The sequence below is a fragment of the Salvia splendens genome, chromosome 21 (assembly GCF_004379255.2).
Source record: "Salvia splendens isolate huo1 chromosome 21, SspV2, whole genome shotgun sequence".
Classification (NCBI taxonomy): Eukaryota; Viridiplantae; Streptophyta; class Magnoliopsida; order Lamiales; family Lamiaceae; genus Salvia; species Salvia splendens.
In genome coordinates, this window is record NC_056052.1 from 16,058,471 (window position 1) to 16,130,559 (window position 72,089).

Sequence of the window (72,089 nt, forward strand, 5' to 3'; positions counted from 1 at the left end):
GAGTCACACCAGCCAACCAAAGCATCCCCTTCATGGTCTTCTCCTCCCTTGAACAGAATACCAACATCCGATGCTCCTTTCAAGTATCTCATCAACCACTTCAGTGCAGCCCAATGCTCCTTACCATGGTTGGACATATATCTACTTGTTACTGAAATAGCTTGTGCCACATCCGGCCTTGTGCTAATCATAGCATACATGATGCTACCAATGATGCTAGCATAAGGGATCTGTCTCATCTCATCTTCCTCAGCCTTACATTTTGGTTTCTGGTCTGCAGACAATTTATATTGTTGGCTCATAGGAACTGAGACTTCCTTGATGTTACTCATCTGGAACCTCTTGAGTATTCTCTGCACATAATCAGTTTGAGACAACACAATCTCTCTCTTCTTTCTATCTCTGAAAATAGACATACCCAGAATTCGTTTTGCAGAGCCTAAATCCTTCATCTCAAAAGCATTACTGAGATCAGCCTTAACTTTCTGAATTTCTTTCAAACTTGCTCCAGCCAAGAGCATATCATCCACATATAAGAGTAAGTATGCCACAGCAGCTCCACCTACACTCTTAATGTAGACACACTCATCATAGCTTGATTTCAGAAAACCACTCTTAACCATGTGATCATCAAACTTCTTATGCCACTGCCTACTTGCTTGTTTCAGACCATATATGCTCCTTTTCAACAAGCACACCTTTCCCTCATCACCTGGCCTCTCAAAGCCTTTTGGTTGTGCCATATAGATGGTTTCTTTCAAGTCTCCATGCAAGAAGGCTGTCTTGACATCAAGTTGTTCAAGCTCCCAATCTCTTCTTGCAACAATAGCCAACAAGATTCTGATACTAGTGTGTTTCACAACAGGTGAAAACACTTCATCATAGTCAATACCATGTTCTTGTGTGAAACCCCTAGCAACCAACCTTGCTTTAAATCTGACACTTTTACCATCAGCTCCTTCCAGCTTCTGTTTGAAAATCCATTTGCAACTCACTACCCTTCTACCATTGGGCCTTTCCACCAGCACCCAAGTCCCATTTCTAAGCAGTGAATCAATCTCCTCAATCATGGCTTGCATCCATTTTTCTGCATCTTTACTGTCCATAGCCTCTTCATAAGTGCTTGGCTCTGAGAACTCTATTTCCTCAGCTACTAGTAATGCATAAAACAGGAACTCAGCATCAGAGTATCTCTCTGGTGGCTTTCTGATCCTTTTACCTCGGTCTCTAACCAGCTTATAGCTTCCTGGCTCATTTGGTGTTGCTGCCGTCTGAGTTGGTTGTCCAAGATCAGAGGCATCAGGAAACTCAGATTCTCTTTCATCTTCATCCTGCTGCTCCTGTTGAACTCCCCCAATCTCCACCTCAAATCCAGAACTATCTACTGCAGTCTCTGAATTTTTCTTAAAAGGCAGCTCACCTTCCCAGAAAGTTACATCCCTACTTATCACAACTCTTTCATTTCCTGGCTCCACACACCACAACCGATAGCCCTTCACACCCGATTGGTATCCAATCATAACACATTTTAGGGCCCTTGCTTCCAATTTACCTTGCTTCACATGAGCAAAAGCTTTACAACCGAAAGTCCTCAAGCCATCATAGCCACTATGCTTCCCATACCATCTGAAATCTGGTGTGTCCCCTCCAATGCTGGAAGAAGGACATTTATTGATCAGTTTAACAGCTGTGGATGCAGCCTCTGCCCAGAACCGCTTCTTCATCCCAGCAGCCAAGATCATGCATCTAACTCTCTCAAGGATAGTGCGGTTTACCCTCTCGGCCACTCCATTTTGTTGCGGATTTAATGGAACTGTTTTGTGTCTTTTGATGCCTTTTGATTTGCAAAACTCATCAAACTCTTTGGACAGAAACTCCAACCCGTTATCTGTCCTCAAGCATTTCAAACTCAGCCTTTTCTCTGCCTCAACCTCACTGCACCATGTTTTGAAACAGCTGAAAGCCTCTGACTTCTGCTTCAATATGTAAATCCAGACCTTTCTACTGAAATCATCTATGATGCTCATGTAGTATCTGCCACCTCCAATTGAATTCTCCTGTGCAGGCCCCCAAAGATCACTATGGGCATAATCTAGAGGCATTGTTGAAGAATGTGTGCTGTTGGGATATGGCAACTTCTTGGCTTTCCCTAACACACACTCCTCACATTGAGTTGTATCAGTCTGATCTGAGCATTGCAATACACCCTTCTTGACCAGTTCCTTTATACTACCAATTGCTGGGTGCCCCAATCTGGTATGCCACAGACTCAAAGAATCACCAACCACATTGTGTGCATGCCCTGAGTCTCTTCTCTGAACAGCAGCCATCATGTAATATAGACTGCCTTTTCTAGTTGCCTTCAAGATAGATCTTCCTGCCTTACTAACAACCATCTGCCCACCTTCAGAGACAAATCTGCATCCCTTTCTTTCAAGAGAGCCTAAGGATATTAGATTCCTTTTAACATCAGGAATATACCTAACATCACTCAGAGTCACCATACACCCATTCTCCATCTTCAACTTGATGGTACCTATGCCTTTTATCAAGCACACTTGGTTGTTGCCTAGAATGACAGTTCCTGTTGACTCTTTAATGTCTTCGAACCAGTCCAGATTCGGGCTCATGTGGAAGCTACACCCTGAATCCATTATCCAAGATTCCTTTCCCTTTTCCTCCATCACATTCAAAGCAACAGAAACTTCATCCTCTTCGCAATATTCTGCTGTGTTGACAGCTTTTCCTCCCTCAGCCGCTTGCTTTTTCTTCCACACGAAGCAGTCCTTTTTGAGGTGCCCTGGTTTCTTGCACCAGTGGCAGGACCGAGTTTCTCTCCCCTCCGAGCTTGAAGGCTTAAACTCATTATTTTGGTTTTTCTTGAAACTCTTATTCTTGAATTTCTTGACATTGAGACTCTCAGCCTGTGTCTCCAATGCCTTCCCACCTGTCAATCGCAGCATCTCTTTCGCCATCAACGCAGCATGAACCTCGGCATATGTGATTGGCTTATCTCTGCCGTAGATTATTGCATCGCTTAGCTGATCATACGAACTTGGCAACGCATTCAAGACCAGTATAGCCTTGTCTTCATCCGTGATCTTCACATCCACGGACCCAAGATCATCAATGATCTTATTAAAATCTTCCAATTGTTCGACGATCGATTTTTCGGCTACAAAATTGTACGAATACAGTCTCTTCTTCATATAAAGCCTATTGGCCAGGGATTTTGCCAAATAGACCTCATCTAACTTTGCTAGCACCTCAACCGCCGTGGTCGCTTCTTGAACCTCCCTCAGAACTTTATCACTGAGACAAAGAATAACCGCACTGTGAGCTCGCTGTATCATTTCATCGAACTTCGCCTGTGCTTTCTCATCAAGAACTGGCGCATTCTCCTTATCTACCGGAGCCAAAACCGCCGCCAAACCACGATCGATCAGAATCGCTTTCATTTTCATCTTCCACAGACCGTAATCATTCTTGCCTGTGAATTTCTCAGCCTCAAGCCTTGTCGCCATCGAGATCGTTTGAATCGTCCGCAAACCAACCTCCTTTCACCTCTTTCCCACAGACGGCGCCAATTGTTAATCCTCGCTACAGATTGTCGAATGTTGGGAGAGGAAAAAATCAAGACTTGGAAATCGAAAGAGAATTTTATTCACCAGAAACGGAAGATGAAAAATTACTGAATAAAGCAGAATAACAAACTATTAAAAGCTCAAAACTAACTAACGGCTATTTTCCATCTAACGGTCAGGATTAAACACGACTAACTAAGTACATCCAACGGCTGTTGAAACGAGTTGTTATAACAGCCGAACTCTTCTTCATGTTTTGATCGTTCTCTCCAGACCACGAAGCTGCCGAGCTACCGAACTTGGTGCCGAACTACCGAACTCTAACACCGAACTCGATTAAGCTCGTAACACCGAGCTCTGACACCGAACACCATCACCGAGCTCAAAAACCGAAGCTATCACAATCTACCAACAGAAACATATTTCAGCAAAATGGAGGTACTCTTCCCTGTTATACCACATTCATGGCTATACATTAGCAATCCAATCAACGGAAAATCAACCAAGAAGTGAGACATTCACTCATAATCAGTGTTAAACATGATATATCTACATAATGCATGAGAGGGCTGAGCCATCCTCCGAATCTGTCTTCGAGTTCTTGAGGATACTCGAAGTGGAAAAGAGTCACAAAAGGGTGAATACCTGTGTTGGATATTACCAGGAGTTAATCGGGGTAAACAAAGTTTAACACGAAGGGGGCTGAAGCAGTGAACAAAAACACTTAAGCATACCCTTGGTTACGAGCTTATATATAATATTTCCATAGAATTGGACAGCAACTTTGTTAACTGGGCCATCTCTCCCTCCTATGCCAACAATCATAAACATGATAGTTATGAACACAAATGGCAAAGGAAAAAAAGATAAAATTTAAACGCTTAATGACATTGGAAAATACATACTAGGGAGAATTCTACTCCATGAAATCGAAAATCGGTAAGCAGTCAATCCAAGTGAATGCATAATCTCAATATCTTCCTGGGGTTCATTGGTGAAAAACAAAAAAAGCAGAACACAGACCTCATAAGTTTAAATCATTCAAACAATCTTTGTAATTTATTTTGCTTATTTCAAGAAAATGCAAAGGTAGTACCAGGTAACGATGGTAGTGATCATCAGCTATATAAGCATTGCTCCCATCTGCTACGTTACCTGATGATTTCAAGCATATAACAAAGTCTCAGACGCCAGCTATATAAGCATTGCTCCCATCTGCCCCACCTCCAATTTCCTCATATATATAAATTTTACTACTCTTATTTATTAGTAGTATGTAAACCTATTAAATTTTGCCTATGTAAATTTTTGCTTCAAGAAAATCAAGTCAAATTTTGGGAGGATTTTAGTTTGTTTATTACCTTCAATATGAGAAAAAATGTCCCAGTTGCTCAGACTTCTACCATCTTCAAGAACTGTTCCTTCCACCTAAACAACCCCGAAGATAATAATAAAAAAAATTAATCCAGCAGAAAAGACAAATAGGAATGAAACTGAGTAAACAAAGGGTAACACAAACTTGATAAGCAGAAGTAGCAGCCCCAAAGAGAAAATCTGGTGGAAAATCTGATCTTTTGATGATTACACGTTCTTCACTGGATGATTTGAGCAGAGAAACAAGTTGATGATTTAGCGAATTTTTGATGGGAATAAATGCAAGTAATAAATGAAGATCACAACACTGAAAATTACGTGGTTCGATTTACTGAGGTAAATCTACGTCCACGGGAAGAATAGAGGGCAAATTTGTATTGCTTGATCTAGCTTACAGATTACAATACTGATTTGCTATATGAGATTCAGGATCTAGAGAACTTACCCCTGGTCTATCTGATCTAAGTTCTATTTATACATTCGAACTAAGATCGTGGTTTGCAGCCCTGGTAGGGGGGTTGATAACTGCTTAATACCACTAAATAGATCGTGGGTGTAATGGAGGTCGTGGAGATCCTGCATGGGTCCACTATCTCCTTGTTCGGTCGAATACTGAGACCGAACTGCTGAACTTTGCCGATCAGCTTTTGCCGATCTGAGAGTTGAGCTCGATTGGTCGGCTTTTACCGAGCTATAGGCTGTGACCGAACTCTTTGGTTGTGACGAACTGATACTCTTTCTTGGGTTTTGGGCTGATGGGCCGTCACTGCTATTGGGCTCGCAATTATTGTTTAGTTGTTTAGTTCGTATCCCATCACCACCCCCCCCCCGAAAAGCGAAGTGAATCACTTCGGCATTTTGGATAAGTGTAAGGGGGAGGCTGACGTCAGGGGACGTGCTCTGCACGTGTCTGCATTAAATGTGACAGCAAATCCGGCCAGAGAATCCAGAAAAAGTGGGATTTGAAACGGTGCGACGAATTTGAAAACGCCTCTGCGAATCTGATAAATATTCCGAAGTGGCCGTAACCACTCCTGATCCATAACCCCCCTGGACAATGTCTCTCTCTGGCGCTTTTGGGGGTTTCTGAGTCTTCGCCTTCCCCCTTGCCGAGGTCGATCCCGGTTTTTTTGGATCCGAAGACTAACTCGAAGAGGTCTTCTGCCTCTTCGGATTCTTCTCGGCATCAGACGCCGAGCTGGTGGTTTTCTGTTTCTCCGGCTCCTTTGATTCGGAGGATTTGCGACCAAGCTTGCTTAGCATGTTCACTGCCAAAAAGCAAGAAAACAAAGTTAGTTTTCGCCGCTAAAGCAGTAAAGCATAAAAAAGAAATCCTCACCCTCAGTCTCTTCGTCCGAAGACGAGGAGTCGAACACGAAGTCACCCTTGACGAGCTCAGATTCCAAATACTGTTTCCTAATCATGGGAATCTTATTGAGCCCGCCCTCGAGCTCGTCCAACGGTTCTACCCGAGGATGAGGAATTACGGACTTCGGCAAATGTCCGGAGCCGCTGTCCTATTGTAAAAAAAGAAGCGATTTTTCCACATCGGCCATTTGGTTTTACAGAAGGCTCTAAAGGGCTGTAAAGGGATCAAGTAAAACCAGGATCCCTTTCTCTTAAACTGAAAGAAATTAAGGATTGCCCTCAGAGACAGATCCTTTTCTAGTCTACGCAGCTCGGCAGCAAAGGCCGATAAGTGCCTCCAAGAATTTGGAGTCACCTGACCTAAAGGAAGTTGGAAAAAATCAAGAAGCTCTACAAAGGCGGGGGGAAGAGGGAAACGAAGCCCGCATTCTAAGCAGGCTTCGTAAACGGTGGCATAACCCTCCGGCGGCGAGTTAGCCCTATGAGTGTCGTCGGGAATCACCACTAACCCCCCAGGAAGAAAATATTTTCTGTGTAAGGATATCACAGTATCCTTACTCAAAATGCTGTGAAAATATTCTACCGTCTTCTCCCCGGACTTTTTCCGGCCAGAAGATCCCTTACCCCCCCTTCCTACCACTACCTGATTCAGAAACAGTTTCAGAAGAAGAAGACATGATTCTTACTCTTTGATGGTCGAAAGTCTCTGAAGAAATTCTTGAAGAAGCGGAAGAAAATTTTACGAAAAAGAGAGAGAATGCAGAAGAAATAATCGCAAAAGTGTTCCAATGATGAAGAAAGGAAATATTTATCAGATTCGCAGAGGCGTTTTCAAATTCGTCGCACCGTTTCAAATCCCACTTTTTCTGGATTCTCTGGCCGGATTTGCTGTCACATTTAATGCAGACACGTGCAGAGCACGTCCCCTGACGTCAGCCTCCCCCTTACACTTATCCAAAATGCCGAAGTGATTCACTTCGCTTTTCGGGGGGGGGTGGTGATGGGATACGAACTAAACACTAAACAATAATTGCGAGCCCAATAGCAGTGACGGCCCATCAGCCCAAAACCCAAGAAAGAGTATCAGTTCGGCACAACCAAAGAGTTCGGTCACAGCCTATAGCTCGGTAAAAGCCGACCAATCGAGCTCAACTCTCAGATCGGCAAAAGCTGATCGGCAAAGTTCAGCAGTTCGGTCTCAGTATTCGACCGAACAAGGAGATAGTGGACCCATGCAGGATCTCCACGACCTCCATTACACCCACGATCTATTTAGTGGTATTAAGCAGTTATCAACCCCCCTACCAGGGCTGTAAACCACGATCTTAGTTCGGCTCTCAGTCCGTCGTCATTCAGTTCTGTTGAGAAATTAAGGGTTCGGGGGCTGGGTATGCCGATCTCAACCGGAATTACGGCTTCAGTGCCGTACACTAGACTGTACGGAGTTTCACCGTTGGAGGTTTTTGGTGTAGTTCGGTAAGACCATAGGACTTGAGGAAGATTTTCTACCCATTGTCCTTTGGCTTGTTCTAACCGAGTTTTTAATCCTTTCACCAAAGTACGGTTTGTTACTTCCGTTTGTCCGTTTGCTTGTGGGTGAGAGACTGAAGTGAACCGCTGTTGAATATTCAACTCTTGGCACCAATTCTTGAATGTTTTGTCAGTAAACTGAGTCCCATTATCTGAAATGAGGATATGGGGTATGCCAAATCGGCAAACTATGTTCTTCCAGACAAAATCTAATGCCTTTGAGCTTGTTATCGTAGCTAATGGTTCAGCCTCCACCCACTTTGTGAAGTAATCCACGGCAACGATCAAGAATTTCATTTGCCGGGGAGCTTGTGGTAGTGGTCCTACTATGTCTATGCCCCATTGCATAAAAGGCCAAGGGCTTTGCATAGCACATAGATCAGTCTGCGGCGTCCTTGGGATATTTGCATGGATTTGGCATTTCGTACATTTCTTAACTAGCTGTACTGCTTCTTGTACCAAAGTTGGCCAATAATATCCCCATCTCAGAACTTTTTTAGCTAATGCTCTAGCTCCGATGTGGCTACCGCAAGATCCTTCATGAACTTCTCTAAGGATGTAATCCGTCTCTTCTGGTCCTACACATCGCAATAACGGTTGAAGGTAGGACTTTCTATATAGGACTCCTTCATGAAGTTCATACCGACATGCTCGGCATGTGATTTTCCTTGCTTCTCTCTTATCCTCGGGCAGTTGTCCTTGATCTAGATACTTTAATATTGGCGTCATCCAGTTTGGTGAACTGGTTACTGAGTGTACTTCAGCTTCATCAATGCTTCTGTGCGGTAATTCCTCCACCTTTGAGCTCGGATATGAGGCCAACTTACTTAAAGTATCTGCTCGGCTATTTCCCGCTCTGGGAATGCGGATTATCCGAAAATAAGAGAAATTTCGGCTAATACTTTGCGCTTTGTCCAAGTATTTTTTCATCCTTTCACCACGGGCTTCACTTGTACCCAGCATGTGATTCACTATGACTTGTGAATCACAATGAATTTTGAGAGATTTGACAAGTAGACGTTGCGCTAACTGAAGTCCGGCAAGAAGGGCTTCGTATTCGGCTTCGTTATTAGTGGTTGGGAATAAGAACCGAAGTGAATAAGTTACTTCGTGTCCGTCGGGAGCGATAAGTAGAATACCAGCTCCACTTCCTGTCTTATTCGAAGCTCCATCTACGAATCCAATCCAACAGTCCGGCGGCTCTACTTCGGGTTTCTGGGGCTGTGTTAGTTCATCATTGGTAGGATTTTTCTGTTCGGCAATAATAGGGATTGCCTGATCGAACTTTGCCTCTACAAGAAAATCTGCCAAGGCTTGTCCCTTGATGGCTTTCCGAGGTAGATATTCTATTGAATGTTCTCCCAACTCTATGGCCCACTTGGCAATTCTGCCTGATGCTTCTGGCTTAGTCAAAACTTGCCGAAGTGGAAGATCGGTTAAGACGCATACTTTGTGAGCATAGAAATATGGCCGCAGTCTCCTTGCTGCATTTACTAATGCCAGAGCAATTTTTTCCAGAGGTTGATACCTTGTTTCGGGACCTCTTAATGCTCGGCTTGTAAAGTAGATAGGACGCTGTTTTAGGCCTTCTTCTCGTACAAGCACCGCGCTAATGGTTTGATCTGATGCTGCTAAATATAAGAATATCACTTCGGCATCTGTTGGAGCAGAGAGAGTAGGAAGTTCGGTTAAATAACTTTTGAGTTCGTCAAAAGCCTTTTTCTGTTCGGCTCCCCACTCAAACTTTGGTGCCTTCTTCAAAACATTGAAGAACGGCATTTGCTTTTCGGCTGCTTGGGAAAGGAATCTATTCAGTGCGGCTAGACATCCAGTTAGCCTTTGCACATCATGTATGGACTTCGGCATTGCCATGTTCTGAACAACTTGAACCTTTAGGGGATTTGCCTTGAGTCCTTCCTTTGAAACCCAACAACCCAGAAATTTTCCCGAATCTACCAAAAAGGTACATTTTTGGGGATTGAGTTTGAGGTTGGCTTTTTGAGCACGTCGAGAGTGGATTTGAGATTGTTTTCGTACTCCGAAGTGCTTCTGCTTTTAACAACTATGTCGTCAACATATACTTCAACCTCTTTTCCGATCAGGTGCCGAAATAGCTTATCTACCATCCTTTGATATGTGGCTCCGGCATTCTTTAAACCAAATGTCATCTTTTTATAAGCAAAAATACCGAAGTCAGTAATGAAAGCCGTTTTTGAAGCATCATTCTCATCCATTAAAACTTGGTGGTATCCTTTATACAAATCAAGAAAACAGAAAATTTCGAAGCCTATCAGAGCTTCTACTTTTTTATCTATGTTGGGAAGGGGGTAGCAATCTTTAGGACAGTGCTTATTTAGATCCGTAAAATCTATGCACATCCGCCATCCTCCTTCTTTTTTCTTGATCATCACAGGATTGGCCACCCAAGAAGGATATTTTACTTCAAATAATACATCCGCTTTCAGTAATTGGCGGACTTCGTCATGGATGACTTGATTTCTTTCTGCCGCAAAGAGTCTTTGCTTCTGTTTTATAGGCCGGACTGAAGGATCAATATTTAACCGATGTGTAATTACCTCGGGAGACACTCCAGTCATGTCCAACGGAGACCATGCAAAGACATCTTTGTACTCTTTGAGGAGCTGGATGGTCTTTTCCCGGAGTAGAGGTGTTCCCGCGAAACCGATCTTGACCGTTCTGGATGGATCATCTTCGTATAACTGAACTTTCATCGAGTTCGGCTCCGGTGTGACTTCGTTCATTTCGCCTGCCTCTGACTCCGGCTGCTGTGATTGCTATGCTTGATGGTGCCGATCTGATTGTTCGGCACTTTTAAGCGCAATCTGCAAACATTCTTTTGCTCTCTTTTGATCACCTCGGATGACTGCTATCCCTCCTTTAGTGGGGATCTTTATTGTGAGGTGATAAGTAGAGCAAATGGCCCGAACTGTGTTGAGCCAGTCTCTTCCCAGTATAATGTTATACGGGGATCGAGCTTTTACCACAAAAAACTCGATCACCGTACTGGAGCTAGTAGGCGCTCTTCCTACCGTAATCGGAAGGCTGATAATACCTTCAGGGCGGGTGTCCTCCTGGGCGAAACTTTTCAGAGGAATTGGGGCCGGACTGAGCCGAGCTGGATCCACTTCCAGTTTATCAAAACATTCTTTAAAAAGAATGCTAACCGACGCTCCTGTATCCACAAACACTCTGTGGATCAGTTTGTTTGCCACTCCAGCTTGAATGACAATAGCGTCTTGATGAGGAGAAATGGCCGGGACGGGATCTGCATCTGAAAATGTAATTACTTCCTCCTTCTTCAGCCTTTTATGTGTTGGCTCCTCTCGATTGAAGCCTCTGCGCTCTGATTTTAGAGACGATTTAGTCTTCCCGGCTGGGAGAGCGTCAATAGTCTGGATCACTCCATCATATTGCGGCTCGTCATCGTCTTCGGGATCCTGTTGCCTTTTAGGATCCTGAGGAGCGCAGTTCGCACTTCTCTGTTTCTTATTCTTTTTCGGCGGCTTGCTTTGGTATTTTTTTAACGTCCCTGCTTTCACAAGAACATCAATATCTGCTGCCAAATTTCGGCACTCCTCGGTATCGTGACCGTGGTCTTGATGGAAGGAGCAATATTTATCCTGACTTCGGCGCGTGGCCGATTTCGTCATCGGCTTTGGTTTTTCGAACATATCAGAATGCAGTTCGAAAATTTCCGCTCTCGACTTGTTCAATGGTACGAACTGAGCGGGTGGTTTCTCAGGATTGAGACGTGGTCCCAATCTGTCTTGTACCGGTGCCCTTTGAATTCTTTCAAAAGGAGTTCGGCGAGGATGTCCCTGATCGCTATGATCGGGCTTCCTCTTGTCTCCTCTGGAAGAGCTGTCTAAAGACCGTTTTCGACGGTCTGCCTCATCAGCACGAGAAAACTGGTCCGCAATGTCCCACATCTCTTGAGCTGTTTGCGGACTGCATTCAACGAGCTTTCTGTAGAGAGCTCCTGGCAGAATTCCATTTTGGAATGCCGAAATGACAAGTAGATCATTGAGATCATCTACTTGTAGGCATTCCTTGTGGAATCTTGTCATGAAGTCGCTAATCTTTTCATCGCGACCTTGACGTATAGAAAGCAGCTGAGCCGAAGTGATTCGGGTTTCAGCTTTCTGGAAGAACCTCCTATGAAAAGCATCCATTAGATCTCTGTAAGATCTAATGCTGCCTTGAGGGAGGCTATCAAACCACCTTCTTGCGTTCCCGATGAGCAGCTCGGGAAACAGCTTACACATATGAACCTCATTGAGACCTTGGTTCGCCATATTATACTGATAGCGTCCCAGGAAATCATGAGGATCCACTAACCCGTCATAAGTCACTGACGGAGTTCGGTAATTCTGTGGCAACGGAGTTCTGGTGATATCATCCGAAAATGGAGTCTTCAGCGCTCCATACATAGCGAATCCGACATCTCTACGGTATGGTGGAGATGGAGTTCTCCTGTGATTTCGGTAACAAGGAGGAGAAGGAACATATCGGTGGTGAGGATTCTTTCTCCTGGAAGATACGACACTACTGCGGTAGTGACTTTCATGTCTGGAGGGGGAGGGAGAATCCGCCGTTTTCTTCTCCGGCTTCTGGCTCTTTTGCAGGAATGTTAAGAACTCATCCTGCTTCTCAGCCAAGAACAACTTGACAGCCTCATTCAAATCGAGCTGCTGGGGAGGCTCGGTGCGATGACTTTTTGAGTAGTTTGTTCTTTCACCGTGAGAACTGGAGGCAGATTTCTCCCAAGGCTGTTTTCCAGACCTACGGGCTGGACTAGCTTCCTCACGTTCATCACGGACGGAAATATGGGTATTATGTGATCTGGTACGCATTTTTTGGTGGAAGAGGATCAAAAACTTGCTTTTATCACAGTTTTGGTTTTCTGTTTTCCCACAGACGGCGCCAGTGATGATTTAGCGAATTTTTGAAGGGAATAAATGCAAGTAATAAATGAAGATCACAACACTGAAAATTACGTGGTTCGATTTACTGAGGTAAATCTACGTCCACGGGAAGAATAGAGGGCAAATTTGTATTGCTTGATCTAGCTTACAGATTACAATACTGATTTGCTATATGAGATTCAGGATCTAGAGAACTTACCCCTGGTCTATCTGATCTAAGTTCTATTTATACATTCGAACTAAGATCGTGGTTTGCAGCCCTGGTAGGGGGGTTGATAACTGCTTAATACCACTAAATAGATCGTGGGTGTAATGGAGGTCGTGGAGATCCTGCATGGGTCCACTATCTCCTTGTTCGGTCGAATACTGAGACCGAACTGCTGAACTTTGCCGATCAGCTTTTGCCGATCTGAGAGTTGAGCTCGATTGGTCGGCTTTTACCGAGCTATAGGCTGTGACCGAACTCTTTGGTTGTGACGAACTGATACTCTTTCTTGGGTTTTGGGCTGATGGGCCGTCACTGCTATTGGGCTCGCAATTATTGTTTAGTTGTTTAGTTCGTATCCCATCACCACCCCCCCCCGAAAAGCGAAGTGAATCACTTCGGCATTTTGGATAAGTGTAAGGGGGAGGCTGACGTCAGGGGACGTGCTCTGCACGTGTCTGCATTAAATGTGACAGCAAATCCGGCCAGAGAATCCAGAAAAAGTGGGATTTGAAACGGTGCGACGAATTTGAAAACGCCTCTGCGAATCTGATAAATATTCCGAAGTGGCCGTAACCACTCCTGATCCATAACCCCCCTGGACAATGTCTCTCTCTGGCGCTTTTGGGGGTTTCTGAGTCTTCGCCTTCCCCCTTGCCGAGGTCGATCCCGGTTTTTTTGGATCCGAAGACTAACTCGAAGAGGTCTTCTGCCTCTTCGGATTCTTCTCGGCATCAGACGCCGAGCTGGTGGTTTAGTTGTTTAGTTGTTTAGTTCGTATCCCATCACAAGTAAAATCAAGAAATTTGAGACTATAATGCAAGAGAGTCTCATGTTTTTTAGCTAATGTTTACCACCATGAGCAGAAGCAAAAAGGTGCAAGCTCCTTTACTTTATTGAGCTGCAATAAATTAAAAATGATGAAATGTATGCTTTATTGGGCGTCAACTACTCTGAATTCTTATTACTCCCTCCGACCAAGATCATTCGGGCACGTATTTTAAAAAATATAATAAAATGTGAGTTGAAAAAATTAATGGAACGTGGATTCTATTTTTATAGTATATTTGTTTTATAATAAAATGAGAGTAAGAATCAGTTAGTGGAATATGAAACGAAATGAACAGAAATGAAAAAAATGAGACAAATTCAAGGACAGAGGGAGTAGTTAGCAGAGATAATTAATGTTCTTTCACTGGGACTTTTTGTCGAACAAGAACAGGGCAACTTCAAAAAATTTCTAACTAAAAAGAGCGTTGTGGACTCAATAAGACAACTGAATTCATTATAAAAAATGGCGTGTTTGGTCAGAAACACCGCGGTCGGATAAAATGTCACCGTTTCCGGCGCAGCACCTTTGTTTCCCAATGATCAGACTCGCCGTTGCTAGTGTAAACCGAGTCCAATTAGCCCAGAATTTTATAACTTACTAGCCACGATCACATTAGTGGCATAGCTAGATTAAGTCTGATTTACAAAATTAAATCATACCCATCAAAATGCTTTTTTCATTTTCGCTAGTCCCATAAAAAAAATGAGCATTTCTATTTTGAAAAGTTGTCCCCAACTCATAAATTAAGCTGCAATAAATGATGAAATGTATGATGCAATAAATGTATAAATTAAGTCTGATTTACTTTATTTAGCCACAATAAATTAAAAATGATGAAATGTATGCTTTATTGGGCGTCAACCACTCTGAATTCTTATTACTCCCTCCGACCAAGATCATTCGGGCACATATTTTAAAAATTATAATAAAATGTGAGTTGAAAAAGTTAGTGGAAAGTGAATTCTATTTTTATAGTATATTAGTTTTATAATAAAATGAGAGTAGGAATGAGTTAGTGGAATATAAAACGAAATGGACAAAAATGAAAAAAAAATGAGACAAATTCAGGGACAGAGGGAGTAGTTAGCAGAGATAATTAATGTTCTTTCACTGGGACTTTTTGTCGAACAAGAACAGGGCAACTTCAAAAAATTTCTAACTAAAAAGAGCGTTGTGGACTCAATAAGACAACTGAATTCATTATAAAAAATGGCGTGTTTGGTCAGAAACGCCGCGGTCGGATAAAACGTCACCGTTTCCGGCGCAGCACCTTTGTTTCCCAATGATCAGACTCGCCGTTGCTAGTGTAAACCGAGTCCAATTAGCCCAGAGTTTTATAACTTACAAGCCACGATCACATTAGTGGCATAGCTAGATTAAGTCTGATTTACAAAATTAAATCATACCCATCAAAATGCTTTTTCCATTTTCGCTAGTCCCATAAAAAAATGAGCATTTCTATTTTGAAAAGTTGTCCCCAACTCATAACGCGGTGTAACATCTCAACTTTTTCTACCTTTTTATTTGCTCTTGAAAAGACATCGTTTGTACTCCATCTATATAACAGTTGCTTTTTTGTACGAGATTTGTGATTTTATGTAGTATTGTTTTGTGAGTTAATGAAGAAAGAGTAAATTAAGAGAAAAAAAAGTAGAGAGAGTATTATTTTCGGTTTTAGAACGTTTCATTTTTAATAGAACAAACTAAAAAAGAAAAAGTATTATTTGTAAGGCCATCCACAATAGGAATAGCCCAGCCATAGCCTAGCCACAAACTCCTTCTGCCACATCATTAGCACTAAAAATCCTCTTGCCACATCATCAAAACAAGCAAATAGCTCAGCCATAGCTCAACCACATTATCAGCACTAATAACAATTATATAAAAATGAAATAATTAACAATCACACAATATACGGAATTTAATTTACGAGATATATACGGGAAACATTAATAATACTATTAAAATTTTAAAAAGTACAATAATTTAAAAAAAGTACAATAATTAAAAAAAAGTACAATAATTCACTCATTGTCTCCGTCGTCGTCTCCTCCGTCGCTGTCGCCACCATCGCCGCCGCCTCCGTCGCCACCGCCTCTACTCCCGCCGGTCTCCCTCCGTGCCAGCTCCAACTCGTCCTGCATGCTCATGAGCAATGTTTGAAGCAAACTCTTCTCCACAGGGTCCACCGCCGCTCGCCATTCGGCCATTGTCTTGACCATCTAAGCGCGCGTTTGTTGACGCGCGAAGAATTTGAGATCCGTTGTGGATTGGCCAATGGGGGATGTCGACTGGACCTCCTGGGAACCCCCGGCGACCCCCCTCGCCTCCCGTTGAGCCTGCTTGTGCCCAACCGGGCGAGTTCGGCGAGCGAACGAACGAGGGGTCGGGACCTCCTGGGGCCGTCTCGGGGAGGTTGTGGGAACCACCGCTGCTGCCGCTGTAATCACCTGTATAGTTTAGTCGTTGCTTCTTCGGCCTGCCAGCGTCGACACCTACTCGGAACTTCTCGGAGTCGTTCAGCACAAGATAGCAGTTCCAGTAGGTGAACTCCTTATACAAACCGGGCTGGGGGAAGGCTTTCTCCGCTATCCTCCTGCAGTCTTCCTCCGTTTGGCCACTGCTCTGCATGCGGAGGGCGTTGGCGTACAAACTCGAAAATCGGGAGACCGCAGCCCTAATTCGGTCTCACCCCTTCCAGCAATCCTCCCCGTTGCGTGGCCTCCCCTCTGGGCAAAATGTCTGGTAGGCTGCTGCTATCTTGTCCCACAAGTTGACGATCCTCTGGTTGTTCGAAGCGAGAGGATCATCGCAAACACTGACCCACGCCTTGCACAGCGCGACGTTCTCAGCGTCCGTCCACCTCCTCCGGACCTGGCTATCCTCACCCGGCTGCGACGACTCGCCCTTCTTCTTCCCCTTGCCCTTCTTCTTTGGGGTGCCCCGCACTGCTCCCCCCGCGAGAACGGGAGTTTTCAGAACACCGAGCATATCAAACCCCAACTTCTCCAAGGAGAAAGTCTCAAATTGCGTGAACCGCGTCTCCGTTGGGGTCGAAGTGTGCGAAGAAACAGTTGAAAAATCAAAACTGGGGCGATAGACGTTTTCATCCCCCGGCGTCCCCTGCGTCCCCGGTACCCCCCTATCGGGGGTTGCACCGCCGGTACCCACCATGTCGTCCCGTGCGTCGGGGGCTGCATCGTCGTCCCCCCCAGGCATCATCTGCATCCCGGGTGCTCACCCCGGCATCATATATACATCGGGTTGCATCCCCGGTACCCCCTGCCACGCCGGCATACTCCCCCCAGTTGCCATCCCGGGTATCATCCCCTGCCAAGGGTACATGTTGTAGTACCCTGGCATCGGACCCCATCCACCTCCCACGGGTACCGGGGGAGTTCGAGACCCGGTCGGCACTGGAGTACCTTCGTTGGTGTTCTCCATTTCTCGGTGTTGATCTTGTACATAAATTAAGATAGAGAGAGTACTCGTTAAAACAAGTGGTGCGAATGAAAATGACGTGCAAACCGCGTATATATAGCGCCACGAAATCGCCGAGCGCTAGGCGGTTTTTAATTCCGAAAATGGCTGGGCGGTTGCAATGGACCGCCTAGCGCCGGCGCTCGGCTAGGCGGTGCGCTAAGAGCCATTGCGGATGGCCTAAAAGGATAGAGGGAGTTCCAATATACTCAGTTTGAGCCAAAACCGCCAATATCAAGTTCATCGCTCGCAATCCGACAACCTGCTCCGGCGAATGCAACAGCAGCAGCGCACCGTTGAGACCCCGAGTGCGAGGAGCAATGTCTAAATTTTTTAAGAGAGAAAAGGAGAGAGAGGGTGGTGGCCTCCAGTTCCTCGATTGGGGAATGATGCAAAGCGAGGAGAGATCGGTGCGACGGGAGGTAGCGGCAGAACGGGATCCACTCCGAGCTGAACTAATGTGGAGCTGCGACGGAGGAAGGGCGAATCTGCGGGCAGCGACGGCGACTTAGAGCGGACAGCAGCAACAGCGACCGGTGGAGGTTGCAGACAGAGGCAGCGGCGAGTAGAAGATAGATGGAGCAGGGATGTGTAATTCAGAAATCTTTTTTGAAAGAGAGTCCGATTTGGAGAAGAATGAAAGGGGTTTATGAATTTGGGATTTTTCCTGATTTTGATTCGAGAGAGATGAGAGACGGAGGTAGCGAGGAGATAGGGAGAGAAGGGAATTTGCTGCTCAAAATTTTGGGAAAGAGGCGTGGCTGTCTTATTCGTTGGACTAATTAATTAATTCAAGTGTTTCAAATGGATTGAGCTGCCATTTTTTATTATTTGAGTTGTTGGGCCGGATGTTATTAGTTTGTTTTGGGCCGAAAATGATAGGAAGTTCGGGACCTCGGTGGATAATTGAAAGAGGGGAAGCATGGAGTTATGGAAGGATTTTTTCTCCGCGGATAAAATTGAAGTCGAAATAGGGAATTCAAATTCAGAAAAATTAAACGGAACGAGGTAGACTTTCTATCCTACATTATTGTGTAAACTTACTTTTAAATTTACATAATATTTTTCAAGTATGAGTTATGTGTTTAAATTCCAAATATGTTGTGTCATGCTGTATTTTGTTATTGAGGATGTGCCTATCTGATCGCCTAGTGGGGAGTGAGTCCCTACCAGATGTAATGAGTTTAATCGAATTCGGGTTTGTCTAGTGAGTGAGTCCCTATTCAAGCTAGTGTACACAGAGGGGATCGTGCGCTCTCTTTCGAGTTGGCCGGTCCGGTGATCGAGAATGTGGCCACATTCTTGTTTCACATATAAGGTTCAGATATGGTACAAGGAGAGAGAAAAATGGGCTGCGCGGCCATACTTTTAAACGTGAAAATGTTTTGGTGACTTGGTCTTTTATAAGAGTTCACTTTTAAATGCTGACACAATATTTTATGAAAATTATCTTGGCATGTGTTCATTGGGTACACTAAGTACTCAGCCCGCATATGTTTTAAAAATGTGTAGGTTGAGTTGTGATGAGTGCGGTGGGTGTTGAGCAACGTCGTTGAAGAAATTTCATATTTAGATGTGTAGAATGTGTCACGTCTTCACACGTGGCATATTCCTTTTCTCGAATGCTTCCGCTGAGTAGTTGTCTTTCTTTTGAGTTCTTGTATTGTTGAGATGATATTCTTTTGAGTTGTTGATTGTTGAGATGCTCTGATTTTATTCGAGCTATTCCCATTTATTCCGATCTATAGTCGAGTAGTGTTGTTTTTCCCCCTTTCTTCCCCGCTTCTTTAATCCTCCCCTAGTCGCGATCAACCGTGTTTTCTATGCTTAGAAAATGTTGTCGTGACAACTAGGACCCACCATTAAATAATAATAATAATAATAATAATAATAATAATAATAATAATAATAATAATAATAATAATAATAATAATAATAATAATAATAATAATAATAATAATAATAATAATAATAATAATGATGATGATGTGGGTACCACTATCTAACTAAGAGTCTAGTTATTATATATTATTCCCTCCGTTCCACAATAAGAGTAACATTTTGTCATTTCGGTATATCTCCACAATTAGAGTCACATTCCGCTTTTACCATAAATGGTAAGTAGGTCACACATTCCACTAACTCATTTCGCATAATATAAATAGTGGACTTTATATTCCACTAACTTTGTCAATCCACTATTCTTTACATTTTCTAAAATTCGTGCCATACAAAATGTGACTCCTATTGTGGGACAGGGGAAGTATAAAATATTGAAAACATTTTGTTTATTACTTGAAATTTTTTTACTATTTAAAATAAAGATTATTATATTATATATATACAATAGAGAATTTATTGCTACTGCAATGATGGTAGAGCGAACTGCTAAATCTGGACAACATAATTCCATTGAAGTAGAGAAAGAAGTCGTTAGTCCAGATCAGTATGGTCGTGTAGTTGGCTATGGATGATACATGGAACCTGCAAATGTTGAGCAGCTTGTGCAGGCTCGTCTGGGTGAAAGGGGAAAAAATGGAGTTACATTTTCAAAATAAATTCAAGCGAAATGTCAAATTCATATGCAAGCAATTCGACTTAATTATCAACTCAAATGTCTGCCATACAAGGCCAAGTGAATAACATAATTTCAATATTAGCGGGCTTTGGTGTAAGAACAAGCTCGGGGGGGTTATGAAAGTTCAACTTATTTCTTACTATTTCTTATGGTACAAGGCATACTTATATGTTGATGAAATATATTTATGAATATTTGTTCTTTTTGAACAGGGGCATTAGTAAAGAAGAAGAAATCAACGACCTTTAAGGGAGAAGTAAAACATGTTTGTGCATAGGTAAACTTCGTCAATTAGCCTTTTATGGTTGTTTAGATAATTATCTTTGTCAATTCCCACAAATATGAAGTCATTATATATTGCTATTGAATTGCATTTGAGATACCAACAATTGTCTTCTACTTGTCTATGTTTGGATTACAAATATATATATAATGGACAATATCTTTGGTTGTATAATTGGAGACACTTTTAAGTACATTTTGGGACACATTTTAAATGTGTCTTAGTCTTGGTGTTAGGATGGATGTGAAAACTCAGACACAGTTATGAATTGCGCTGGAAAATATGTTGGAGACAATTTTAAAACTTTACCAAATTAATTCACCGACGTTTGCTATGTAACACCCCTTATCCGATTAATTCAATAATCGATTAAGTGAGGTCACATTTTGGTACAAATCTTAAATTAACAGAAAATCTCTTTTTATAAATAGATACCTTATTTCCCTTTACTTGGCAAATGAGAAAACTGCTATATAACATTTGAAAATAGACCATAAAACCTATTGCCAAAAGCATATATAAATCTATACAATCTAGATAACAAGGTAAAAAAATGATCAAACTACATTACACTACAGGCCACATCTAACATATCCAATAGAATTTTATTCCTAACACAAAAAGGCTGGCTAGTGACCTGACATGAGCAGTTGTACAACAAAAGAGCAAAAGGGCTAGTATGACCTTATAATCTGCAGGATGGAAAAGAAAGGAGTGAGCTTCAACAAGACCAGTAATGTGCACAACATTAGAGTTTAATTTTCGAAGTAAACATTATACAACCAATATGTTTACAAAATTATTAACCATAAATTTTTCCCTCCAGAACAAACATCCTTACCTCCCTATACATATACTTACTTTCAAAAAAATACACAACAATACATCTGGCCTTTATATCATCATCTCTTGATTTTTATGGGACTTACTGAAGTCAAAATCATATATCACTTCATTAAAATATCCAGAGATATATAGTTATAGTATACATGTCATTACTCACATAGTTGTAACACACATATACTTACCCGATCTATACATATTTATTCTTTACCAACACCAGCAACCATTTAAGTTCCACATCCATATAGTCGCCATTGATCTCAATTAATTTACCACATAATCTGTAATCACATATCCATTCATAAAATATACATTCATTTAAATATAAAATAAAAATAAGCCAGCTGATAGATAACCACACCAATATTTAATTAAACCCAAAGAAATACATTACAATCTTATTCAAATATCAACACATACACATACCACTAATATTTTACGAACAAATATATCCCCTTAAGTGCTTAGTGACATAATAGGGTACGCGGACCAAATCAGAAACATAATCAGATTCAGATGCGGATTTTGTCATCATGAGGACTCCGCACAAACCACCCATTTAGGGTGCAGAAGATAATGCAGCGCTGCTGTCAGTTATTCAGATTTGATTTCAGGCAATCAGATATAGATATCAGACATATCAGATTTGATTTCAGACGATTCTTGCTTCGGTCATCCAGAAGACGAGTGATCACAGATAATGCAGCGCTGCTGTCCTTTGGCATGCCAATTGTACCCACAGAAACACACTCAAGCACAGGGCGTAAACACAATCAAGTATATTTTATTTTACTTCCGACAATTTCCAACATAACACATCAATACAAACAGATCACACCTCTTTACAGATGGATCAGTAATCATCCCAATCAAACATCATCACACATAATCATATTTGGATACATCTCATCAACAACTTCTTGTCACACCATATCATATCGAATACACAGATTGGATTCCAACTCTTCCAATACTATCACATATCCAAAATTCACATATTTCAAGTCATAAGCAACATATACATATCACATTTCATATCGGCGATTAATACACAATATTTTATGTGCAATCACGTAAACTTAATTTAGGAATTAAGACCTAATGAAAGAGTATACTACCTCAAAATGCTCAACACCTTTGGCACATAAATCACTTTATCCATGCTCCTTGTCCTTGTTATGTCCTGTTACCTTTCAATATATATAACCTTCACATAGAAAGTATCAAATTCATATTGTCATACAATAAACCTATTTATACACTTAATCCATGCTATTAGTGTCTATCTAATAAACATTATTTTCTAACTTAATTTCATAATTATTGTCCATTATTTATGCATACATCCTACAGACATTAGGTTAGTCAACACTACTATTTCTCCATCCAGAGTTCACATTAACAAACACATCTTCATACACTTGTTCAAAAGTGATAAGGTTAAAACATAAGCATTTCAACTATTGTCATGTCCCAAGATTTCTACAGAAAATGTACTGATTTTGAAAATCCAATCCAGACAACCACAAAGTCAAAATTCAACATAACTAGATGAAAATATAAGCCATAACTAAAACCATTATTAATTCATTTAAACTTGGTTGAAGCTGAATTTTGGTCACATGACAGAAGACATATAAAAGTATGTTCAGTTAAAATTTGGTAAGAAAATGAGATCGTTTACTTGGTTAACTGAAGTCGAATGTACTATGCCAGAACAAGTCACAAAAGCTGTATCCTCTGTTTCTTTCACCACAACATAATTCTACTTGTTTATTTCAAAATTCATACTATCTAAGATAATCCAACTATATAATCATCCCAATAATTTCATTAAAATTCCATGTTCAGCTCATTATAATTACTTCTCAAATAAGCAAATCTAACTTATTGTGAACATCTGTAATCAAAGTATGTAAAAATCATCGGTTTAGATTTAACTATAGGCTGTCCCAAAAACATCCTTTACCTAAAACACATTTTTCTCACAATCCAAACTTAGATTATGCAAGTAATGTAAAAATCATGGATTAAATATGCCCGGTCAATGGTTTTGACCAAAGAATAAATGTGACGAGACATTTAATTTTGTGAAATTAAATGATATAGCGTCGATCTACATTTTACGTAGATAAATGTAGTATATTCACTTTCTCAAATCCGATTTCCGGTGAGTGAGAAATAGTGGATTAAAGTTGGGCATAATTAGCTTTTAATTAAAGCTTGGAGCATGTGCTTAGGGAATAATTAACTAGTGTTAATTATCCCACATTGGAAGATTAATACATCTTTAATGTGTTTAAATTAAGTGACTTTATGTTACTTAATAATTATAGTGGATCAAGATGGGTGAAAAAGCCCACACGCGCACACACGCGCGCGCCGCCGCCGCCGCCCGAGCCCGAGCCCGTGGGCGTGGGCGCGGGCCTCGGGCCTCGGGCCTCGGGCCCGGGCCCGAGCCCGAGCCCGATCCCGATCCCGATCCCGATCCCGATCCCGATCCCGATCCCGATCCCGATCTCGATCTCGATCTTGGACTTGGACTTGGCAATTGGTCTTTGGGTGGTCTTTGGGCTTGGGGCTTGGCCCAAACTATTCTTTTTGGACCACCGCCGAGTCAGCAATCCAAGTGGCTTGACACGTCGTCAAGCGAGGCACAGTCACGGGTGCCACGTGAGAAATCCACACGCTCCACACACGGATGGCACACTCCTGCCACACGTCTGTAACCGACATCGGTTACGAATTGGCCATGATGAGCCTTCAATGGCTGGTTGACCCTGAATGGTGGCTTGGCCTATAAATAGGCTAGCCATACCACTGCATTAGGACACAACACAATTCCAAGCATTCTCTGCATCATAAGCTCTCTCCCTCTCTGCATTGTCTTTCTGTCGAAGCTCTGCCCTCTCCTCCATCCAGTTCGCCGGAGCTCTACTGATTGCGGTGCTGCATCAATAGAGACGTAGCCGTTTTACCTTTGGGGACGACACGCCAAACCGAAGAGCACTACCGGGGCGTATCTCGTCTTGCGGGAAGAGGCCTCCTCGACTCGGCTAAACTTAGTTCACGGTTCTTTATTTCGAATTCTTACGTTGTAATTTCATTTAGTTCAGTTTCTCCTTTTTCTTTCTTTTGGGTTATATTACGCCCGGTTTTGTTATCTCTTGTAATCACCAGAAACCAACAATCGCAAGACGAGATAACTTGCCTTTGAAGGGATTTGGACCTCCTAAACTGAACTAAAACTTTCGAAACAATTAAAACCTTTGTTGGAGATGTCGACGGAATCCAACACCGCTGCTGCCACCACCACCTCCGCCATTCCCTCCACCATGGCGACCACTGGACCGGTCAACACTTCATCGATTCCCTCGATGATGCCAACCCCGGCTTCCCAGCTGCCTCATCCACCGTCCCTTGGGTTTGGGACAACCCCTTCGGGGCGTCCACTGGTTCCACCTTTGGTGGTTCGGTTGGTTCCACTTTTAGTGGTTCCTTCGGATCCTTTAATGGATCGAGTGTTGGTGCCTTCGGGCTCAATACTGGTGTTGGATCTTCCGGGATCAACACGAATGTGGGGGGCACTATGCCCAACACGAATGTGGGGGGTACTATGCCCAACACGAACATGGGGGGCTCTATGCCCAACCAAGTTGTTGGCTCCTTCGGGGGCAACGGAATTGGTTCCTTCAATGGACCAAGTGCGGCACCTATGGCACCAAGAATGATGCCACCCGCCGAGAAGCCACCAAAGTTTGGAGGATCTGACTTCAAGCGGTGGTACCAGAAGATGTTGTTCTACTTGACAACATTGGGCGTCGCCAACTTCCTCACGGAGAACGAGCCGCCCGCACCAAGAGACTAGGCTCGAAGTCATGGCAGATTATGAAGCTTGGAGGAAAGGAGATTACCTTTGTAAAAATTTCATTCTAAGTGCTTTAGATGATAGTTTGTACAATGTATACTCCAATGTAACCACATCTAAACAAATGTGGGAAAACCTAGAAAAGAAGTATAGCATAGATAATGCTGCAGGGACGGAGCAAGTTGTAGCTTCCAAATTTATGGACTACAAAATGGTCGACTCTCGACCCGTCATGGAGCAAGTCCAAGAGCTCCAAATGATCATCCACTCATTAGTGGCTGAAGGGATGACCTTGCCCGACAAATTCCTAAGGTGCACGATCATTGACAAGCTCCCTCCAAGTTGGAAGGACTTCAAGAGTTATCTCAAGCACAAGCGAAAGCAGATGACCCTTGAAGACTTGATCGTGAAGTTGCGCATCGAGGCCGACGTGCGCAAAAGTAATCAAAAGGCTAAGGGATTCACCCCAAATGAAGCCAAGGCCAATCTGTTGGAGCGGGGCGGACCCTCCAACAAACGCCCTCGCCCAAACCGTCCAAACGACAAAGGGAAGGGAAAGCAGCCTTCAAAGAAGTTTGAAGGCGACTGCTACAAGTGTGGCAAACAAGGCCACTTTGCAAAGGACTGCCGCAGCAAGAAGAAGAAGCCGGCTGCCCACGTCGTTGAGAAGGAGTTCAAAGACTGGGATGAAAACGACCTCATTGCTGTGGTCACTGAAGAGGTCAACCTTGTTAACAACAACAATGGTGGCTGGTATATTGATACCGGCGCTACTGCACATGTTTGCTCCGACAGGAGCAAGTTTGCCTCCTACACTGCTGTCGAAGGGAGGAAAATCAACATGGGGAATCAAGCATCGTCCGAAGTCCTCGGCGTTGGCAACATGATTCTCATGATGACGTCTGGCCTAACTATCACGTTGAAGGATGTGCTGCATGTCCCGGACATCCGCAAGAACCTAGTGTCAGGATCAATACTAGTTAATAAGGGGTTTAAACTTGTATTTGAGTCTGATAGGTTTGTCTTGTATAAGTTTGGAAAATCCCTCGGAAAAGGTTATGTAACCGACGGGCTTTTCAAGCTTAGTGTAGCAACTCGCAGTGTTGCAAAGCCATTGGCCAATAATAATAAGGCATCTACTTCCTCTTATTTGACCGAGTCTTCAAATTTGTGCCATTGTAGATTGGGACATGTAAATTCAAAAGCCATTAAAAGATTAGTGAATTTAGATTTACTAAGGCTAATGAAGTGGATAATCAAGATAAATGTGAAATTTGTCTTGAAGCAAAAATGACTAAGTTGCCGTTTCACTCGGTTGAACGAAGCACAAAACCCCTTGAATTAATTCACACGGATGTATGTGATTTAAAGATGGTGCAAACTAGAGGTGGTAAAAAGTACTTTATCACTTTCATAGATGATAGCACAAGATATTGCTACATTTATCTTTTAAGAAGTAAAGATGAAGCAATAGAGGCGTTCAAAAATTATAAGAACGAAGTTGAGAATCAACTTGGTTGTAAAATCAAAATGATTCGAAGCGATAGAGGAGGAGAATATATAGCCCCGTTTGAGGAGTTATGCAACGCAAGTGGTATAATTCATCAAACAACTGCACCATATTCACCACAATCTAATGGTGTTGCAGAACGCAAAAATCGAACTCTAAAAGAGATGATGAATGCACTGCTTCTAACTTCAGGATTACCACATAACATGTGGGGGGAAGCTGTTTTGACAGCCAACTATATCTTGAATAAGATCCCTCTCAAAGGAAAAGATGTTACTCCTTATGAGTTGTGGAAGGGAAGGAAGCCATCCTACAAATACCTCAAAGTGTGGGGGTGTTTGGCAAAGGTAATGGTTCCTCCGCCCAAAGAAGTTACAATCGGACCTAAAACGGTTGATGGTATCTTCATTGGATATGCACTTAACAGTAGTGCATATCGATTTGTTGTTCACAAGTCTGAAATATCGACTATAACAGTGGGGACAACAATTGAGTCAAGGAATGCCGTATTTCTCGAAAATACATTTCCTTGCAAAGACAAAGAAAAGGTCGTAACCAATTCTGAGACAAGAATTGAAGAAGAAGCCACTAGTTCTAAACCAGTGGAAGAAGAAGCCACTAGTTCTAAATCAGCGGATGCGGAACCTGAATCGCGCAAGCGTGCAAGGCCCGATCCTAATGATACAGTACTAAGACGTGGTAATAGGGTCAGAACACCAAAAACATTTGGTCCTGACTACATTGCTTTTATGCTAGATGAAGAACCGACATCTATAAAAGTAGCTTTCGATGGCCCAGACGGGTTGCATTGGAAAGAAGCTGTTCAAAGCGAAATTGATTCAATTTTGCTAAACCACACGTGGGTGTTGGTTGATCTACCTGAAGGTGCGAAACCTCTGGGTTGTAAATGGGTACTTAAAAGAAAATTTAAGGCCGATGGAACAGTGGATAAGTATAAAGCCCGACTAGTAGTAAAGGGTTTTAAACAAAAGGAAGGACATGACTTCTTCGATACATACTCACCTGTAACGAGGATTACTTCCATCCGCGTGCTTCTCGCGATTGCTGCATTGCACAATCTTGAGATTCACCAAATGGACGTAAAGACTGCGTTTCTAAATGGTGAACTAGAAGATGAAATCTATATGGAACAACCTGAAGGGTTTGTAGTACCTGGACAAGAGAAAAAGGTCTGCAAACTGGTTAAATCCCTCTATGGATTGAAACAAGCGCCATTGCAATGGCACTTGAAGTTTGATAATGTGATATTATCAAATGGATTTAAAATCAACGAGTGTGACAAATGTGTCTACATCAAGAGCACTAATAACGGTCATGTTATAGTGTGTCTCTACGTTGATGATATGTTAATCTTGGGTAGCAACACTCAAGTAATTAACGATACAAAGGCCATGTTAAAGAGAAACTTTGACATGAAAGACATGGGTCTAGCCGATGTAATTCTTGGAATGAAGATTCTAAGAACAAATGATGGAATCATCTTAACACAATCACATTATGTTGAGAAGATATTGAATAAATTCAAAGCCTATGATGGCGCGCCGGTTAAAACTCCAATTGAACTCGACGTTCACTTGAGCAAAAACAAAGGCGAGCCCGTTGCTCAAGAAGAGTATGCACGGGTCATCGGGTGCATTATGTACTTGACTAATTGCACTCGACCTGACATTGCTTGTGTCGTGAACAAGTTAAGTCGTTACACGAGCAATCCAAGCAAAGAGCATTGGAGAGCTCTTGTGAGGGTTTTGAGATATCTAAAACATACTCAAAATCATGGGCTACTCTTCTCGAGATACCCCCCGGTACTTGAAGGGTACTGTGATGCCAATTGGATATCTGATAATAGAGACTCACTTTCGACAAGTGGATACGTCTTTACTATTAGGGGTGGTGATGTATCGTGGAAATCCACAAAACAGACCTGTATAGCCCGATCAACAATGGAATCGGAGTTCATTGCCTTGGATAAGGCTGGTGAGGAAGCCGAGTGGCTTAAGAACTTCCTTGAAGACATTCCATGTTGGTCTAAGCCAGTGCCACCAGTGCTTATCCACTGCGATAGCCAAGCAGCTATTGGAAGGGCAAACAATGGCTTCTATAACGGTAAGTCTCGACATATACGTCGACGACATAACACCGTGAGACATTTGATCACAACAGGGGTGATTACAATTGACTATGTGAAGTCAATAGATAATCTAGCGGATCCGCTAACCAAAGGGTTAAACCGTGATCAAATGAATAAGTTGCTAGAGGGAATGGGTTTGAAATCCACAAACTAAAGAATTATCATAGTGGTAACCCAACCATGATGACTGGAGATCCCAAGAGTTTGGTTCAAAGGGACAACTAAGCTATGAGAGTTCAAGAGAAACACTCAACTATATCTATTCCCTAAGAGCAATAGAGTGTTGGAGAACTTGCCTTGTGGTAAAGGCTAAGTCTATGACTTTTAATGATTCTTAAGGATCTCAAAGAGATGGAGTTCTCAAAGAGACCAAGTATGGCAAGGTACTTGACTAAGAATCACCTATGTAAGTGCGAAGTGTGGTCGCTTCATAAAATGTACTTATGAATCCAAAGTGGTGTCCAAGACCGCAATGGACATAAAACGTGAGAACGGATGAGGTTGAGGTGTTTAAGCGTTAACACCATTGTCTCGGTGCACGCCGTGGGGGATTAGTTCAAAGCATCGCGCTACTAAGCCGCCTGTGTATCCGATGGTGTCGACTATGGAGGGTTCAAAGTCAACAACTACCTATCCTTATGCTTATATACCTCTCGAGGGTTGAGCTTGTGTCTGCATGCATATGCATTCGGCTATTTCCACTCATGTGGGGGATTGTAAAAATCATGGATTAAATATGCCCGGTCAATGGTTTTGACCAAAGAATAAATGTGACGAGACATTTAATTTTGTGAAATTAAATGATATAGCGTCGATCTACATTTTACGTAGATAAATGTAGTATATTCACTTTCTCAAATCCGATTTCCGGTGAGTGAGAAATAGTGGATTAAAGTTGGGCATAATTAGCTTTTAATTAAAGCTTGGAGCATGTGCTTAGGGAATAATTAACTAGTGTTAATTATCCCACATTGGAAGATTAATACATCTTTAATGTGTTTAAATTAAGTGACTTTATGTTACTTAATAATTATAGTGGATCAAGATGGGTGAAAAAGCCCACACGCGCGCGCCGCCCGCCCGCCCCGCCCGAGCCCGAGCCCGTGCTCGTGCTCGTGCTCGTGCTCGTGGGCGTGGGCGCGGGCCGCGGGCCTCGGGCCCGGGCCCGAGCCCGAGCCCGATCTCGATCTCGATCTCGATCTTGGACTTGGACTTGGACTTGGACTTGGACTTGGACTTGGATCTTGGCAATTGGTCTTTGGGTGGTCTTTGGGCTTGGGGCTTGGCCCAAACTATTCTTTTTGGACCACCGCCGAGTCAGCAATCCAAGTGGCTTGACACGTCGTCAAGCGAGGCACAGTCACGGGTGCCACGTGAGAAATCCACACGCTCCACACACGGATGGCACACTCCTGCCACACGTCTGTAACCGACATCGGTTACGAATTGGCCATGATGAGCCTTCAATGGCTGGTTGACCCTGCATGGTGGCTTGGCCTATAAATAGGCTAGCCATACCACTGCATTAGGACACAACACAATTCCAAGCATTCTCTGCATCATAAGCTCTCTCCCTCTCTGCATTGTCTTTCTGTCGAAGCTCTGCCCTCTCCTCCATCCAATTCGCCGGAGCTCTACTGATTGCGGTGCTGCATCAATAGAGACGTAGCCGTTTTACCTTTGGGGACGACACGCCAAACCGAAGAGCACTACCGGGGCGTATCTCGTCTTGCGGGAAGAGGCCTCCTCGACTCGGCTAAACTTAGTTCACGGTTCTTTATTTCGAATTCTTACGTTGTAATTTCATTTAGTTCAGTTTCTCCTTTTTCTTTCTTTTGGGTTATATTACGCCCGGTTTTGTTATCTCTTGTAATCACCAGAAACCAACAAGTAAAGTAAATTCCCAAACTAAATCAAATTAGCAAGGTAAGCTTCGAAAGCCATATTGAAAAACTCTATGTTATCCCTACATTCAAACACCAAGCCCAACAATTTCATTCCATTCGCTCCTCAAAGTAGGCTTTGGAACCTAACAAGACATCAAAACATTGGATTTACACCTAAATTGTACTCCCTCCGTCCACGAAAAATAGGATTATTTCATTTTTATCTTTCGTTTCGTTAAAATGATAATAGATAGTTAAAGTGGATAGAAAGAAAAGTAAGAGAGAATAATATAGAGAAGTCGCTTACTTTTCTTTCTCTCCACTTTAACTATTTATTATTATTTTTCTAAAACGAGGGATAAAAATGGAATAGCCCTATTTTCGTGGAAAGGAAGAACTTGAATCTAAACCCTAGCTTTCAATTGAGGAGGAAATTGGACAATAAGAGGTGTAGGGAGATTACTTACACAAATGGGAGACAAGTCTAGCTTACAGCTGCCGGAAAACGGTGACAGTGGTGGCGGAATTGGCCGGACAGCCGCTGCACAGAGAGTGATGTAAGTGGTTGGGTGTGTAGGGAGAGAGAGAAGTGACGAGACAGAGAGGGAGACAAGTAGGGGCTGCCAGGTTGGACGGAAGACGGTGGTCGCCGGAGGCCCGTTTTGACAACGGAAGTATGTGTGTGAGTTCCAGATGTAGAAAAAGAATGGGAGATATAACTCCCATGAGAGCATCCACATCCGTGCTCTTGCCAACGAGCACGGATGTGGGCCCGACCCCACTTTTTCTGCCTGCTCTTAGGCAAGAGCACAAGACCCACATCCGTGATCTTTCGCAAGGACGAGCACAAGGGTCCCACCATTCCATTATTCAATTTAAATAAAAATATTTCCACAAAATTAAAATACATTAAAAATACCTGAAATAATATTACAAATTACAAAAAAATTAAAAATTACATAATTAAATTTCTAAAAAATAAAAATTACATAATTAAACTCCTAAAAAATAAAAATGACGTAATTTAAGCATAAAAATGCCTCCGGGGAAGACTAGTCATCATCCGGCAATCGGGGTTCCAACCGTGGGAGTCGGGGGGGGGGGGGGGGGGTATCGCCGTGGTCGGACATTGTTTTGTTGTAAGAGTAAGAGTGAAAGAAAGATTGAGAATTGAGAATTGAGAATGTAAATGAGAGAATTTAGATGAGAATTGCGTAGTGTGGTGTGAATTTTTGGTGTGGAAGTGGGGGTATTTATAGATGAAAATGTGTATTTTTGGGGAAAAAGTTGAAAAATAAATTAAAAGTGGGTAGAAAACGGATATAATATTTTGGGAAGTGGGAAAATATTTTTTTTAATCGGATTTTTTAATTAAAATCTGATTTTTTTAAAAAAAAAAATTAAATTGCCAACGGCTATGTCGTTGGCCAATAGGAAGCTGCCACATCGCCTGCTCGCTGGCACGGACGTGCTCGATGCATCGAGCAGCGCCTTGCCAGCGGCAAGAGCGCAGCGGCGGACAGCTCATCCGCGCTGCTGGCACGGACGGACGGACAAGCTTGTGCTCGCCGATGTGGATGCTCTAAGTTCCAGAAGAGGGATAGGGATAAAATCTCATTCCAATTTCAATTTCTTTTTCTCTATCTTTATTTCATTTTCCTTGTATTTTTTTTCTATCATTCTAAATTTAAATAATAAATACCACACAAACAAAGTAATTCACGTTGTAAGAACTATGTACACGCTTTGAATTTAGTTTTCTTACTAAACCTATCCTAATAAGTTATACTCCGTACTAATTATACCTATAAGGTAATTTATATCCGACTTTCAACACATTTGAACTAATTTAATTTTTTCAAAATTTTTGGCCTGGTACATGCTATTTGCATCCTTATTTTTAATTGACACACCACCAATGAGGACGCTTTTTGAAGCATCGGTAAAGTATTTAGAAACAAAATAAAATCGATCAAATCAACTTTCTTTGGGAGTGTTTTATTTATTTATTTATTTTGTTAGATGATGATTTAGTTGCAGAATATCAATAAATAATGGCAAGGGTCCTTGTGTAAATTAAATTGTGATTATCATGTGAAGGCTCTTTTGTTTCGTGATCACTTTATATTAACGTTAATTAATTTATATTGAATGTGTCATATATTTTTCATATGTATTTACTATTAAATGCTTTATTCAACTTTTAATATTTGTATTTTAGTATGTTCACCATCATTAGCGTAAATCTGTATATAGTTCATCGTGGATTGTAGTAATGTTTAAAATGATTGTGTATGTATTAAAAGAAAGAATTTGTGAATCATTAATTATATTCTTCAAATTGAAGGATTTGTATGTAGTTCAACAATAATTTATATATAATTCAACATATATTTATAGGGTTGTGACAGTGGCGGATCCAGGATTTTTCATTTGGGGTACGATAAATAATTATAATACTTCGAAGCCTCAAAATTTTACCGATCTTTTTATTTTCTTTAATTTTTATTATTATAAAAATCACAAAGAGGTGTCGAACTCATGCCTTTTGCTGAGGAAGTGGAGTTGATTACCACTGGACCAAGTAATGATTTTTGATAATTGGTATACCTAAATTCATTATAATCAAAAATTATGGGGTACAGTGGTACCCCTTGTTCTCATGTGGCTCAGCCACTGGGTTGTGATATATTCAAACCTCAATCTTATTGAAGAACAGAAGACCAAAAATTTGGAGCTCAATTTTTAGGTATCACGGAGGTCATCGTTATGCCATTGTTAGGTCATTTTAGAAGGATTACCTAAAATAATCTTAAAATTGCCTCAAATCTGATTTTTTTTTAAAATGACCTAAAACTAACTAATGATGACATCCGTATTTAGTCGTTGTTAGCATATATATGGTGGTTAGTTATATAATGCACCCCTGCTTGTTTTTAGTTTCATTTGAGAAACAATATAAATACTTACATGGCGCATTTGGGGTTAGGGTTTGTGAGCCTTCTTGACGTATTAACTATTCAAACAAAATTAAAGATTTATTTGGTATAATGATAAAAACGGTGTTTTAATTTGCTCTTTAACTGAAGAAATATCTTTAATAAAAAATTAAGAATGATAACTTTGAAGTGAAGCTCATATAAGTTGGGATCATTTCTGTTATTTAGAAGTTAATATAATGGCGTAATACCAGAAAAATATTGTCAGGGGTCCTTATGTGAAATAAATTGTGATATCTTATTTTGCTTTTGTTCACTAATTGTGCTTCGTTTCATTTTATTATTGGAATACTAACGTTACGTAATTTCAATTAAATGTCCTATATTTTTAGTTTTGTATGTCTATTATTAAGCACGGTTACTTTAATAAATTGTTATCAAACTATAATTGGTTACTAAACTTTAGAGTTATATTATTTGTGATTTAATTTAATTTATTAAATTATTTAACTCCTCGTTACAATTAAAATAACACCCACTATTCTTTATTGGACAGTACTTCTTTATTCCACCTAAGCTTCTCCTCCTTTATTCAATTCCATATCAATTATTCTTCTCCTCCTTTATTCAATTTCATATTAATTATTCAATTTCATATCAATTATTCTACACGCGACAATGTATTTAATGCTAGCACGTCATTTGGTGAAAAAAATAACTGAAAGTATCTAATTTACAACCGAAATCATTAAATATGACACAATTGAATTGGAAGATTACTCTCTTGAATACGTGTGTGCATACGTATATAGTTGATATTCCTTATTCACTAACAAGATGCATTTGAAATCGAAAGATAAATGGATTTCTCAATCTCTTTAGTTCAGCATTCATGTTTCAATAAACTTTATAGCAAATACGGTATATTTATTCGTTCGATCGGGAAAGTTAATGTTTCGGTCTAATGAAATGATTCTTTTATTTCTTGACCAGTTAACACAAAATATATTGAAGTTATGTTAGATTGCTGGGAAAATAAAGTTAGCAAGGAAAATTATTTTTAGAAAAATGAATCTTTGGAATATGATTCCTTACTTTTCTGTGTTTAGAAAAATCTTTTAAATTTTATGTTTGATTTAATAATAATAATAATAATAATAATAATAATAATAATAATAATAATTTTAATAGTGTTACATTAAGACTCTCATAATAAATTAGTATTAATTAAAAAATAATTATAATAATATATTATTTTTTATTATTATAATGATAATTCAAATAACTTAATTAAGATTTTCTTAATTTATTAGTTTATATTATTATAATACTTAATAAATATATAATTATAATTATTTATTCATATTATAATTGAATAAAGTTTATAAATTCAAAATTTCATAAGACTTTGTTGATTAATTATTAATTTATAAAATAGTAATAATATTTTATTATTAATAATATTTCTCCATTATTTATTATATGATACATAATTTAAATAATTATACTATGATTATTTAATAAGATAATAATTATAATAAATTATAAATGCAATAATAATAATAATATAATTGTTATTATTATAGTTATAATGTAATTACAATTATTTTTTTATAATGAAATTAAGTAGAGTATAATTCACAATTTTAAATTATTTTTTTAAATATTTATTTAATAATAATAATAATAAAATAATTGTAATAGTAGTAATACTAGTAATAATAGTAGTATAAGATTATACTCCACTCTATTAAATACCTAAATATGTAAGAGTTCTAAAACTGGGAAAAATAATAACTAAGAAAAGCTATGATTCAAAATCCTGGAAAGTTGTACTATTTTTCTTGTTTTAAGGATTCTGATTACTTTCCCAATTCGGTTAAAACTCAAAACAAACGCAGGAATATAAAACCTAAGGAATTAGATTAATTTCCCGGACAGAATCCTGTCAACCAAACATGGCCTGAGTTCAAGAGATATATAAGTGTTGAAACATGAAAAATTTGTGTTTTATCACCAACTTTAAACTTGGCATATAAATATCACCAACTTTAATGGTTGCTGAAATTTCACACCTGCTAGCTGAGGTGGCATAATACTGCCTACGTGGATTGTTGGAGCTTGTCAGAAAGTTGACGTGGAATTCGCCGGCATTTAACTAAAACGACATCGTTTAAGTTAGTGAAATTTGCACTATTATTTAAAAGAAAACGACGCCGTTTTCAATTGTTCATTCTATACCCCGATTTTGTTCCTGCCAAATCTTTTCTTCTTTCAAAACGTTTTTAGTGTAGAATTAATACATTGCCAACTAGATTCATTTTTGTCAACTTAGCATCCACCTCATTTCAATTCGGCAGGAAGTTTTTAGGCAGTGTGAAATTTCAGTAACCATTAAACTTAGTGATATTATATGACAAGTTCAAAATTGGTGATATAAAATAAATTTTTTGAAAGTTTGGTGATATCAGATGTCAATACCTCTTATTTATAGTACTCCATTCGTCTTATTAGAAATGATGTATTTGCTTTTCGACACGAGATTTTACATAGTGTAGTTTTGTAAATTAATGAGAAGAGAATAAAGTAAGAGAGATGAAAGGATAGATGTTTCATTTTTAGTGGTACAGAATGAATATTTATTTTCCACCTTTACAAAAAAGAAAGAAAGGGGAAATTTTGATGAGAAAGAATGCAATAAATGCAGCGGGTAATAGGGAAAGGTGGAGTAATCTGATGAAGCAACACCTCCTAGCTTACGCAACACTCATTTATTTCTCATTCTCCTATCTCTCTTTCTCTCTATTTATACCTTCACCATGCACCTTGCTCTCTTCACTTCTACTGAGAGAAGATGGCTGACCTCGAAGCTCAGAATTGCCACCCCCAAATTTCTCAGCCCATCTTTGCCCGAGCCAATCTCCCCCTAACTCTCAAGGTAATAATATCATTTTTTTTTCACATGCATGAACTATTAATGATTCTTTATAAGTCCGGACATACTGTATTCGGGGTAATGAAAATAACGGAGTTTAATATACGCATCATTATTCATGAACAATCTATTGAAACTCCTCCTTGTTTCACATCGACATGTTGGTGATTGTGTCTCCTCTAAAAATGAGTGGGTTACTCTCCCCCGTTAAAGCCTTTTAAGGAGGTGAGTGACCTATTTCTAACATGTTATATTTATTGCAAGTTTGGAACACTAGCGCATCCAGCTCATAAGTCATAACAAAGGGATACAACTGTACCCCAAATAAATATTAAATAAATATGTTCTTATAATCTTATTGCAATATTGACGTTTGTAATGCATAAGGTGTTATGACGCATCGGTTCCTTTACCAGCAGTTTTTTATATTTGCAGGTAGTTATTTTCTTATGTTCTTTCCATTTTAATAAGTTAGTATTAGGTAGTTTATATATTTATCATATTTAATTTTTTTATCTGATTTATATTTTAATGTATTTATATGAATTAGATTTTTTTTTCTATTTTCTTTTTTAGATATTAGGCAGTTACATTTTATTTTAGTTTTAATTAATAATTTGATACTTTGGTCTGAATTCGAAAATTTAATTTGCTGTCATGTTTTCTTTTTAGATATTAGAAAGTTTACATTTTTTGTGGTTATAGTAGTTATTTTGTATGTAATGCAACTTTTTAGTTTAATTATGCTATAATATACTACACCCATCCTTAAAAAATAGAAAGTTTTGAAACGACGCGAATTTTAATGCACAATTGGTAGAGTAAGAGAGATTAATTAGTAAAGTAAGAAAGAGGAAGAGAAAAAATAGTGGAAGTAATGTTAGTGGATTGTGAGATCCACTTCCTAAAATAGAATGTTTAGAAAGTTTATATTTTTAAGGAAATGACCAAAAGGAAAATTGTTTTCACTACTCCCTCCCACAAAAGATGTCACACTTGTGGGACGGCACGAGATTTTATGAGGTTTTGTTCTGTGTGTTAAGTGGAGAGAGAAAATACAATATTTATATTTATGTGAGAGAGAACGTTTTTCAAAAATGAAAATGTGACATCTTTTGTGGGACAAATTAAAAAGAAAAGTGTGACAGAGAGTATTATTTAACACAATCCACCTATCTCGAATTAATAGTCGAGATAATCATGTGATCTTTTTTCATTTGTTTATGTGTTGTTACCATACATGCATGAACAGTTAATGGGGAAAGAAAATTACTGAGTTTAATTTACTGAATTAGGAGTCATTATTCATGAGCAATCCATCTAACTTATATTAATATTTGAAATAATACTATCAACCTTTTTCTTTTGTGTATATGTTGTAATCATACATGCATGAACTTTTAAGGGTCTTTATTCATGAACAATCAACCTATATTGGAGATTTTTAAAGCTTAGATAACTAAAGTTACATATTAATTGGAGTGCAAATGCAGTTCGATGAGGTGGTGTACAAGATCAGAATCCAGCCGGCGGGAGGCTTGTTGAAGAAGAAAACAAAATCAGAAAAGAGGGTAATATTAAGCGGAGTCTCAGGCAGCGTTTATCCCGGTGAAATGCTGGCGATGCTGGGGCCCTCGGGCAGCGGCAAGACAACGCTGCTGACCGCCCTCGGCGGCCGGCTAGGCGGCGACCTCACCGGCACCATCACCTACAACGACAAGCCGTTCTCCAACACAATGAAACACAATATCGGCTTTGTCACCCAAGACGACGTGCTCTACCCTAACCTGACCGTCACAGAGACGCTAGTCTACACTGCCCTACTGCGCCTGTCCCGTTCCTTCACCAAGGCAGAGAAGGCTGAGCACGCGGAGGCTGTGATAGAGCAGCTCGGGCTGACGAGGTGCAGGAACAGCATCATAGGGGGGCCATTCCTTAGGGGGATATCCGGGGGCGAGAGGAAACGCGTCAGCATTGGACAAGAGATGCTTATTGATGGGGTACGTACTAAACAAGCCCAATAGCAGTGACGGCCCATCAGCCCAAAGCCCAAGGAAGAGTATCAGTTCGGCATTACCAAAGAGTTCGGCCCCAGCCGCATTACCAAAGAGTTCGGCCCCAGCCTACAGCTCGGTGTTCGGCATTACCAAAGAGTTCGGCCCCAGCCTACAGCTCGGTAAAAGCCGACCAATCAAGCTCTACTCTCAGATCGGCAAAAGCTGCTCGGCAATAGTTCAGAAGTTCGGTCTCAGTATTCGACCGAACTGGGAGATAGTGGACTCATGCAGAACCTCCACGACCTCCACTACACGATCTATTTAGTGGTGTCAACTCATGCAGGATCTCATGCAGGATAGCGGACCAAACAAAGAGATAGTGGACCCATGCAGGATCTCATGACCTCCACGACATCCACTACCTAGTTAGTGATGATGCAAGCCACGACCTAGTTAGTGGTGATGCAAGCCACGATCTTAGTTCAATGTATAAATAGAACTTAGATCAGATAGAGGGGGGCTCTCTGGAGACATAAAATAACATATAGCAAGTCTGTATTTGTAAGCTGTAAACCAGATCAAGCAATACAATCTTGCCCTCCTTTCTTCCCGTGGACGTAGATTTACTTCAGTAAATCGAACCACGTAATTCCTTGTGTCGTGATCTATATTCATTACCTGCATTTACTACCATCAAAAATTCGCCCAACCATCACTGGCGCCGTCTGTGGGAAACAGAGAACCAAATTTGTGATAAAGCGAGTTTTTGATCCTCTTCCACCAAAAAAATGCATACCAGATCACGTAACACCCATAATACCGTTCGTGATAACCATGAGGAAGCTAGTCCAGCCCGCAGGTCTGGAAAACAGCCTCGGGAGAAATCTACTTCCAGTTCTCACGGAGAAGGAACAAGCCGCTCAAAGACTCATCGCACCGAGTCTTCCCAGCAGCCCAATTTGAACGAGGCTGTCAAGTTGTTTTTGGCCGAGAAGCAGGAAGAGTTCTTAATTTTCCTGCAAAAGGGCCAAAAGCCGGAGACGAAAACGGTGGATTCTCCCTCCTCATCCAGACATGAAAGTCACTACCGCAGTAGTGCCGTGTCTTCCAGGAAGAAGAATCCTCAACCCCGACATGTTCCTGTTCCTCCTCGGTACCGGAATCACAGGAGAACTCCATCTCCTCCATACCGAAGAGGTGTCGGGTTCGCCATGTACGGAGCATTGAAGACTCCGTTCTCGGACGATATCACCCGAACTTCCTTGCCACAGAACTACCGAACTCCGTCGATGACTTATGACGGGTTAGTGAATCCTCATGACTTCCTGGGACGCTATCAGTATAATATGGTGAACCAGGGTCTCAATGAGGTCCATATGTGCAAGCTGTTTCCCGAGCTGCTTATCGGGAACGCAAGAAGGTGGTTCGATAGCCTCCCCCAAGGCAGCATTAGATCTTACCGAGATCTAATGGATGCTTTCCACAGGAGGTTCTTTCAGAAAGCGGAAGCCCGAATCACTTCGGCTCAGCTGCTTTCTATACGTCAAGGTCGCGACGAAAAGATCAGCGACTTTATGACGAGGTTCCACAAGGAATGCCTACAAGTAGACGATCTCAATGATCTACTTGTCATTTCGGCATTCCAAAATGGAATCCTGCCCGGAGCTCTCTACAGAAAGCTCGTGGAATGCAGTCCGCAAACAGCTCAAGAGATGTGGGACATTGCGGACCAGTTCTCCCGTGCCGATGAGGCAGACCGTCGCAAACGGTCTTTAGACAGCTCATCCCGAGGAGACGGGAGGAAGCCCGATCATAGCGATCAGGGACATCCTCGCCGAACTCCTTTTGGCGATCAGGGACATCCTCGCCGAACTCCTTTTGAAAGGATTCAAAGGACTCCGGTGCAAGACCGATTGGGGCCACGTCTCAATCCTGAGAAGCCGCCCGCCCGCCGTGATTCCGGTTGAGATCGGCGTACCCAGTCCCCGAACTCTAAATTTCTCCTCAGAAATGAATGATGACGGACTGAGAGCCGAACTAGATCTGGCCGAAGAAAGAAGAGAATTAGCCTGCATAAAAGCAGCCAAGTACAAGGAGCAAGTAGCCCGGTATTATAACCAAAGGGTGAAAAAGCTGCAATTTCAAGTGGGAGATCTCGTCTTGAGAAACAACGAAGTAAGCCGAGCAGAAAAGCTGGGCAAACTCGAACCCACATGGGAAGGTCCATATCGGGTGTCAGAAGTCCTCGGCAAAGGGTCTTATAAATTGACTCACATGTCAGGAGAACAAGTACCCCGAACATGGTACATTTCCAACCTCAAGAAGTTCCATTTGTAAGAGACAGTCCGGTCAGTTAGTCTTGTGTCTAGGGGTATGTGCTTTCTTTGTTTTTTACTTGTTTTTCATGTTTGTCTATGTGCGTTTTGTCTGTCTATGTGCGTGTCGTCTCTTACAAATGTTACTGAGGTATCTTGTTCTTCGAAGGCTGATCCCCTTTTTAGAACATATATAAGCCAACGATTGTGAGTCCAAGCTTCTAAGGAGGATACAAGACCACAATTCAGCTTAAGAAACAAGCAGTTCGTCTGAAACGAACTGCAACAAAGGGAAAGTCCGATCCACGCGATAAAACTCGCCGAATTAGGACAAGGGAAAGTCCGATCCACGCGATAAAACTCGCCGAATTAGGACAAGGGAAAGTCCGATCCCCAAATTAGGACAAGGGAAAGTCCGATCCGAGCGATAAAACTCGCCAAATTAGGACACAAGCTTAGTCCGGTCAAAGAAATTTACTTCATAAGACCAAAGACGAGTCCGGTCAAAGAAGTTTACTTCATAAGACCAAAGACGAGTCCGGTCAAAGAAGTTTACTTCATAAGACCAAAGACGAGTCCGGTCAAAGAAGTTTATTTCATAAGACCGAGGACCAAGTCCGGTCAAAGAAGTTTACTTCATAAGATCAAAGACGAGTCCGGTCAAAGAAGCTTACTTCATAAGACCGAGGACGAGTCCGGTCAAAGAAGTTTACTTCATAAGACCGAGGACGAGCACGATGAAATTTTTTCGCTGAGCTGTAAATACGCAGTGATAGAAGCGAAATGAAGATTTCATTTATTAAAACTTGTTCGGCATACAACTCCGCTGCCCTACGAGAAGGCGTTACGCTATTACAAAGGACTATTCTACTGTCCCTGGTTGCTAAAGTTGAGCCATCTATTCACAAAATCCTCGTGAAGCCGAGTTCGGGCGTTCCGGGCAGCTGAAGAATAAGCAGGTCGACGAGATGCTCTGATCGACCTACCGCCTCTTCCTTGAGTCCGGGAAGTTCTGGCACCTCGGCGGCGAAGAGTCTCTTCACGAAGCATTTGTTGATCTTGCTCACTCATAATCACAGCTCCTCTACGAACTTCAGTCCGTCCTTGTCTTGACGTTTCCGGTTGCTCCTGAGTCCGTTCTCGTCTTGACGTTTCCGGTTGCTCCTGAGTTCGTTGCTGATTTGGAGTAGGATTTTGAGCAAGTGAATCAGAGGTTTGAGCTGGAGTATGAGCATCTGTTGGCGGGAAATGCCTAAGGAATCTCTCGATTGAAGGACGCCGGGAAAGAACGATGTCGTACCGAGAAGCCCAGCGCCGCAATGATTTCACAACTTGTTGGCAAGCCGAGCTCTCCAGCGCATTGTTCCTCCGGAGTACATGAAGCTCCTCCCACAGTTCATCAACTTGATTCTGAACTTCAGATATGCTCATTCCCCCGCGTCCGCTGATGAAATCCTCATACGCAGTCCTCTCAGCGACGGCAGTATTCAGCTCGGCCTCCAGATCTTTCTTTTCGGACTCTAAGTCCTTATTGTCGGCCTCCAGCTTCACTAAACAAGCCAAGAGTTCGTCATTCTTCATCTGGTCAGCTATGGCTTTTTTCTCAGCTTCGTCTAAAGCGGAAGAGTACAGCCGCTTCCAGTGAAGTACCTCCAGCTCCTTAAGAGTTAAGAATACAAAGCAGCCTATGTCAGTTCGGCATTTCAGTTTACTGAGCAGGTAGTAAACCACAACAGGAGTAAAAGAGAGTACGAAAAGCTATACGAAGACACAAGTGCAGAAAGAAGAATTTTTTCATTCATAAGAAAAAATTTTTTACACAAGGAGGGCTTCAAGGCCATTTTACAAGAAGGAAGAAACTAAACTAAGAGAAGGGAGACGAAATCATACTCCGCCAGCTTCGTCTCCGGCTCCTCGGTGAGGTTCAGCTTCCTTCTCCTTGTCTGCCTCAGCTTCAGCCTCGGCCTCCCTGCTCCCCCCAGCCTGCTCGGTGCCCCCATCACCGATCAGCAGCACCTCTTGCTCGGCCTGCCTGTCTCCGGTCTGCTGATCAAGCTGCTCGGTCTCACCCTCTCCGTGGAAAATTGGAGCGGGTGAAACTGGCCCTAAGGAGGCAAAGATAGCCTCCATATTCTCGTCCCGGTCAGCTCGGCAACTACGAACTCGGTCAGCAGAAAGCAAGACCGAGGACGAAGCAAGCTCCTCAAGGAGCGGCAGACTCTGGAGACGAGCTGCTATCTCTCGACCGTACAGCGGCAGGACGACTTCGGGCCCCTGCTCGGCATTATCGGTCATCAATTTCAGCAGACCACCGACAAAGGCCGAAAATTGATTGCTCAGAAAGAGTTTCTCCGCGAAAGCACGGAGAACCTCCCCTTGGGCAACCACGGCGGCAGCATCCCTCCGTTTCGTCTGCTCTCGCTGGATGACGAGCTGGTTTTTGGCAAACTGGGCTTCATCCTGGGCCGAGATCCTAGCAGCTCTGGCCTTCTCAAAGTCTGCCTTAGCCTGTTCGGCCTGGTGACGAGCAGCCGCCAACTTCCTCTGCATCTCAGCATAATCGTTGGACGCTTTGGAGAGTTCAACGGCGACGAGCTTGGAGAGCATATCGTTCCTCTGAAAATGGAAAAAGGAAAAAGTCAACCGAGGGGCCACAAAAAATACAGAAAAAAAAAAAGCAAGGCCAGAAAATCAAGAAGAGAATTCACCTCGGCGAAGTCTGTGGGCCATAAAAATGGCTCACAGATATGTTCCGAAGGAGGCGCCAAGACCACGTCTTTCTCTGGCGCTCTTGGGGGCTTCTGGGTCTTCCCCTTCCCCTTTGCCGAAGTGGACTCCGGCTCTTTTGGATCCGAAGAAGAGGTCTTTTGCCTCTTCGGATTCTTCTCAGCATCAAGCGCCGAGCTGGTAGCCTTCTGTTTCTCCGGCTCCTTAAGCTCGGAGGATTTGCGGCTAATCTTATTTAGCAAGTTCACTGCCAAAAAGCAAGAAAGCAAGGTTAGTTTTCGCCACAAAAGCAGTAAGGCACAAAAAAGAAGTCCTCACCCTCAGTCTCTTCGTCCGAAGACGAGGAGTCGAACACGAAGTCGCCCTTGACGAGCTCAGACTCCAGGTACTGCTTCCTAATCATAGGAATCTTATTGAGCTCGCCCTCGAGCTCGTTCAACGGTTCTAACCGAGGATGAGGAATCACGGACTTCGGCCCTCTCCAGGGAAAGCCCGGAGCCGCTGTCCTATTATAAAAAAAGAAGCGATGTTGCCACTTTGGCCACTTGGTTTTGCAGAAGGCCCTAAAGGGCTGTAAAGGGATCAAGTAAAACCAAGATCCCTTCCTCTTAAACTGGAAGAAATTAAGGATTGCCCTCAGAGACAGATCCTTATCTAGCCTACGCAGTTCGGCAGCAAAGGCCGATAAGTGCCTCCAAGAGTTCGGAGTCACCTGACCTAAAGGGAGTTGAAAAAAATCTAGCAGCTCTACAAAGGCAGGGGGAAGAGGGAAACGAAGCCCGCATTCCAAGCCGGCTTCATAAACGGTGGCGTAACCCTCCGGCGGCGAGTCAGCCCTATGAAGGTCGTCGGGAATCGCAACCTTCCCCCCAGGAAAAAAATATTTTTCGTGTAAGGATATCACAGTATCCTTACTCAAGATGCTGTGAAAATACTCTACGGTCTTCTCCCCGGATTCTTTCCGGCTAGAAGACCCCTTACCCCCTTTCCTACCGCTACCTGACTCAGAAGAAGAAGAAGAAGACATGGTTCTTACTCTTTGAAAGTCTGAAGAAATTCTGAAGAAATTCTTGAAAGTGGAAGGAAATTTTTACGCAAAAGAGAGAGAATGCAGAAGAAGCAATAGCAAAAGTGTTCAAATGATGAAGAAAGGACGTATTTATCAGATTCGGAGAAGATTTCAAAATCATCGCACCGTTTCGAATCCCACCTTTTCAGGATTCAACGGCCGGATTTTACTGTCGCATTTAATGCAGTCACGCGCAAGGCACGTCCCCTGACGTCAGCCTCCCCCGTACCTTTATCCAGAATGCCGAAGTGACTCGCTTCGCCGAAGTGATTCACTTCGCTTTTCGGGGGGGGTAGTGATGGGGTACGTACTAAACAAGCCCAATAGCAGTGACGGCCCATCAGCCCAAAGCCCAAGGAAGAGTATCAGTTCGGCATTACCAAAGAGTTCGGCCCCAGCCGCATTACCAAAGAGTTCGGCCCCAGCCTACAGCTCGATGTTCGGCATTACCAAAGAGTTCGGCCCCAGCCTACAGCTCGGTAAAAGCCGACCAATCAAGCTCTACTCTCAGATCGGCAAAAGCTGCTCGGCAATAGTTCAGAAGTTCGGTCTCAGTATTCGACCGAACTGGGAGATAGTGGACTCATGCAGAACCTCCACGACCTCCACTACACGATCTATTTAGTGGTGTCAACTCATGCAGGATCTCATGCAGGATAGCGGACCAAACAAAGAGATAGTGGACCCATGCAGGATCTCATGACCTCCACGACATCCACTACCTAGTTAGTGATGATGCAAGCCACGACCTAGTTAGTGGTGATGCAAGCCACGATCTTAGCTCAATGTATAAATAGAACTTAGATCAGATAGAGGGGGGCTCTCTGGAGACATAAAATAACATATAGCAAGTCTGTATTTGTAAGCTGTAAACCAGATCAAGCAATACAATCTTGCCCTCCTTTCTTCCCGTGGACGTAGATTTACTTCAGTAAATCGAACCACGTAATTCCTTGTGTCGTGATCTATATTCATTACCTGCATTTACTACCATCAAAAATTCGCCCAACCATCACTTATTAACCCGAGCTTGTTGTTTCTAGATGAGCCTACATCTGGTTTAGACTCCACCACCGCGCAGAAGATCGTGTCTACGCTGTGGGAGCTGGCGAATGGGGCCCGCACGGTTGTGATGACCATTCACCAGCCCTCGAGTAGGCTGTTTTACATGTTTCACAAAGTTCTCTTGATGGCGGAAGGGAACCCTTTGTACTTCGGCAAAGGAGCTGAAGTTTTGACCTATTTTTCGAGTGTTGGCTTTTCGCTTAGTGTTGCCATGAATCCGGCTGATTTCTTGCTTGATCTTGCCAATGGTTGTGTTCCTTTATTTTACTGCTTGATCTTGCTTGAGTACTTGAATGTATTGCATTTTTTGTAGGAGTTGCAACAGCGGATTCGAATGAAGATCAAGAAGCGGTAAAGCAGACTTTGATGAAAGCATATAAAACACAACTGTCATCGGTTGTGAAGATGGAGCTTGCTGTGGATGGCAGTCTTCACACTTCATCAAATGATAGGATGCTCAAGGGTTGGTCAAATACATGGTTGGATCAATTCTCAGTCTTGCTTAGGAGAGGAATCAAAGAAAGAAAGCATCAGTCTTTCTCAACAATCAAGATTGTACAAGTTTTGATAGTTGCCGTTTTAATTGGAATCTTTTGGTGGAAGTCCACCTTCAATCACTTGCAAGACCAGGTTAGGCAGATAAATTCAGTATTTAGTTTGGATGGATATCATGTTGTTTAATGAAGGGGGCTTTTTGCATAACAATATGCTAAATACTACTCCCTCCGTGCCTCATTAATTGAAGCCGTTTTATTGGTGGGGCTATAAGCGCCCCACCAACCCTCAATTGTGTGCGATGGTCTGACACAAGTTTTTGTGATCGATAATGCAGGTCGGGCTCTTATTCTTCGTCTCAAATTTTTGGGGGATATACCCCCTATTCCAGGCCCTCTTCACAATCCCTAAAGAACGCATGATGCTAACCAAAGAGAGGACCTCGGGCATGTATCGTCTCTCCTCGTTCTTCTTGGCCCTAACCGTAGGCGACCTACCCATGGAGCTAGTCCTCCCCACCGTCTTCTACGCCATAGTCTATTGGATGGCAGGCCTCAAGCCCACAGCCGGGGCCTTCTTCTCAGGCCTGTTTGTGATCCTCTACAACGTGTTGATCTCCCAGGGACTCGGGCTGGCTATTGGGGCTGTGGTGATGGACCAGCAGACAGCCACTACACTTGGGTCCGTGATCATGTTAGCCTTCGGCCTTGGCAGTGGCTTTTATGTGCAGCACGTCCCCGTCTTCATAGCCTGGGTCAAGTACATATCGATCAACCAGTACTCACTCAAGCTTCTGCTCGCGTCGCAGTACAAGTATGATCAGACCTACAATTGTGGTATGAATCAGACTTGCCTTGTCAGGGATTTTCCCTCAGTAAAATCGGTGGGGATTAGCACTTCAGGGACCATTCTGTCAGTGGTTGTCATGGCTGTGATGCTTGTGTTCTACAGACTTGTAACTTATCTTGCTCTCATGAGAGTTGGTGTCACCAGAAAGTAGGCCTCTTTTTTAAGGAATCACAGTAGCATTAACATCAAGCCTTTCAGAAGTGAGCTGATTTCAATAAATAAATACATTTCTTGTTACTTATGAGTTAATGTTTTACTACGTCTGTTTAGATTTAAATGTCTATGTTTGGAATTAAAGAGTGCAGATTTTGCTCCATTTTATTTCCCTCATAACTCATTAGATGTCATTTTGCGTATTTTGGAGAAGATTATATGTGTTGTTTTCTTGTAACAATAAACCCCAAATTAAGAGAATTATGAGGTATGAAGATTGAAGGGCAGTGAAGGGCAGTGATATTTTATTATCTCAAGATTACGCTTGTATATATAATCTTTCTAACAGATTAGTTACTGTGAGGGCAAACAATATCCCACAGTGGAGAATGAACAAGAGTTGCAAGCATATAAATAGGCTACCCCAACTCCATTAGTATGAGGCCTTTTGGGGAGTACTCCAAGAACAAAACCGTGAGGGCTTGTGTGGGTCGTTGTTCGGTGGATTACGCTTGCAAGTTCTCCAATGTCTCTGCGTGAGCTCGACCAAGACCAGTGGTGACCGGTAACCTGTAATATGGAGTGAACATGTGGTCTTAGTCTGGTGGTCTTGGTTTAATATGGGGTGAACATGTGGTCTTGGTTTGAGGGGAGGATTGTGACGGAAAACAATATCTCACATTGGAGAATGAACACGAGTTGCAAGTATATAAATGGGCCCCCAAACTCTATTAGTATGAGGCCTTTTGGGGAGTACCCCAAGAGCAAAACAATGAGGGCTTTGCTCAAAGCGGACAATATCATACTAATGTGGAGTTCATGTGTGCATCACCGAAACTGTTGGATATTTTAGTGTAATTGGATTAACTTGATCGATCAATATGATCATAATGAGACATCAAATAAGTTGGAAGTGTGGAGTATACACTTATTTGAATTCGTTATGATTAGACAGGGGTTTGGGGGCAGCGCCCCCAAGTAGCGGGGTCCAAGAGGCGGCAGCCCCTGGCTGGGGTCGAGCTGTACAGAAAATTCATCCGGAAACGTAATTTCCGAAAGTTAAACGACTATTCTGCAATTTCATTTTCCCGCCAGAAAACTGTTAAAAACAGTTGTGATATTGAAGGGATGCAACGTTTCACTTTCAACCTCTTTTTATTGATCATCATCTGGTTCGAAAAGGATCACAGAATCGACATACGAATTCTTCAAAACCTGAATTGTATCCGATCAAATATTGGTAGAACCACCAAATTGATTTGATCTGAAAGTGTTTCACGCCTTTTAGGATATCCGATTTGTTCACGTTTGATAATATCTCCCTAACAAAGATCAAATCAATTTTTTTTTTGAAAATGTCGAACAAGGAAACGGCGAAGGAAGCAACGAAAGGTTTTGCGAAGTTGGATAAGTTTGCTGGCCAGGATTTCAGACTCTGGCAGAAGAAGATGCATTTTATGTTATCTGGTCTGAAGGTCGTGTATGTTCTGAGTACTCCCATGCTCGAGGCTGTTGAAAATGAAACTCTGGAACAGACGAGGAGGCGGATGAAGTGGGAGAACGACGACTACATATGTCGTGGTCACATTTTAAATGGTATATCTGATTCCCTATTTGATGTATATCAAAACGTAGAGTCTGCTAAAGAGTTGTGGGATTCCCTCGAAGCCAAATATATGGCAGAAGATGCCTCTAGCAAGAAATTTCTTGTTGGTAATTTTATTAACTATAAAATGGTTGATTTGAGGCCTGTCATGGAACAATATAACGAATTGTTGAGGATATTGGGACAATTTTCCCAATATGAAATGAAAATGGATGAATCCATTTCTGTTTCTAGCATTATCGATAAACTGCCACCCTCCTGAAAAGATTTTAAAAACAATCTGAAACATAAGAAGGAGAAGTTGAATCTGGTCGAACTTGGAAAGTGACTTCCAAATCGAACAGTCCATACGTGATATGGAAAAGGGCTCTGTTGGTAATGGAAAAACAATGGTTGGTTCTTCTGTGAACATGGTGGAAGAGGGTGAATCCTCCAAGGCTGGGAAAGAGAAAAGATCGTTTCAAGGAAACTACAGTAAGGCTGGGGATAAGAAGCCTAAACTGATGTGTTGGAAGAGCGGTAAATCTGGGCACTTCAAAAGGGACTGCAAGTCTGGAAACGGTGGAAGTAAAGGAAAGAACGTGGTTGGTACAAGTGGATCCAAGGATCCGGGAAAACAATCAGGTTCGTTTTCTGTACCTAATGATCATTCGGTTGAAAATTATTATGCATCAATAATTTCTGAAGCACTTTATGTGCAGGATGATGATCTCTCGTGGTGGGTTGATTCGGGTGCAACGTGTCATGTGTGTAAGGATCATCAATGGTTCCAAGATTTCAAACCAATTGAAGATGGATCTTCGTTGAAGATGGACAACATTGCAACTGAACCAATCAAAGGATTAGGAACTGTTAGCCTAGTGTTTACTTCCGGAAACTCTTTAGTGTTAAAGAATGTTGTATATGTACCTGGTATTCGTAAAAACTTGGTGTCTGGTATTGTATTAAACAATTGTGGTTACAAACAAGTTTTAGAAAGTGATAAATATATTCTGTCAAGACATGGTACTTTTATTGGCTTTGGTTATCTTTGTGGCATGTTTAGGTTGAATCTAGATGTTTCTTTTGTTAATAATTTTGTTTGCGTGACTTCTACTAGTTTTAGTAATCATGTTAGTAAATCAGAATTGTGGCATGCTAGATTAGGACATGTACATTACAAGAGATTGAAAGACATGTCAAAAATGAGTTTAATACCTGCTTTTGAGTTGAATAATGAAAGGTGTAAAACTTGCATGTTAACTAAGATTACTCGTCAACCTTTCAATAAACATATCAGTAAAGATACTAAGGTATTAGAACTTATACACGGTGATTTGTGTGACTTTCATTCTACTCCATCACTTGGAAATAAAAAGTATGTAGTTACTTTTATTGATGATGCTACTAGATATTGCAATGTGTATTTGTGCCATTCAAAAGATGAAGCTCTTGATAAATTTAAAATCTTCAAAGAATGTGTAGAGCTTCATCATGGTGTGAAGATTAAAGTTCTTCGCACTGATAGGGGAGGTGAGTATTATGATCCAATATATTTCGAATCTAATGGTATAGTACATCAGACCACTGCTCCATATACACCACAACAAAATGGTATAGCAGAAAAAAAGAATAGAACGTTGAAAGAAATGGTTAATTCAATGTTGTGCTATTCTGGCCTAAGTGAAGGATTTTGGGGTGAGGCTATGTTAACAGCCTTTTACTTATTGAACAGAGTTCCTAATAAAAGGAACAAAATAACCCCTTATGAACTTTGCCATAAAAAACCACCAAAACTGAGTTATCTCAGAGTTTGGGGTTGTCGGGTTTGGTAAGACTAACTGATCCTAAAATAAAGACCATATGTCAAAGAGGTATAGATTGTGTATTTCTTGGTTATCCCGAGAATTATGTCTGTTATAGGTTCTATGTAATAGAACCTAATGACTACGTATCTGTGCACTCTATTATTGAGTCAAGAGATGTTGATTTTGGCAGTGAGAATAGATTCACATCTTTACCTAAACCTGGAGGCATGATTGCAAGTTCTAGTGACTGTGATGTGACTAACAAAGTGACTAATACACCTCCTGAGGTTAGGAGGAGTAGTAGAACAAGAAAAGCTAAGTCTTTTGGTGATGATTTCCAATTGTACTTAGTAGAAGGATCAAGGAATGAAATTAACTTTCAATATCAATACTGTTTTAATATTGGTGATGATCCAAGGACCTAAAAAGAGGCTATGACATCGAGGGATGCTGCACTTTGGAAAGAGGCATTCTATAATCCAAAATAATACTTGGAAACTGACTGATTTACCACCTGGGTGTGAACCTTTGGATAGTAAATGGATCTTCCAAACAAAATTGAAGGTGGATAGAAGCATAGACAAATATAAAGCCAGATTGGTTATCCAAGGCTTTAGACAAAAGGAAGGAATTGATTTCTTTGACACCTATGCTCATGTTGCAAGGATTTCCACCATTAGATTACTGTTAGCAGTTGCTGCTATACATAATCTAATAATTCAACAAATGGATGTTAAGACTGCCTTTTTGTATGGTGAATTAGATGAAGAGATTTACATGAAACAACCAGAAGGCTTTGTCATGCCTGGTAATGAACATAAGGTTTGTAAATTGGTTAAATCTCTTTACGGGCTAAAGCAAGCCCCCAAACAATGGCATCAAAAGTTTGATGACGTGGTGTTGTCTAATGGTTTTGTATTAAACCAAGCAGACAAGTGTGTATATAGCAAATTCGACACTACTGGTAAAGGGATGATCATTTGCCTATACGTAGATGACATGTTGATCTTTGGTACTGGCCAAGATCAAGTGGATAAAACAAAGGAATTTTGTCATCTAAGTTTGAGATGAAAGACATGGGGAAGGCTGATGTGATTCTTGGAATTAAGATCACACATGGAGAACAAGGACTTTTCATTTCTCAATCACATTATATTGAGAAGGTGTTGGAAAAATTTAATTTCAAAGATTGTTCTCCAGTTAAGACTCCTTTTGATCCTAGTGCAAAACTCGTGCCTAATAATGGAGTTGTTGTGAATCAGCTTGAATATTCAAAGGTTATTGGATCACTCATGTATGCCATGATTAGTACTAGACCCGATATAGCCTTTGCAGTTGGAAAATTGAGTCGATATTCTCACAATCCAAGTTTAATCCATTGGCAAGCAATGAATCGAGTATTTAAATACTTAAAAGGAACCATGGATTATAGTTTGTCTTATTCTGGATTCCCTTTTGCTCTTGAAGGTTATTCGGATGCAAGTTGGATTACCAATATGGAAGATCATTTTTCCACAAGTGGTTAAGTATTCCTTCTTGGAGGAGGTGCTATATGTTGGGCATCAAAGAAACAAACTTGTATCACAAATTCAACAATGGAATCGGAGTTTGTGGCATTAGCAGTAGCTGGTAAAGAGGCAGAATGGCTAAGAAATTTAATATATGAAATTCCATTGTGGCCTAAACCGATATCACCTATATCTATCAGATGCGATAGTGCAGCTACCTTGGCTAAGGCATATAGTCAACTGTATAATGGAAAGTTAAGACACTTAGGTGTTAGACATAGCATGATTCGTGAACTTATTACAGATGGTGTGATATCTGTGGAGTTTGTGAGAACTCACAACAATTTAGCCGATCATTTAACCAAAGGGTTAAGTAGAGATCTTGTGCACCAATCGGCTATAGGGATGGGATTAAAGTCAACTATAAATCTCTGATATTAAGATACCCAATTCCCATTTAGTATGACACTAGATGCTGAATTCAATGTGGAAGGCTTAATATTTGGAAATTGGAACACATTGAAGAATCATCCCAAGGTATGTGTTCAAACCTACAAGTTAAGGAGGTTGAATGTATATATTCTTAATAGTTCTTTTGAAAAATTGCATATGTAGGTGCAAGAATAAAGGAACTACCTATATAAGCATGAAGATTAGCCGCTTCAAGAAGCTAGGGCTTGGCTTCGACGTGTTTATGAAGGATAAGGACATAGGCTAGTATATATAGTGTCAAGATAGAACATATTTGTATGTAAACTTTTGTGTACATTATCGTGTATTCAATGTGAGTTCCCATGGTTCAATCCTTAGAGACACCATGGGTATTCGAATGTATGGAATGTATAATGTACTAAGGTAAAATTCAATCGTTACGATATTTCATTTATGCAAAAGTTTGAATTTTGAGATGACTTGTTTTAGTTAATCAAGGATTGCACTAAAATAGGGGAGGATTGTTGGATATTTTAGTGTAATTGGATTAACTTGATTGATCAATATGATCATAATGAGACATCAAATAAGTTGAAAGTGCGGAGTCTACACTTATTTGAATTCGTTATGATTAGACAGGGGTTCGGGGGCAGCGCCCCCGAGTAGCAGGGTCCAAGGGGCGACAGCCCCTGGCGGGGTCCAAGGGGCAGAGCCCCTGGCTGGGGTCGAGCTGTACAGAAAATTCATCCGGAAACGTAATTTTCGAAAGTTAAAGGACTATTTTGCAATTTCATTTTCCCGCCAGAAAACTGTTAAAAACAATTGTGTTATTGAAGGGATGCAACGTTTCACTCTTTTTATTGATCATCATCTAGTTCGAAAAAGATCACAGAATCGACATACGAATTCTTCAAAACCTGAATTGTATCCGATCAAATATTGGTAGAACCACCAAATTGATTTGATATGAAAGTGTTTCACGCCTTTTAGGATATCCGATTTGTTCACGTTTGATAATATCTCCCTAACAGAAACCTAATAGTTACCAACGAAACATTTGAATTTATAATTTGCAAGACTATATAGCTCTTACTTCCTAATCATAGTTTCAAACATTGACATGGTCGATTAATTATTTGATCCTCTACAAGAAATATGTCACTGAAGTTCGACGAAAATTACTATTCTATTCTATTCTATTATCCCTTTTCCGAGGAAATTAATTATGTAGATTAGAGAGATAGATTGCTTTTATCAAATAACATGGGGTAGGATTTACTGACAAACAACTAACCGTCGTTGATTTTCAACGGATTGCTGACGAATAGGCTATTGATAAAGTTTTAACAGATTTCAGATGGACTACGACGCAGCTTGCACGCTAGAATCATTGTCCAATTTTTTTGATGAATTTGTCCAACGACAGATTTATCGATGATCAATTTCATTGGCAACACAGTTAGTTATTATTTATTTAGTTTGTAGTATTCCCATGTCCCACTTTATAAGATGTCCATATTTTTTTTAGTTTATCCACTCTGGATGGCCATTTTTTATATTTGAAAATAAATTAATTTGTCATTTCTCCTCATTAAATATTCAACTATTTTTTTCTCTCTACTTCCTCTACCTTACAACTCCTCCTAAAAGCCCTTGTCACTAAAAAATGTGGACATCTTGAATGGGATGGAGGGAATACTCATTTAGATGGATAATTAAATTTTATTGATGGACACTGATAAACTGATTACTACCTCCATCCACAAAAATAGACTTATTTTACCATTTTATGTCGTCCGCCAAAATTAGATCGATTTTAAATATGGAGTTTTAAACAAATACTAACCTTGCACGTTATTCTAAATGTGGAACACATAGTCCATTATCACTACTTCCACCACATTTTAATTAGGCTGATTCTAAATATGGAAAGTTTTAAAGAAATACTAACCTTACACGTCATTCTAAATATTATCTAATTTTTGTCGACGGGGTTGTATTTGTAGTTTTTGATTAGTAATTGACATGTTTATTCTCGGGTTTAATAGTTTGAAGTCCATTGATTGTGTCAATCTTGCACCAATTGGTTAAATGGAGAGTTTGTTGAATATATGTAAGAAATAGGTGAAAATGGACGAAATGGTGAAAGTATAGATCTGGGACGAGACCAGGCCATCCGGGCAAGGTGGCTCAATCCAACATGCACCGCGCAATTTACAGTAGAAGTGTCCCTTGTCTAGAGAGTTCGCCTGGCCTGGGTGGCTCAGCCCAAAACTGACCTGAGTCGGGTCAAATGACGTGTCCCAGATTCTAGACTGTCACGACCACCCCTTCTAAGGATAAAAAAGTTCGGTTGAATCGTAATTAATGAGGGATTTAAGAAACAAATAGCGGCTCACAACATGAATCAAACGTGGAAATTCAACCATTTAATTCAGAGTATCAAGTCATAGTAGTACAACAACCGGAAAGAAACGATGTTCAACAACATTGAAAGATAAACGAAACAACATTCAACGGATGCATTCGAGAGAAAAATAATGTCATGTATGAAGACACAACATATTCCAGACATTTTTCTAAGCAACTTCTTCAATGATCTTGTTCAACACATCGTGCTTTACATCTACTTTCAAAACTTTTAAAAACAAAAATTTTCTTCAAACTCGAACCCTTTTCTAAAAATTTCCACACCTCACTTTCAACTTTAAAAATAAATTTTTTTACCCAAAAGTGAAAACATACTTTAATATCAACTTTTATCTTTCATGTAAAAACAATCAGCCGTTCCTATTCAAAACTTCCTCAACTTTTTTACTCATCTTTCTTTCTCGAAAACTTTCTTATTTTCCTTTCTCATCTTTCTTTATTGAGAACTTTCTCATAAAATCATGTTACCTCTTTCTCGGTTGAGCGTGGCGAAGCGGGATGTTGAGTCTTCAATACACTAATCTAGCGAAACGAGCCTAGACTAAGACCGTAAAAGACTCTCGGGTCCAGAGTGGAAAGAAAAATTGCTCTGATACCATTCCGTCACCGCCCATTTTAAGGATAGAAAGTCCAGTTCAATCATGACTAGGGGGATTTATAAAAGCGAGGAAGAAAAATGGGAAATGACCAACTGTTCGCAACATGGTTTGAAAACTTGGAATTTTAGCATATCAAATCAAACCAGAGTATTCAATCTCAGTAGTTTAACAATTAAAAAAACAATATTCAATAATATCAACTGATAAAAAAAACATTGTTCAGCGGATGCCATCAAAAGAAGAATAGTACTCTCTCTGTCCCATAGAAATAGGTCATATTTCCTTTTTCGTCCGTCCCATACAAATAGTCTATATCCATTTATGTCAACATTTTCCTCCTTATCTTTTACTTTATTATTTATGAGCCCCACTATTCACTACACAATTTCAACTACTTTTTCTCATTCTCTCTTACTTTACCATGCATTAAAACCCCGTGCTCATACCAAATGGTCTATTTCTATGGAACGAAGGAAGTATTATGTATGAAGAAATAATATATTAGGAACATTTTATTTAAAATCTTCTTTGTAATCATGCTCAACATCGACAGCCCTTGTCACTGTTCAACCTGCATGTTCAAAAAACTTAGAGAACTTATACCAAATATATTTTTATAAAACAAAGTCATGTCATGCCATCTTTGAGTGAACTCGGGTTTTACTTTAAAAGATGCCGAGAAACACTAAAATCCTTTCATCTTTAAACTGTGACTATGCAGTCAACTATCACTTTCTTCATGCATATCTGAACCTCTTTTTGGTGAAACGAGAATGTGTCCACATTCTCAATCACTAGACCAACTAACTTGAAAGATAGAGCACGATCCCTATTTTTGTACACTAGTTTGAGTAAGGGCTCTTCCCCTGTCAGAACCGAACTCGATTACTCTAATTTGGAATTTCATGATCAAGCGCTCTAAGAAGCCTATCTTAGAACCTCTAAATCATAATACTCCTTCTGTTCGTGAAAAAATGTCTCATTTTCTCATTTAGAGATGTTCGCAATTTAAAGTATCATTTACTTTTTTTCCATTTTAGGTTAGTAGACTCACTATTCAACTAAATCATAACACTAAGAGTGTCCACAATGGTGGCCCTTGAAGGCCACCATTTGTGGCCCGGCCACCATTCGTGGCTCTCATGTGGCTTCCGTAATGGTAAAGTCAACAAAACTATCAAAAATAACAAGGGCCACCAAATGTGGCCCTCTTTAAAAAAATTAATTTGTTTATTTTTTTAAAATTATTTTTTAATTTAAGTCTAATAAATTTTATTAGTTTTAAATTTATGATATTTATAAATTTAATTAAAGTAAAATAATGTGGATTGTAAATTAGAAAATTCACAACCTAGAAAAAATGTAACAATAACTTCGTTGTATTATATTGAAATAGGAAAAGTATACAACGAAAGTGACATAATTTAAAAACAACAAGCCGGAAACCCAAATCACTCTGCAGCGCCCCTTCTACGGTTCCAGACCTCTTCAACCAGAAGTGGGATGTCTGCCTTTGAAGCCAGAAGTGAACTGCCCCTTCCAAGCCACTGGACAGTTCCTCCACTCCTAGTGCATGCAATCGATGCTCCCCAACATCCCCGGAAAATGATGTGCAGTCCCGTGCATAGGTTAAATTGAAGTTGGAAGGGAAGATTGGAGGAAAATGGGAGTAAAATGGAGTGGAAATGTAGTATATTTATGCAAAAAATTTCGAAAATTTTAAAAAAATAATAATAATAATTTCCGCGGCCCAGCCGCGATTCTCGGCGCTTGCAATGGGAGGGCCGCGGCTCACACGGCTCAGCCGCGTGAAGGCCGCGGCCGCGGCTCAGCCACGCTTCTCGCCTCTCCGCCCCGGCTCTCGGCCTTTGCAATGGGGGGCCGCGCGCCGAGCCGCGGGCCGCGGCTCCCCCATTGTGGACACCCTAACAATCTATTACCAATATATAAAATAGGGTTTATATTCACTAATTTATTTTTTTTCATTTTTCTTCACAAAGTCAAACAATTTCTTAAAACTGAGTCAAAATGAGGCTATCAATGGCAAACAAAGCGAGTAAGAATTTTGTCTAAATTAGTACAATCATTCTAATCTTAATATCAGAATATAGCTAGAAAATTAGTTTCCGACAACGGTGCCAAAAACTTGATACACATTTTATCAGCACCAAAGTAAACTGCATGTGTACAATAGTATATTACTCCCTCCGTCCTATAAAAATATGTGCACTTTCCATTTTCGTCTGTCCCACAAAAATATGTACATTCAATTTTTGGAAAGTTATATCAATTTAATAATGTAAGTCTCACTATCCACTAACACTGCTTTAACTACCATCTCCTCATCTCTCTTACTTTACCAATTTTATCTTAATTTTCATGTCATATACATTGCCCATATTTTTATGGGAATGAATGAGTGGTATAGTTAATGGTTAGTACGAGTTTTATATTTGTGGAGACTAATATTCTAAACCTAAATTCTGCTAATAGTATTCTAAACCTATATTTGTAGAATAACTAGTGTTTTAGATAGACTATTAACTAAGACATGAAAATAAATATAAAAACACGAAAATAAATACGTAACGGAAAAAATAAATACGTAACGGAAAGATGAGATAAATAAAAAATCATAGAGCAGCAATTTCATCAATTCATTAGTTATTCCAATTGTTTACTTCTATGTTCATCCAATTCAAGCATTACTTTGATTTATTGTCCTCCGATCCCGTCTCAAGTTAATAATTTTATTGATTAATCCTGTTAATTATTCATATCGTGTATCAACATCATGTCAGATATTGTATTGACAAATAGTATATATATCAAACCTGATAAGAATCGAAATAGGGGAATGATATTGTTTTCAATTGATTCAATTCTAATTACAGAGTTTGTAGCCCTTTAAATAGGCCAATAACCTAATTTACATAAGGTAATACAATCAAGGAGATATTAATCCATTTACGGAGAATGATCAATTAGGATCAATCACATTAATGTGTGATTTCTTTCCAACACTCCCCCTCAAGTTAAGTAATGGGATTTCCAATGCTTAACTTGCCCAATACTTCTCTGAATGACTTGGAGTTCACCGCTTTAGTCAGAATATCTGGCAGCTGATCTTCTGACTTAACAAATGGCAACTCAACAATCTTAGCTTTAATTTTCTCCTTGATGAAATGCCTATCCATCTCCACGTGTTTGGTTCTGTCATGTTGGACCGGGTTCTCGGAGATGCTAATAGCAGTCTTATTATCACAAAATAGCTTGCACGGAATGGGTGTGTCAAGATCAAGCTCTGTCATGAGCCTCTTCAGCCAAAGTATCTCGGTGAGACCACTCCTAATTCCTCATAATTCTGCTTCAGCACTTGAAAGCGCCACCACTTTCTGTTTCTTGCTTCTCCGAGTAACAAGGTTTCCCCCAACAAGAGTAAAGTACCCGGCAGTGGATTTTCTGTCATTCGGGTTCCTTGCCCAATCTGCATCAGTAAAGCCATTGATCTCCAAATGCCCATGTTTCTCAAACAATATTCCATGTTCAGCAGTGCCTTTCAAGTACCGGGCGATCCGTAGTGCAGCTTCCCAATGTTCTTCCTGTGGGGAATGCATAAACTGACTTACCACCCCCACAGCATATGATATATCTGGTCTCGTATGGGACAGATAGATGAGCTTCCCTACTAGTCTTTGATATCTCCCCCTGTCTGTGAGTCTCGCTCCTTCGAGTATATGCAGTCCGTGATTCTGTATCATCGGAGTGTCGGCTGGTTTGCAATCTATCATCCCGACTTCAGCTAGAAAATCAAGAATGTACTTTCTTTGATTGATGAAGATCCCTTGTTCTGATCTCAAAACTTCAATTCCTAGAAAGTACTTCAGGAGGCCAAGGTCTTTCATCTCAAACTCCTTGAACAAGTTCTTCCTCAGTTCTTCGATTTCTTTTTCATCGTCTCCCGTGATGATCATATCATCAACATAGATGATAAGACACGTGATCTTCCTATCCCTCTTCTTGATGAATAGTGTGTGGTCCGAGTTGCTCTGTTTATAGTCATACTTCTTCATTACCTCGGTGAACCTACCAAACCAGGCTCTCGGAGACTGCTTCAATCCGTACAGCGTCTTCTTGAGTTGACATACTTCCCCGGGCTGGAACTCCTCTGCAAATCCCGGGGGAGGGATCGTGAACACTGGCTTTGGCAGCTCGCCATGCAGGAACGCGTTTGTAACATCAAACTGGTGGAGGGGCCAGTCTTTGTTTGCCGCGATGGAGAAGAGAACTCTTACTGTATTGATCTTGGCTACTGGTGAGAAGGTCTCTGCATAATCAACTCCATATGTCTGAGTATATCCTTTTGCTACAAGTCGTGCCTTGTACCTCTCAATTGAGCCATCTGGCCTTCGTTTGATTGTAAACACTCATCTACATCCGACTGCTTTGACCCCTTTTGGCAGCTCTCCCTTCACCCAGGTATTATTCTTCATCAACGCTTTCATTTCAATGAACATGGCTTCCTTCCAATGTTTATGCTTCATCGCCTCTTCTGCGGTTTGTGGGATTTCTTCTTCCTCATAGAGTGCCGCCTCGAAAGCTCGAGCCATTTTAGTCAGATTGCCCTGTACAAAGTTCGCCACTCCATATCTGCTCTTTGCACCAATCTTCTCGGGGGAGTACCTCTTCGGGGGAATGCCTCGAGTGCTCCCAGGTGGAAGAATGTATCTCCCAGTATCACTATCCACAGTGTTATCCACATCTTCTGCATTGTTAGTAACAACTGTAGTAATCTCCCCAGTCTCAGATTCGGAATTTACCTCGGATATTCTTGGAGAAGGATCGGGAGGCGATGGACGAGAAGACTCTTGTGGGGGGGGCGTGCTCGGCGGTAGTGACAACTGCCTCTGTTTGATCCTCAATTGAAGGATTTGGAGGTAGCACAAACCAACTTAGACAGTCCCCGTGATTAATTTTAGGATTTTGCTCCCCCTGACTGCTAAGGTGGTGTGGGTAGAAGTATTCAGTTTCAAGGAAATTGCAGTTTATGGTGGTGACAATTTTCTTAGTCGACGGATCAAAGCATCTGTACCCTTTCTGGTTTATCCCATACCCAACGAACACACATTTGGTCGCACAAGGGGAGAATTTGGTTCTCTCGTGTTTAGGAATGTGAACATAAACTGTACATCCAAAAACTTTTGGTGTCATGCTGAGGGATTCCGGTATTTTGGCTTGGGTGGAGAGAATATCGAGGGGAGTTTTTTTGTTTAGGATTTTGGTTGGCAATCTGTTGATAAGGTAGACGGAGGTTGCCACAGCTTCAGGCCAGAGAAAGGTAGGAACCTTAGATTCAATCATAAGGGCACAGGTAACTTCTAGGAGGGTACGGTTTTTCCTCTCGGCCACCCCGTTCTATTCTGGTGTATAAGCACATGATGTTTGATGAACAAGCCCTTTCTTTTTAAAGAATTCAGACATAGTGTTGTTAACGAATTCCCTCCCATTATCGGATCGAAGGATTTTGATGGTGGTTTGGAACTGAGTTTGGATCATATGGAAGAAGATGATAAATTTATCGGTCACCTCAGATTTGTGTTTTAACAAGTAAATCCACGTCATCCTAGTACAATCATCAATAAAGGTAACAAAATATTTGTAACCATTCCCCCCAATAACAGGTGCAGGACCCCAAACATCAGCATGCACTAGATCAAACATAAATTCCATACGAGTATCCGAGGGTTTGAAAGATTGTCGGTGGCTCTTGGCCAAAACACATGTCTCACAAGAAAAATTTTTAGGAAGTGTAAAATCCGGAAACAAAAGCTTAAAATAACCAGGGGAAGGATGTCCTAGCCTTCTGTGCCACAGCCAAGCCTCTTCTTTCGTGGATCCGTGAGCTAGCATTGCACTACCATGTTGAGCTACCCCATCCACGTAGTAGAGTCCTTGGTTCTCAGTGCCACGCCCAACGATCTTCCTCGTCCGAATATCCTGCAAAATGCAAAAAGTCGGATGCATTAGGAGTGTGCAGTTCAACTCCTTTGTCACATGACTTACATACATCAATCTCTGGGATAGACTTGGAACAAATAAGCAGTTTGACAATTTAAGATTCGGTGAAATCTCAATAGTTCCAGTTCCGGCCACTGTAATTAATTCCCCATTTGCAGTCCGAATAAAAGTTTTAGTAATTTCCCCAAATTCAATAAAATCAGCTTTCTCGGGAGTCATAGTATCTGTGGCGCCACAATAAAAAATCCAACCCTTTCTATTTATTCTATCACCATTTTGCACGTTAAATGCAGCGGAAATATTCATCAGAGGTGCAAAACGATTTCCGATCTTAATTGTATCACTTTCTGGGGCTGATTTGATATTACCAAATTTCGTGGGTGACTTATCATATAATAACAAATCAGGGGGCTTATTTTTAAAATAGGGTCTCTGACTTAATTTAGGAGGACTCGAAGGACCAGACTGAAAAGGCAAGAAATTACTAGGGTTTGGTGGGTAACCAAACCCTTTACCTCCATTGTATCCGCCGCCTCCCCAATTCGACGCCTCCCCTGCTCCGGTTCTTTCCACGAAATTTTCGACGCGGATTCCTCCACCTCCGCCACCGCCGTTGTGACTGCCGCTACCTCCAGCACTGATTTCGAGGGGGAGGGTGTTGTCCCGCTTGTTCCCGTCACTCATCGCTCCACCTCGCTGAGTGATTTGGGCGTTTTGCCTCTGTTCCGTCGCCGCGATGTTGGCGGCGGCGAGCTTCGCCTGAGCTCGTGCTCTCTGCCTCTCGTCCCACCATTCTGGGTATCCCACCCGTAGAAAGCAACTCTCCCTTGTATGTTTGTTTTTTCCACAGTGGGAGCACCAAAGTTTGCTCTTGTCCTGCTTTGCTCCAGTTTGGTGGCTGGCTCCTCCGGCAGGTGGCGGTCGTGGCATGATCTCCCGCGCTAGAGAGGTCTCCGGTGAGTGAAGGGGACGCCGGTGGCATGATCTTCCGTCGAGCCGCCTCCCTCTTCACAATTCCGTAGGCCTCTTCGACTGAGGGGTACGGCTCCAGCTTGAGTATGTCCCGTCGAATCCCGTCGAATTCCTCATTCAATCCGGTGAGAAATTTGATTAGTCTCTTTTCGCTGTAGAATTGACGGAATTGTCTAACTCATTTATCACAGCATGTTACCGGCGATTTTTGAGTTCTGTCGACACTGATCCACAAACCGTGGATTCGACGGTAATACGTTTCGAGATCCATATCTCCCTGTCTAATCGAGATTACCTTGTCTTCTAGGTCGTATATGAGATACGGGTCAGCCTTGCTCTCGTAGGTGACCTGTAAGTTGTCCCATAGTGCCTTCGATGTCTGATGATGGGCAAAATCAGCGAGAATATCAGTTTCGATATTGTCGACGATCCATGAGAACACCACGAGATCAGTCTCCTCCCACTCGCGGTATCCCTTGCTGTCTGGTTCGGGTGGGTCGTCGGTGATATGGGAGTATCCCCTTCGACTCCCTATCGCGACTTTCATTAGTCGTGACCACAACCGGTAATTCTTCCCGTTCAGTTTGAACGCCACGGTAACATTCCTTGTCGTTCTTAATCTCGATTCGGTTGTAGGTTTCTCCTCCTCGGAGTCTGGCATATTTGTGTATCAGGGTAAGGGTTGGTACTGTGTTTGATTTTGGTTTCTCGGTCGAGAATTGGTTAGGCTGCGATGAAAGATTTCTGAGCCAGAATCTCTCCTGCTCTTGATGCCATGATAAGAATCGAAATAGGGGAATGATATTGTTTTCAATTGATTCAATTCTAATTACAGAGTTTGTAGGCCTATAAATAACCTAATTTACATAAGGTAATACAATCAAGGAGATATTAATCTATTTACGGAGAATGATCAATTAGGATCAATCACATTAATGTGTGATTTCTTTCCAACAAAACCTATCACCGATTCACATCAATCAAAGTAACAACCGATCATTTAAATATAAACAAATGAATAATTTAAATAAAAGGAATTTTGAACATTAAACAATAAAATAGCTACATGGAGTAAATTACTTTCAAACTCTAGGATTATATGCTCCTTACCTTCTACTCCAAAAGATGAAAATATAAATTAAAACTACTCCCTCCCTTTTTAGGAGTTGTTGGTTACTGTGTTTAATTGGTGAGATAAGAGATGGGTGTAAATATCAAATGGGGAGAGAACGAGATTTGAATATTTAATTGGAGAGAGAAAAAGTGGTTGGGTATATTAATTGGAGAGAGAAAGTTTCCAAAAATATAAATATGACATCTCATTTAGGACAAACTAAAAAGGAACGTGTGTCATCTTAAATGAGACGGAGGAAGTATAATATAAGTTAGTCAAAAGCTAGACAAAGTATAATTTTTGGATCACTATTTCCGAGTTAGAGTGAGCATATATATAGTGCGGAGAAAGCAAAGATACGGTAGGAAATGGATATATTTTTAATATGGAAAAGATTGGGCTTTCCCACTCTTCCACAGCCCGTTCATCGGACGACTCACTTCAACTCAGTGTTCCGCTAATTGCCTATGCCTATGCAGTTTTTCGTATAATGGTCATAATTTTTTTTGTCATACTTCGATTGAGGCGTGCAAAATACCTGCCTGAAACTCTTTTGATGATGCGCACAATGTTGGTCTTGACCGTCTAATTTGACGCATTTACTAATGTTTCTAAATTGCATTTAAGAACGCTTTTAGTAATATCTCTAATTTGTATTTAAAGATCCTTCGTATCTCTAATTTGCGTTCAGGGATTCTTTTTAATAGCGCGTCCTAAAATTAATTCACTCGTGCTTCTTCTTTGTGACCTTATTTCATTTAACACGCCAAGAATATTAATAAAAAAACGTCCTTAATCATTATTTTCCTTTTAGTGGAAAGTTTGTTGAAACGAATTAGCAACACTTGTAATTTACTAAATGATAAAATATTATTATTCCTTCATATTTATCTTGCCCGTCTAATATTAAAATATTGTTATTCCTTAATATTTATCTTAACCCAATATCAAAATGAGTTAGAAAACGTATTAAGATGTCCACATGGATAGGAAAAGCTAGATTGACATATTTTAAAAGTATAAAAACTATACATTCAAAATCAATAAAAGTGGACATATCTAATTTCATATCTGGTGATATATTTCCCACGTCGATCCAGCCAATTTGTGCCAAATCCTTCTAAAAGCGTAAAGAATTATGTGATTAGTTTTCATGCACAAATATGGCAGAAATACATATAATTGTATTTAGATAAGCATTCATAACTAAGGTGTTAGTGTTCCCTATAGAAGCTTCGGCTGTTCCAAATTTGGGAAATGTGGGCTCTAACAAAGCAAGTTGGGAAGGCTGTCTGCCTGCATTACTCCTACGTTGTAACCAAATTATTTCGACCGTTACCTACTTAGTTTTGGATTTTATGCTTCTATGCCCGACTTATGATAAAGCTTTTATAAATGCTTACCCCAAACTGTTTCATCAAAATCAGATATTATGTCTTGGTTCTACCCCAACTCTTGTAGCAATTTGCGATGTGTAACGAATGTAGAGAGTGTGTCATAACAGCGTTACACGTTTTTTTTAATACTTCTTCTATTTCCTAATAATACAAACTCTCCATTTTAGGAAATGGACTCCACAATCCGTTAACACTAATTTCACTACTTTTTTTACTCTTCTCTCTTACTTAACTATTTTTTCTCTTCTTTCTCTCACTTTACTAATTTTGCATTAAAACTCATGTCATTCTCAAAATTTCTTTAAGAAACGAGGGAGTAAGAAAATATGAACCGATAATTTTCTATACAGTACCAAACCCAGTCGGACCAAGATAACTAGAACATAAATTTTGATTACTCAAAAGCTAACCATCATAAAAAAAATATTCTACCCCACATATTAAACTCGCCACAATACAAATTTAACATCTTGACATATTTCAATATCTATATTAGTATATTATCATATCTTTTCATATACTTATTTCTTCATCATTAAATAAGGTTATTAGTATTATAAATAGGCATTTTTATTATCTTTTGAGTTAATTATAGATGAGAATTATCTTTTATCTTTCTGGCTTTTTTACTTTCACGCCTAGTTAGAAAACTCTCTTGCTTGATCGATGGGCAATGCTCCCACAACTTGCAACCCTTTGATCGACGATCTGCGGATGTTGATCACCACTGATACGAGTAACCTCATATCAGAATTATTACTAAGTACATATTCCTCCGCCCTAGGCGTGCACAAACCGAACCGGCCCGGCGGTTAACCACCGGTCCCGAACCGGAACCGGGACCAGAACCGGCGGTTTGAACCGCCAGGCGGGTTGCCGGTTCCAACGGGCGGTTCAGGGTCGAAGGATGCGTGAACCGTGAACCGGCGGTTCAAAATCGGCGGTTTATCAGTTTGAACCGGCGGTTCAACGGTTCAAACCGCCGGTTCAGGGTCGGCGAAATCGTGAACCGTGAACCGGCAGTTCAAAACCGGCGGTTCGGCGGTTTGAACCGCCGGTTCAACCAATTTTTTTTTAAAAATTATTTATAAAAATTGATTTTTATATTTAAAATCAATTTTTACAAACAAATGAATACAAGAAATTCGTAATAGCCCATATATATTTGATGGGCTTGCGAATTTATGAAACCATTCTTGGTTGTTTCTCTTTTATAGAGACATCCTTGAATGTTTTATGTTCCACTTTTAATGTGGGACAAACTCATTCTTGGTTTTTTCTCTTTTATAGAGACATCCTTGAATGTTTTATGTTCCACTTTCGATGTGAGACAAAATCATTCTTGATTGTTTCTCTTTTATAGAGACATCCTTGAATGTTTTATGTTCCACTTTCGATGTGAGACAAAATATGTTGAAGTACTTTCTTTTATAACTATATGTTTAGAGCATTCATTTATCTTTTTTCAATGTGGGATACAAAACTTTCTTTTGTCTTCTACTTTTCTTCATGTTTTGTATGATATATATAAACAAAATTATTTTTTTAAATATATTCTTGATTGATAAAAATAAAGAATTATTGAGAAATATGATTTGTATATAGAAAATATTTATTTGTATAATAATTATTGTTAGGTTTATACAGTTTGTATAAGAATTATTCTTTCAATGTGTATAATATTATTTATTAGCTAACATATACATAAATTTATAAATATAAGCAAATTATTAATGATAAATAAAATATTAAGTAGTGTTTATTAATTTTTGTAAATAAAATATATTCATTATAAGTTGAAATTCACTCTCTATAATTCAATACACTATAATTCAAGTAGTGTTTTCCCTATAATTCAATACACTCTCTTCCAATTTAAACGCTCAAGTCCAATATTAAGTATTGATATTTTAAAAATCAAAAGGTTTAACTTTAAGTAGTGTTTGTTAATTTTTGTAAATAAAATATATTCATTATAAGTTGTAATTTTTAGTCTTATTCAAATTTATTATCAATAAAATTTTAATTTTCACCTTATTGTTTGAAATTTGTTTAAGCACATTTTATACATAATAAAGACTAAAAAGACAAAAAAAAAAAATACTCCATACTTAAAGTTGGATTTCATTTTTAAAATGTCAATACTTGGATGAGAGTATATTGGATTTTATTTAATTTAGAAGATAGTATATTGAATTATTCACTTTTATAGTTACACATTTTGGATGTGTTACTCTTTATTTCAATATGGGATAAAAGTATTTATTTATAAGTATATATTATAGATCGTCCATCATTCTTTGTCTATATTAATACTCTATCTTATATTATTATAATTTAACAACAAATATTATTACATAAACTATTATTCATTAGTTCTTTATCATTAATGATTTGCTTAGGTTTATAAATTTATGTATATGTTAACTAATAAATAATATTATACACATTGAAAGAATAATTCTTATACAAATTGTATAAACCTAACAATAATTATTATATAAATAAATATTTTCTATATACAAATCATATTTCTCAATAATTCTTTATTTTTATCAATCAAAAATATATTTGAATAATAATTTTGTTTATATATATTATACAAAACATGAAAAAAGTAGAAGATAAAAGAAAGTTTTGTATCCCACATTGGAAAAAGATGAATGAATGCTCTAAACATTTGTTATAAAAGAAAATACTTCAACATATTTTGTCCCACATCGAAAGTGAAACATAAAACATTCAAGGATATCTCTATAAAAGAGAAACAACCAAGAATGATTTTGTCCCATATCGAAAGTTAAACATAAAACATTCAAGGATATCTCTATAAAAGAGAAACAACCAAGAATGATTTTGTCCCACATCGAAAGTGAAACATAAAACATTCAAGGATGTCTCTATAAAAGAGAAACAACCAAGAATGGTTTCATTAATTCACAAGGCCATCAAATATCTATGGGCTATTATGAATTTCATGTATTCATTTATTTGTAAAAATTATTTTTAAGTATAAAAATCAATTTTTATAATTAAAAAGTATTTTTTTTTAATTTTCGGTTGAACCGCCCGTTCAAACCGGCGAACCGCCGGTTCATGCCAAAAACCGGTGGTTTTGAACCGCCTCGTGAACCGGTGGTTTTTTGAACCGGAACTGGAACCGCCGGGACCCTTGGCGGGCCGGTTCCGGTTCATGCATATGACCGTGAACCGCCGGTTCATGAACCGGAACCGGCGGTTCGGAACCGTTGTGCATGCTTACTCCGCCCTCTATTAATTGACACCGTTTGACTTAACATGACTTTTAAGAAATGTAGTGGAAAGTAAGTAGAATGTGGATCCTACATTTATATATTAATTTTATAATAAAATGTGACGGGAATGAATTAGTGGAATGTGAGATCCATTATTTAAAAGTAGTAAAAAGTAAAAATGACAATTAATGGGGAACTGGCGAAAAATGAATTGGTGCTAATTAATTAATTAAGAACGGAGGGAGTAATGTATGATTATGTTGGTTTGCTTTCAAATCAAAATATTTTAGAGGAACCCACCGAATGAAACTAAAATTCGATTTGATTTGATATCATATAAATTTTTTTAAAGAGAAACTGATAAATCAAAATGAACCAAAATTAGTGGCTCCATTAGCTATTTCAGTTTAATTAGTGGAAATATATACGGGAACCAATAAAGATTGCCGGTTTGCATGACGTATACATCGGTAGAGTGTAAGGACTATTATCTTTTGTTCGGTTGTGTATTCGCTTTTAATTTACTATTTATTCATTTTAAATATTTATTACAATTTTTTAAAAACGAATTGGAAAAAAAAAGAAGTGATTCAACTTTTTTGGGATAGAGGGAGTGCTAAAATTGTACAACTATAACCATCCTAACTTCACTTCTATAGCTAATTTAATTATATGCAAACTCTGTTATGATTTACTATAACATATTGTGTCTTATCTATTATTTTGGTTTAACAATTCGAACACCAACTAGATTGGTGATGGTCTCACATGAACTGGACCATATGTTCCGATATGAGTTGTGAATTGATTATTTTGCAAGTTAGGTTCACGACACCTATACAAATAGTTTGGACCACATATTTTTCGACTACAAACGATGTAATTTAGCTCAATTGTTCAAGAAAAAAATACAAAGCGTGCATCACCTAATTCGATTAGAAATTCGATTAGAAATTCATAGTTGCAATGATAGATTGTTTCTTCTTTTTAGATCATGTGGCTGATATACCTAAATACTCCATTCGAGCAATAAAGTGAGACATATTCTTTTTTGGGCCAACATTTTCTTTTATATATGGAAAATAAGGTAACACTTTTTCTCTTTCTTACTTTATCTTTTTTTCTCACTTATACCTTATTCTGATTCTATCTAACCACTAAACGCTATTACCTAAAGACCTGTGCCCCAAAATAAATGTGTCACATATAATGTGACCGAGGGAGAATAAGTTATGCGCTTTCTTTCTACTATCTCCGTATTTGAAAAATAAAAACATTTGAAACAACACGGGTTTTAATGCATAATTATTAAAGTAAGTGAAAATAATTGGTAAAGTAAGAGAGAGGAAGAGAAAAAGTAATTGAAGTAGTGTTTAGTAATTGTGGGGTCCACTTACAGAAGATGAATAATTTAGGATGCATCTTGAAAAGCGTTGCACCCGTGAAATTTGTTGTGAATTTTGTACATTTCGTTATCATATACTCCATTCGTTCCACAGTAATAGAGACATTTCATTTTCTGCACTCATTTTGAAAAAATGATATTAAATAGTTAAAGTGGAGAGAGAGTAAAGTAAGAGAGAGAATAATGTAGAGAAGCGTCTTATCTACAATATTCTCTCTCTTACTTTACTTTTTTCTCTTTCTTAACTATTTATAATTATTTTTCAAAATGAGTGCGCAAAACGAAATGCTTTTATTACTGTGGAACCGATTTGCTAGTTACATAGTAATCACCGAAAACTAACTTTCATGATGCTAAATTTACTGAAGTTAATAAAATGATTTAAATAACTAATTTCATAAAATATTTAACTATATGAAAGCAATGTGCAAAAATTATAGTATAATTATTTAACTACTTTTATTAGTTATGGGATTCCCTAAAAGCCAACCAAAATGTATAATTTAACTAGTATAATTTTCCATTGTCAAAGAATCTATACATTGCGATACTTTTGTATGCATAATTAGGTCAAATATATTTGTGGAGTATTTATTCCGTGATAGTACAAAGTAGAAACCAAATAAGTAATTGTTACACGTATAAAAAAAATAATTTCTGATTAAAAATTAAAAAAAGAATCTCTCTGCACGCAATCCGAATTGGTGAGATGTGATTAGCTCATGATAATGTCATACTTTGATTAATTAACTAAAAAAGTATGATTAGGTCAGTATTTCAGATCGTATCCTTATGTTTTATAATTGAATAGAATAGAATGGGATGTGTCAAAATCTTATCGTCATGAAGTCGCCCTCCTTTATTCTCCAAGATTATTGCCATCCTTGTCTTATAAACACGTACATGCATATACTCATTTTTATTTATAAAATAACTTTGTCATTCAAGTCACCAAATTATGCTTGTCATTTTTTCAACACTGTTTAAGAAAAAAATTATCCTAATTGGGTACTAATTAAATATCTCAACATAGTTGTATTTTTAAATTTTAGAATTCGATGTCTGAATAGAATCTGCAGTTATTCACAAAAATTATAAACAATTGATTTTTCAGAAAAATAAGTTATGGTTACTCAAGCCCCAACTCTTTATTAGCTCTATTCTTTCTAAAGCAACTCTTACCCTCAACTTAGAAGTGTGATCATATATGAGCGAAAGGTTGTAAAAAAGGAGTTATTAGTGTGTTTAAATAATTTGGAGGTATAAAAATAAATTGAGTAGTGTGTTTAAATAAATTTGAGGTATTAGGGTATCTCTAGTGGCTTTCGCCCAGTAATAGCTCAGCCACAAACTCCTCCTGCCACATCATCAGCACTAAAAATGCTCCTGCCACATCATCAGGACAAGCAAATAGCTCAGCAATAGCCTAGTCACATCACCCCTAATTATATAAAACAAATAATTGACAATCACACAAAATACAGAATTAAATTTACGACACAGATACGGGAAAATCTAATTATTTTATTTAAAATTTAAAAAAGTACATTTAAAAAAATTACATAATTAAAAAAAACTAACGTCGTGTAATCCTCCGCGCCCACAACTCTTCAATTAAATCCTTTTGGAGTCGAATATGATCATCCGTTTGGCGCATGTCGGCATGTGCTTGGAGGAGGCCGGCTTCATCGTGCGGGACCCCATTTCGTACGTTGGGGGCGGCTATGCCGTGGCTTGGACCGGCTTCATTATCGTCGTTGACCTAACTAGTTAGTCGTACATCTTCATCTTCGACAATCATGTTGTGCATGATAATACAGGCGTACATTATATCAGCAATGCAGTCGATATGCCACAAACGCGTTGGACCCCTAATTGCCGCCCATCGAGACTGGAGCACACCAAATGCGCGCTCCACGTCCTTGCGCGCCGACTCCTGGCGTTCCGCAAAGTAGGTCTTCCTCTCATCCGAAGCGCATCTGATCGTCTTCACAAAGACGGGCCACCTAGGGTATATCCCATCCGCCAAGTAGTAGCCCATATCATGCTGGGTGCCGTTGGCGACAAAACTGATGGCCGGACCGACGCCCTGGCACTGCTCGTTGAAAAGGGGCGACGAGTTGAGGACGTTGAGGTCGTTGTTCGACCCGGCTATCCCAAAATACGCATGCCAAAAAACATTGCAGGCTCAGGACCGGCGAGCAATCGGCGAGGGCTCGCGAATCGGCCAGAGCTCGCCGATTTTTCGCCGAAATGGCGCTCGCTGGTTCCAATAGTTCGGCGAGAGCCGGAAATCGGCTACCCGACCCGCTCGCCGCCATTGGAGATGCTCTTACAATAAATTGGAGGTCTATTAGAAGTACTAATCCTTAACCTTTGAGTCTTTGACCTTTTATAATTCTTATTTGATGATAACATAATAGTTTAAGCATTCGTCCTAAAAAAATAGACTATTTTACTATTTTGGGTCGTCCCCAAATTAGACAAAATCTAAATATGAAAATTGTTTAACTAGTTACACACAGTACACCACTAATAATGTGGAACTTATAATCTACTAATACTATTTTTACTATTTTTTTCCCTT

At 40.1% G+C, this 72,089-nt stretch overlaps 4 protein-coding genes across 4 annotated transcripts; 2 read left to right on the top strand and 2 right to left on the bottom strand.

The window, feature by feature from the left end:
• Window positions 1–3,920: 3,920 nt before the first annotated feature.
• Window positions 3,921–21,250, bottom strand: LOC121784285 (beta-glucosidase 18-like). Its single transcript, XM_042182448.1, has 9 exons — window positions 21,235–21,250; window positions 20,818–20,872; window positions 5,104–5,179; window positions 4,946–5,012; window positions 4,681–4,739; window positions 4,490–4,565; window positions 4,319–4,393; window positions 4,138–4,229; window positions 3,921–3,989 (listed from the first exon to the last, which is right to left on the bottom strand). The coding sequence occupies exons 1-9, from the start codon at window positions 21,248–21,250 to the stop codon at window positions 3,921–3,923; spliced, it is 585 nt and encodes a 194-aa protein (XP_042038382.1).
• A 14,979-nt stretch (window positions 21,251–36,229) lies between these two features.
• On the top strand, window positions 36,230–47,068 carry LOC121784495 (ABC transporter G family member 9-like). The gene is made up of 5 exons (XM_042182638.1): window positions 36,230–36,313; window positions 37,804–38,298; window positions 45,434–45,731; window positions 45,797–46,113; window positions 46,316–47,068. Exons 1-5 carry the CDS (start codon window positions 36,230–36,232, stop codon window positions 46,976–46,978), a joined length of 1,857 nt encoding a protein of 618 aa, XP_042038572.1. The 3' UTR covers window positions 46,979–47,068.
• Window positions 47,069–51,449: 4,381 nt separating this feature from the next.
• Window positions 51,450–52,599, top strand: LOC121784286. Its single transcript, XM_042182449.1, has 3 exons — window positions 51,450–51,667; window positions 51,841–52,002; window positions 52,497–52,599. Exons 1-3 carry the CDS (start codon window positions 51,450–51,452, stop codon window positions 52,597–52,599), a joined length of 483 nt encoding a protein of 160 aa, XP_042038383.1.
• An 8,330-nt stretch (window positions 52,600–60,929) lies between these two features.
• LOC121784550 (protein no-on-transient A-like) lies at window positions 60,930–62,501 on the bottom strand. Its single transcript, XM_042182711.1, has 2 exons — window positions 61,876–62,501; window positions 60,930–61,339 (listed from the first exon to the last, which is right to left on the bottom strand). Exons 1-2 carry the CDS (start codon window positions 62,288–62,290, stop codon window positions 61,302–61,304), a joined length of 453 nt encoding a protein of 150 aa, XP_042038645.1. The 5' UTR covers window positions 62,291–62,501; the 3' UTR covers window positions 60,930–61,301.
• Between the last annotated feature and the right edge of the window lie 9,588 nt (window positions 62,502–72,089).

Bases quoted from the DNA above. Each gene is read 5' to 3' on its own strand.
- LOC121784495 (XM_042182638.1), top strand. From the start codon at position 36,230: ATGGCTGACCTCGAAGCTCAGAATTGCCACCCCCAAATTTCTCAGCCC. The intron at 45,732-45,796 runs GTTGTGTTCCTT...CATTTTTTGTAG, and splicing joins CTTGCTTGATCTTGCCAATG to GAGTTGCAACAGCGGATTCG. The intron at 46,114-46,315 runs GTTAGGCAGATA...TCGATAATGCAG, and splicing joins TCAATCACTTGCAAGACCAG to GTCGGGCTCTTATTCTTCGT.
- LOC121784286 (XM_042182449.1), top strand. From the start codon at position 51,450: ATGGGGAAGGCTGATGTGATTCTTGGAATTAAGATCACACATGGAGAA. The intron at 51,668-51,840 runs GTATGCCATGAT...TTGCTCTTGAAG, and splicing joins AAGGTTATTGGATCACTCAT to GTTATTCGGATGCAAGTTGG. The intron at 52,003-52,496 runs GTAAAGAGGCAG...TTGCATATGTAG, and splicing joins TGTGGCATTAGCAGTAGCTG to GTGCAAGAATAAAGGAACTA.
- LOC121784285 (XM_042182448.1), bottom strand. The intron at 4,394-4,489 runs GTATGTATTTTC...TTGTTGGCATAG, and splicing joins ATGGAGTAGAATTCTCCCTA to GAGGGAGAGATGGCCCAGTT. The intron at 4,230-4,318 runs GTATGCTTAAGT...TATCCAACACAG, and splicing joins ATATAAGCTCGTAACCAAGG to GTATTCACCCTTTTGTGACT.
- LOC121784550 (XM_042182711.1), bottom strand. From the start codon at position 62,290: ATGCCACGACCGCCACCTGCCGGAGGAGCCAGCCACCAAACTGGAGCA. The intron at 61,340-61,875 runs GTAAAGGGTTTG...TGCATTTTGCAG, and splicing joins AGGCGGCGGATACAATGGAG to GATATTCGGACGAGGAAGAT.